At 45.3% G+C, this 57,652-nt stretch overlaps 1 protein-coding gene across 1 annotated transcript; it reads right to left on the bottom strand.

The window, feature by feature from the left end:
* Window positions 1-18,087: 18,087 nt before the first annotated feature.
* LOC148541877 (protein kinase C theta type-like) lies at window positions 18,088-45,524 on the bottom strand. The gene is made up of 9 exons (XM_088473342.1): window positions 45,195-45,524; window positions 38,424-38,579; window positions 33,844-33,935; window positions 33,178-33,240; window positions 32,436-32,574; window positions 24,966-25,157; window positions 23,076-23,204; window positions 19,180-19,267; window positions 18,088-18,123 (listed from the first exon to the last, which is right to left on the bottom strand). Exons 1-8 carry the CDS (start codon window positions 45,522-45,524, stop codon window positions 19,190-19,192), a joined length of 1,179 nt encoding a protein of 392 aa, XP_088329468.1. The 3' UTR covers window positions 18,088-18,123; window positions 19,180-19,189.
* Between the last annotated feature and the right edge of the window lie 12,128 nt (window positions 45,525-57,652).

The following is a 57,652-nucleotide window of genomic DNA, read 5'->3' as shown; positions in this document are numbered from 1 at the left end:
ATATATGCACCAGCTTTACACCAGACAGAACAGTAATATATGCACCAGGTTTACACCAGTAGAGAACAGTAATATATGCACCAGGTTTACACCAGTAGAGAACAGTAATATATGCACCAGGTTTACACCAGGAGAGAACGGTAATATACTGTATGCACCAGGTTTACACCAGAAGAGAACAGTAATATATGCGCCAGGTTTACACCAGAAAAGAACAGTAATATATGCACAAGGTTTACACCAGGAGAGAACAGTAATATATCCACCAGGTTTACACAAGGAGACAACTGTAATACATCCACCAGGTTTACACCAGGAGAAAACAGTAATATATGCGCCAGGTTTACTCCAGGAGAGAACAGTAATATATACGCCAGGTTTACACACCAGGAGAAAACAGTAATATATGCACCAGCTTTACACCAGACAGAACAGTAATATATGCACCAGGTTTACACCAGTAGAGAACAGTAATATATGCACCAGGTTTACACCAGGAGAGAACAGTAATATACTGTATGCACCAGGTTTACACCAGAAGAGAACAGTAATATATGCGCCAGGTTTACACCAAAAGAGAACAGTAATATATGCGCCAGGTTTACACCAGAAGAGAACAGTAATATATGTGCCAGGTTTACACCAGGAGAGAACAGTAATATATGCGCCTGGTTTACACCAGTAGAGACCAGTAATACATGCGCCAGGTTTACACCAAAAGAGAACAGTAATATATGCGCTAGGTTTACACCAGAAGAGAACAGTAATATATGCGCCAGGTTTACACCAGAAGAGAACAGTAATATATGCGATAGGTTTACACCCGAAGAGAACAGTAATATATGTGCCAGGTTTACACCCGAAGAGAACAGTAATATATGCACCAGGTTTACACCAGGAGAGAACAGTAATATATGCGCCAGGTTTACACCCGAAGAGAACAGTAATATATGCACCAGGTTTACACCCGAAGAGAACAGTAATATATGCGCCAGGTTTACACCAGAAGAGAACAGTAATATATGCGATAGGTTTACACCCGAAGAGAACAGTAATATATGTGCCAGGTTTACACCCGAAGAGAACAGTAATATATGCACCAGGTTTACACCAGGAGAGAACAGTAATATATGCGCCAGGTTTACACCCGAAGAGAACAGTAATATATGCACCAGGTTTACACCCGAAGAGAACAGTAATATATGCGCCAGGTTTACACCAGAAGAGAACAGTAATATATGCGCTAGGTTTACACCCGAAGAGAACAGTAATATATGCGCCAGGTTTACACCAGGAGAGAACAGTAATATATGCGCCTGGTTTACACCAGAAGAGAACAGTAATATATGCGCTAGGTTTACACCAGGAGAGAAAAGTAATATATGCGCTAGGTTTACACCAGGAGAGAACAGTAATATATGCTCCAGGTTTACAACAGAAGAGAACAGTAATATATGTGCCAGGTTTACACCAGAAGAGAACAGTAATATATGCGCTAGGTTTACACCAGGAGAGAACAGTAATATATGCTCCAGGTTTACACCAGAAGAGAACAGTAATATATGTGCCAGGTTTACACCAGAAGAGTACAGTAATATATGTGCCAGGTTTACACCAGAAGAGAACAGTAATATATGTGCCAGGTTTACACCAGGAGAGAACAGTATACACCAGGAGAGAACAGTAATATATGCTCCAGGTTTACACCAGGAGAGAACAGTAATATATGCTCCAGGTTTACACCAGAAGAGAACAGTAATATATGTGCCAGGTTTACACCAGGAGAGAACAGTAATATATGTACCTGTGTTACACTATGAGAGAACAGTAATATATGTGCCTGTGTTACACCAGAGGAGAACAGTAATATATGTGCCTGTGTTACACCAGAGGAGAACAGTAATATGTGTGCCTGTATTACACCAGGAGAGAACAGTAGTATATGCGCCTGTGTTACACCAGAAGAGAACAGTAATAAACTTAATGTTCGATTTGAGATAAATTTTATGAATCTCTTAAATCTCCTGAAATCGAATTGATGGCCTGATTTAGACCCGGTTGCAATGCTGCGTTCGCATGCAGCCTGCCAATGTTTGCAATCTGCGCATGCGTACAAGATGCAGTGCACGAACTAGTCCTTGCGATTGGGAAGCATTCACACCCTGTGCACAGATGGTCTGCAAGCATGAGTGACAGGATGTGTCATTTGTGGGTGGTGACAGGGGGGGGTCGATGGTAAGGGGGATGTGGTGGTGCGAAAGCAGGAGTGTCTGTGTATCTAAATGCCATTTTAGGGGTGTGCATAATTAAGAAGCATCGTCAGCATGCATGTCACATGGCTGAATTAAACATAGCAGCACTCGCAGTGCTTGCAGTAGGGTATGGTCAACCACAAGTGATGTGTATGGGTCCGATGTCAGCCGATGTTACCGATTGTTTAATATACTTCCTGGAGATGACATATCTTACTAAGGGAAAGTGGACGTTTTGTGTCAGGCTGGTGCGCATATAATTACATACCGCGATCACACGGCAAAACATAGTTGGCGTGCTAATGTCTTGCTAACGATCGCGGGATTTGCATACTTTGAATGCGGACAGCTGCGTACAAACGCAGCCTTGCGATCGTGTCTGAATGAGAACCTGAAATCGAGCAGCAAAATCCCTTAGCAAATCTCAAATTTACTAAGATTCAATTTTGCATTCGATTTTCAAATTGAGGGCCTGATTCAGAGCCGGACGCTCTGACAGAGCGCTCGCTCTGAATCAGGGACTGCCTTCTGTTTTTTTAGAGCGGCCTCCTGGCCACTCGCATAGCTGTGGGTGACCACCCACAGCTATAGCGAGCGGCCAGGAAGATGGTCACGATGGTCAAGACCATCGCGACCATTGGGCTTGCGACGAGACCCTTGTGGTAGGGTCTCATTGCCGCAAGCCCAAGAGTGCTTTCGGCTCTAACAGAGCCGAAAGCACTCCCACTGACATCACTTGTGATGTCAGTGGGACCGGCCCCAGACGGTAGGCGTTCCCATGGGAACACCTCTGTCAGGGTAGCCATGCCCCCGGCCCGCCCACCAAAGGGGGCGTGCTGTCGCTCAACATCGACAGCATGCCCCCTTTGGTACGAGACCCGGAGCGACGGTTTGCCCATCGCTATCCGGGTCTCACGCATGCGCATGACAGAGCCGGCTCTGAATTCGATCTGGTTTCACTTTAAGAAGGGATTTGATGTTCGATTTGGCATGTTCATGTGCAAATTGAACATCAAATCCCACTCCAATACGAACTTAAAAACCCCAAATGAATAGAAGAACTTCATGCTTTCATTTTCAGCATGAGCAGTTCTATTGACATAGATGCATGCATACATCATTGAGATGCATGCAAGTATCTTAGTGTAAAAAGCTTAAGTGTTAATTACTAAAGAAAATTAACGTGGGGTCCCCCCCTCAAAGCACAACCAGCCCCGGACTTGGCATAGCCTGTTCTGGTTGTGTAAGTACAGGGGAAAAATAAATTGCATAGGGTTCCCCTGTACTTAGCGCAACCAGCATCAGGCTCTGAGCCGGTCCATAATCAGCACCAGACCCTTTCTAGTGGGGGGTAATGCCACAACCAGGGAAACCCTATCACCGGGTTCCCAGACCGAAACATTACCCCTGATGGCTAATCAGCTCATTTCGGGGATCTCTGGAGAGTTGGGGACCACCCAATAAAGGGGTCCCCCTCTCCAGGGCACCCCAGGCCTAAGCTGATAGGCCTGGGCTGTCCCCAGAAGTTGTGGGTGGTGGCTGCCGGGTTGATAGTGTAATAGTGTAATCTAAAATTAGAAGTGTCAACATTGTTTTTACCAGTAGAACTGTAGGTCCCAGCATGCCTCCCCCCGCATGCTGGTACTTGGAGAACCATAAGTACCAGCATGCAGGGCATTAAGGGCCCGCTGGTACCTGTAGTTCTACTGGTAAAGAAATGTTAAAAGAAAGACAATACACATACATACACACTCACACATACTCAATGTCACGGCTGCTGACACTTGAGACTTCTGGAGGGAGGCAGGCCTACTAGGCACAATAAACTGGGGTGGTCTTAGGAATGACCTTTCCATGAAACTCAGTAGCACAGAATAAAAGTAAAATAGAATTTATTCACATAAGAATTATAAACAGCAAGGTCTCAAATAAAGTCTCAAACAGCACAGAGGTTCACATATGCAATAATATGTATAGGAGAGAATCCTCAAATATATATAAACAGTCTTTAGCATATAAGAACTAATGTGGTAGGGAACCCCGAGTCCAGAATGAGGCTAGCACCTCAGAATGACATTAAGGACCTTTGCCAGGGTAGAACCCTGTAGTAATGGAAATCCGGAGCAAAGCAGGCCCTGCAGAATAATATAGTTCCGGGACACGACCGAGCCCTGCTGTGCAGTGAGAGATGAAGCAAACGTGAGCCTTGTGGCGTAGTGAAGTCGGAGCAGGGTTAAGCCCTGTCAGACGATGAGATTCCAGGACAGGGTTGAGCACTGCAGCGTGGCTAGAGTTCGGAGTGGGGTTGAGCCCCGTGATGCAGAGAGGATTGTAGCGGGGTTGAGCCCCGTGATGCGGAGAACAATGTAGCGGGGTTGAAGCCCCGTGACGCGGAGAAGATTGTAGCAGGGTTGAGCCCCGTGACGCGGAGAAGATTGTAGCGGGGTTGAGCCCCGTGATGCAGAGAAGATTGTAGCGGGGTTGAGCCCCGGGATGTGGAGAAGATTGTAGCGGGGTTGAGCCCCGGGATGTGGAGAAGATTGTAGCGGGGTTGAGCCCTGTGATGTGGAGAAGATTGTAGCGGGGTTGAGCCTCGTAGTGTGGCTAGGGTTCAGAGCAGGGTTGAGCCCCGTGATGCAGAGATGACACTGTAGCAGTGCAGTTGACAACTGTAACAATGATGAGTTCAATATCCACAGGAACGGAAAGACAACAGGCAAAGTAAATAGTGCAGCAAAATGGTGGAACTGCAGTGATGGAGCAATCAGCAATATTTAGGCAATAGAAATGCTGGGCCCTGTAGTGCAGCAGGTGACTGACATCAGAAGTTCATCTGGAATACAACAAAGTCCACAGCAATCCACAGGCACAGCGGGGATCTGGCAGGAGTCCAAGAAAAGACCTGAAAGCAACATTGCACAGACACTGAGACACAGTTAGTAACAGGCTTTATACTAGAGGTCTGTGATCCATAGGAAGTTTCAGACCCAAATGGAATCAGGTTTGAAATAATGAGCAATCTAGGAATCCCACAACCTGACGACACCTGGGAAACAGATGATCACTTTAACACTCTATCCCCTGAATGAGAAGCATGCCAGCAAGCAGGATAGCTCCTCCAACGACCACAATGGAACTTTGGCAAAAGTAGTCTATCTTTATGTACTGAAATAGTCGCAGTCCTGACACTCACCTACAATACCTGGATAGGTCCACTTCTCCATGTAGGCATCCTCGGTCTTCTTAAAATACCGATCTACATACTCAGTACCATCCTCAAAGGATGGTACCTCCTGAATGATGGTCTGAGACGCGGCATTTCCCTTTGAAGTGCTGTGACTGAGCGTTCATTGGCTGAGAGAGGTCAGCCTCCAATGAACGGCTACCACCATTGAAGTCAATGTTGAGAACTGCAGGATTACTAAAGGTTAGCTTGCGGTTCTCACCTTTGACTTGAATGGTGGGAGCCGTTCATTGGGTCAGTTGGTTGATGGTATGTTTTTTCTCCTTGAACAGAAATGCAGAACAATTGACCATATTCCACCGTTACAAAGAGGTGGATATAGAGAGAAGATACTCCTTCAGAGAGAGCTACAATGGATCTACAGGCTCAACAGCCTATCTCCAAATGGTTTGAATGAGGAATTTAGAATGGGCTGTTTCCTCTAACATGGATACCTCTTATGAATATAGTCATAGCTTCTGCCTTGGAGACACGGCTCCGTGTTTCATAATGGCAGTATGTGGATAAATTATGTTTCTTTTTTACTGACATCGCTACATGTCAGTTTATGACTGTAAATTGGGTGGAAGACTGAGAAGCATCATTTGAAACAGACATCGGGCTGCAGCTGCTTTCTGTTTCTTTGGACCATGTGAATAAACCTTTCTTTGTTCATCTAAACGTGAATGCTGTTTCTTCTTTTACTTTTCCTTGCTGGGAAAGTGTTTCTATGACCATTTTTTATGATCTTGCACCCCCTTGCTGAAATTTGTTTGAGTGCTGTCTCATACTCCCTCCAGTATTAAGAAACTGAGGCCCTGATTCAGACCCACTCACGAGCGGCTGTCCGCTCGCAAGTGGGTCGATGTTCAGCACTGAGCATACGCACGACGGAGGGAGCTCCGTCGTGCGCATGCGCCAGACGCGACGAGCGAAGGACTTTCCTTCGCTCGTTGTGTCTGATCAAAGGGGGCGTGCTGGTCGATGTTGATTGACAGCACGCCCCCTTTGGTGGGCGTGCCGGGGGCGTGTCTCCCTGACGGGGGCGTTCCTAAGGGAACGCCTTCCGTCAGAAGCCGGCCCACTGACATCACTAGTGATGTCAGTGGGAGTGATTTTGGCTCTGATAGAGCCAAAAGATAAGAGCCAAAATCACTCCGGGCCTTGCGGTTGAAAACCTCAACCGCAGGCTCCGGCTCGCAGTTTCGATGGTCGCGATGGTCAAGACCATCGCGGCCATCAAACTGCACGCTCGTATAGGCTGTGGGTGGTGACCCACAGCTATACGAGCGTCCAGGAGGACGCTCCATAGTTATGGAGGCCGGCCCTCATTCAGAGCGAGCGCTCTGCTCAGAGCATACGGCTCTGAATGAGGGCCTGAATTCAGAGATTAGCACCTTATGTTACCAATATTATATACAACTGTATGTCATTTATTTTGTTTGTTTTGGATTTTTTTTGTGTGAAGAACACATTGCCATTAACTTTTAATAAAAATAAATAAAAAATAGCTGCAGAATATTTTTGCTCTAGTAATAATTACGTAACTGGATACACCTTATTGCCTACCTATGTCACAAACAAGTACCAGGGAACTAACATCTATGTTGCAATTTGATGATACTGATGCTGAAAGAATCTTATTTTCTGATAAGGATGTCCTTGCATTTAACAAACAGAAGAATGTTATGATGATCTATTGAGGTTAAAAAGAAGGGAAATTGAGCTTCAACTCCACGACTTAACTCTTTCCCAGTACTTTACGGAACAATTGATCCCTAGGGGGTTTAGGTTGCATAACCAACCCACCCTTGGAATGACTTCTGTACTAAATGGTGTAACATTTTTAATAAATGTTCACAAGATCTGATGCTCCTTGTGATTAAGCAAGTGGGCACAGATCTGGCTGATATAAAGAAATATATTGCTGAATGGAAACCTCTGTGTTATATATTTTGTTTAAAGCTTCTGATTGTGATCTGCTGTTCAAATTGGACAGTTAGTTGGACAGATTTAAGAGTGAACTGCTCAGTTTCAAAAATAACAAATACAAGCAGGTGAAGTTGGATTACAAGGAGAACAGGGTTTACCCGAGGTTCTCCAGAGTTGAACCAAGAAGTTTCCGTCCCAAATACAAAAGAGGGAAGAAACCAGTAACTCAATTCACAGGTATTGAGAGCTGGTCGCAAACGTCAGCAAGCGACTCAGATGTCCCAAGTACATCAGCACAGGGAACATCCTATTTGGCGAGATCAGACAGGAATAGATGGGCTCCAAGAAACCCACAATACCCACCCACACGGGTGGGGAAAAGAGGAAGAAAAAATAGCCATAAAAACACCAAGGCTCAGTGGTGTTTAACCTGTATGACCATACTCTCACAACGGCTGAACTCTCCTTATTAAATAAGGGCCTCTCTTTTGTGCCTACCCTCTCACAAAACAGCTTTGATTGGCAAGTAGATATGTATAAGTTGGGCAGATAACTATGCCTAAAGGATCACTTTTCTCAAAAGTTTTATATATATATATATATATATAAATAATATATATATATATATATATATAAAACTACAGAACGCTCTCTCTCTATATATATAGAGCAGCAGGGTGTGGGATCCTGCCCAGGTATTCTGCTTCATCAAGTCTTGGAAACAGCAAGCATAATTGCAGACACCTGTCAACATGTTTTAAAAGGGTTCCAGACACAAAAGACAGGGCTCCTGATGATTAACTAGTCGTCCAGTTGATAGGCCAGGGGGTGGCTACTGTTAGGGGTTCTGGATCTTAGTGGTCTCTGGAGAATTTGCAACACTGTATGCAAAGGTCTGGTGTGAACTGCTTTGTGACCTGTGACTTGCTGGTAGCTACTGCTGTTCATCTTTGAGTCACATGTCTGTAAAGATTTGGAAAATAAATATTGCATTTGGACCTTTTACCTGGTGATCATTGTCACACATATATATATATATATATATATATATATATATATATATATATATATATATATCTAAAATATACAGGTTGAGTCTCCAATATCCAAAATGCCTGGGGCCAGAAGGAATTTTCCGTATTTTTCCGTATTTACATACCATAATTGGATATCTTGGGAATGGGGCCCAAATCTAAACACAGAGTGTTTTTTTTTGTTTCATATACGCATAGCCTGAAGTAATTTTATACAATATTTTTAATAATTTGTGCATCAAACAAAGTTTGTGTACATATATAAAATTCATTTATGTTTCATATACACCTTATACACACAGCCTAAAGGTAATTTTATACAATATTTTAAATTATTTTGTGCATTAAACAAAGTTTGTTTACATTTAATCATCCATCAGAAACCAAAGATGTCACTATCTCAGTCACGTTCAAAATATTTTGTATTTTGGAATATTTGGATATGGGGGAGTCACTCTTGTATGTATGTCCTGATGAAGGGGTAAACGACCCCGAAACGTTGATTTGAAACACTCCCGTTTTTTTCATAAGTCTTGGAGTGCCACCTGTTTATTCTTGCTGCATATCACAGGGGGTTTTGTTTCCCTGGAAGAAGGCACCCAAGTCAGTCATTGTTAGTGCCACCACGGGAAGTGACAGTGATCTTGAGTAAGGGCTGGCTTTCCAGATTTCTGGAACTACAAGTCTCAGCTTCCCTTCCAGCAGGACATGCAAAGTCTTGTAGTTCCACACTGTATAAAGACACTGCTTAAAGATAACTGCAGTGCATTTACCTTAATTGCTGCTTCTAGATCGTTCTGTGGCTCCTTTAGTGCCGGGCTGCTGTGGCTCCTCCCCCATGGCTTGTGCTGCAGCAGCTCAGTACGGAGCTGCCTGGACTCTTGGAGGTAAAGAAGGGACTTCCCTGCAGGCAGTCTGTACGGCTATGTCAGGCTGGGCTGCACGGCATGCCCCCGCTGGTGTCCCCATGCCCTATGGCACCCAAGGCACAAGCTGAGGGCTCAACTTGCAAATCTCCAGCCAGTGGCAGATCTAGACTTTACTTTTAGGGGGGGCGGTTTACAATTTTATACTAACTCCTCCCCTCTATTTATAACTCCTCCCACTTACAATTCTGCCCCTCCCATCCGGCCACCACTCCCAGAACTGCACTGCTGCTGCTGAAGATGGTGCCTTACGCCTAGAGGGACCTATTAATATGTTACAGAGACAGAAAGTTACAAATCTCCACATACAATGTGCACCAGACCACCCCCCACCAATAATAATAAGCCCCGCAGAGCAGGCTACATACATGTGCATCAAACCCTCCCTGGATCCCCCAATAATATTATGCCCTACAGAGCAGGCTCTCCCCATCCCCACATGTGCACCAGACCCCCCTAATAATATTATGCCCTACTGAGCAGGCTCTCCCCATCCCCACATGTGCACCAGACCCCCTCCTTTGGGCCCCCCACAACAATAAGCCCCACAGACAGAGCAAGCTCCCTCCCACCAGGTCACACATGTGCACCAGACAGAGACCTCCACTCCTGACAAGTCTCTGAGTCACTGTCTAACCACCATGATCCATCAGCCGTCTGCTCCGCTGCTCAGCCTCCCAAGATGGCCCCCTCCTCGACTGATCCCAGCGTCCTCACTGAGTGACTGTGCATGTCAGAAATCTGACATTGCACGTGCGCAAAGGAGGATAAGGGGGCCAGCCGCGGAAGAGACTCAGACTTAGTCTCTCAGCCTGCCCGCCGCCTGCATGCCCACACGCCGCTCATACGGTCAGCCCTGCCTGCCCCCGGAGAGTGACTGTGCAAGACAGTCTGTCACACTCACACACATCTGTGCTGCGGCCGGAAGCCTGCGCGATGCAGCCCACGGATGGACTTGCTGCTGACAGCTCACAGCTGAGGGCAGGGCCGGACTGGGACTAAAAATAGGCCCTGGCATTTAAAGCACACAGGCCCACCTCATGTCAGCATCTGGCTCCTGGCACAGACTCCTCCCCCTTACTATTCCTGACTCCTCCCACTTAGCTTATTCCATTACAAATATAATTAATATTTGAACATGCAAGTGTACATCAATCTCTGTATTAAAATACACATGAGCTGGGAGCTCACCCTGCAGGGGAGTCAAACGTGCCATAGTCAGACATTTTGGGCGGCATGTAATAGAGATCGAGTTTGCAGGAGGTGCGGGATGCCGGCTGATCTCGATCATTTTCTTAAAGTTGCAATCATTTACAAGGCAAACCTGAACTGGCTTTGCCTTGTAAATGATTGCAACTTTACAAAAACGATCGAGATCACCCGGCATCCTGCATTTCCAGCAAAAGCGATCTTTATTACATGCCGCCCTTGTTAGTTAAAGCTGGCACTTCAGTGATGTAAGTCACACCTGTGAACCTGCTGGGTGACCTGGAAATCATCAACTGTGGGCGGATTCAATTACCGACGCTATTATCGCATCTTTTCATGTAAAATGGAGAAAACTTTTCTCCATTTTGAGAAATGGGGAAATATTACCAAAATATTTATTTTTTGGGGGTAAAAATGTGGGGATTTCTTACAGAACCCTTTGGACAGCCCCCCTAATGATACTTTAGCGGAAAAAAAATGTGTAAGTTGCGTACTTTGGTGAAAAATGACCGCTGAAAATGTTTGTTTTTTTAAAATGCATTTCACGCATTGGGTCTGGTATTTCGCATGGCCATAAAGATGCACCAAGTGTTTTAAACATCGCACGTGGCTGGCGCAGGCATTTTTTTAGTGCTTTGAAAAAACCACCTGCGCCAGCCAAGTGTGATGTTTAAAACATTTGGCGCATCCTTATGGTCCTCCGAAATACCAGACCCAATACAGTTAAACGCGTTTTTCACGAAAAAAAATAATTCACCAAAGTGTTGCATACTTTAGCTAAAGTATCATTAGGGGGGCTGTCCAAAGGGTTCTGTAAGAAATCCCCACATTCTTACCCAAAAATAAGGGTTTTGCACATTTTTTTTGCCTGCCCAATGCATTTTCCCAATTGACCAAGCCCTACTCTATCTTAGCAGTTGCAGAGGATTAGATAGTGATCACTGTGGGAATTGTTTAGAACAGAAACAGGAATGCTGAACACAGAGAGCACACCAAAGCAGAGCCGTAACTCCACATTCTGATGCTTTGTGTACATAAAGAGCATTGGTGTCCCCATCCACAATTGAAGTAGGGAGAGACAGCGGCGAAGGGAGACTGCACGCCGCAGGTGCGTGGTGGAAAAATCTGGTGTGGTCTCATTGCAAATGGGTCTGATCACACAATAGTACCCCCAATTCCAATTATGCCACACAGTAGTGCCCCTTCATCAAATTACACCAATACTTTCCAATTCTCCCTCATTGTCAGGGAGACTCATTGAAACAGTAGCAATCTCTGTGACTCCCTGAAGAGTCTAGCAATCTTCCTGATTGCATCTTACCCCTATTATGTAGCTATTATATACTTGGGAAAAAAAATCAGAGATATATACATTCAAATGGGATTATCAGTGCCATTACCCTGCATTAGGTTATAAGGCATAATGATCCCTATAGGATGTAGTCAGCATCCCGGCATCTGGGATGCCGACGATCTAAATACTGGTGCCGAAAACCAGACAGCGTCGGGATCCCAGTACCAGTATCCCTGCCACCGGCATCCAGAAAGTAAGTATCGCCATTTAGGGGAAGGCTAGGATTAGGGTGCAGGGATGGGGAGGTTAGGTTTAGGCACTAGGGGAGAGCTTAGGGTTATGGAGGGTTTCTACACTGAACGACTAATCGTTCAGTGTAGGCACTGCAGGAGATGAGGAACGACGGTATGATTACGATGTCGTAATCGTACTGTCTTCCCTGGGTTGCGTACTGCATATGCGCCTTTAGAATTGCCAACATCACTTTGTAATGAGCCGATACCATTTATTAACAAAATAATTAATAACCCCCACACACACACAATCAGATGTCTATGCACAGAATACAGAGAGTGAGGGGTTATCAGTCCTGCAATAGGCAGAAAAAAGAAAAAAACAGTCCCTCCGGCACTCCAATATGTAAAGGCATATCGCCTATCTGGCTCCGGTGCCCTCCTTATGGGGTCAGTGCCCCTAATTCATATAGTCCATAATGAAAGGCGGCACTCAGATGCTTTCAAATCCAAATACCCTCACCAGAGGGATTTATTAGTGCAGGTCAACATTTCGGGGTCTTTCACCCCTTCCTCAGGACAACATAAATCCCTCTGGTGAGGGTATTTGGATGTAAAAGTCCCCGAGTGCTTGCCTTTCATCATTATGGACTATATATATATATATATATATATATATATATATATATAGATACACACACACACACACTATATGTGTCGTTCACAGACATATCATCTGTACATACTGGTACATTACAGTACAAACAGATTTGTACACAGTCTTAACATTAAGGAAAATATAGAAAGGTTTATACTTAATAAAAATGCCCTTTATAATTTTAATTCACTATTAAAGCCCCTGATCCTATGACTTGTTGACAGAACGTCATTTTGGTGCATTTTTGTTGCCAAGCGTCTTCATACTATTTTCTCTTCCAAAGTAAAATTATTTCAATTGAACAGTGGTCCCAGTTAGCCAAGTTAGGCCCGTATTCAATTTGAGGCGAAAAGTCCAGACTTTTCGCCTGCTGGACTTTTCGCCTCCTTCACCTGTTTTCCAGGCAGAAAAGTATCGCGCGCGTGCCTGATTATCCTCGTATTCAATTCCTATGGACACGAAAATAGGACCCGGTGAAACTTGAAGCGGCGAAAAAACCTGTAAATTTTTGGGAAATCATCCTTGGCCCCCCTAAAGATGTCCAGACATGAGGGATCAATATGGGTACCCCCGTTTTTACCTGCTGAAAGGAAGTCGGGTTATTAAATAGCTGCAGCAGGTGCATAAATGTGCCTGTGAAGAAGTGATAAAGAATAGCATTTAGAATTTTCTTTGGGGAAAAATAAATATGCCCATCAAATTTGGGGTACATGAAAATGGGTGCAAGCATATTTTTAAGTCCCTAAAATAATTGTTAAAAATTCTTCAAAAATGCACCTGCCGTTACTACCCGCAATGAAGAAAACACCTGCCGCATACTTTGGAACCCCTATGGAATCTACTTCGCTACTTTAGCATTTAGGTCCCCTATTTTTTTTTTAACCCAAAATTCAAGTTAATTTTTTAGGGTGTTCCGATTTTTTTTTTTACTTTTCGACACACACTGTTTTTAGGGGGCATTCCCAGGGGTGCAGGCTATTGTTTTTAAGCCTGCACCCCTAAACCCCAATTCCGCACTTTTTTTCACCAGCTAAAGACTTTTCGCACCGTCGAAAAGTCTTTGTAATTACACATTATTGGGATAATACAATAGGCGAAAATGACAATAAATTAACGCCGATAAAGGATTTTCGCCTCAAATTGAATACTGCCCATAGTGGTAAAAGAAGTTGCCTTAGTTCATAGGTTTTTGCTTTGTAAGGAAGTGTTGAGTAAAACAAGTGTGCTAAAAAATAAAATGTTACTTTTATTCTTAGTTTACTTAAGTGCTAATGAGTTGCTGACACATAATTTGCATAGGACTATGGCCACACCATAGAACAAGCATAAATAAACAAGTTGTGACCTTACGCTTTTGTGTATGAGCTTATGCCAGTGAACAAGCAGTGTGCACATTGTGCTTGGTTAATAAGTGAGTGTCCATCTATAATACTCTCTGTACAAGGCAATGTGGATTGTGCACCATCATTTAGAACCCAGTGGTAATGTCCCAGATAAGATGTGTGAGTGCTCTGCAAGATTGGGGCATTTGGGTACTGGGTCCCCTTTTGGGAACAAGTTTTTTTCATCTCTTGCATAGAATTGTTTTTACATGTATAGTCTATATTGTTCAGTGAAGCATAGTTTATGGTATATATCTGGCCTGGCTTTTGCTCCAACTCAGAGCAAGTTATCTCCTTTGATCAGCAGAGCAATTGAGTCAGTTGTAGCCTGTCTTAATCAAGGATACCACTCCTTTATATTCAGTCTAGGGGCAGCTGGGGTTAAAAACACCAAGTGTTAAAAGCACCAAGTGTGATTACATAACAGTTAATCAAACAGTTGAACAAACATTGACCAACATCTAAGGTAATTTCAGATTAAGAAACTGATTGCTTTAAAATTTGTCTAAAAATAACAAACCTAAAACTCACCATGTACTACACATTTCTTTTTATCAACTCTTTCCTTTGTATTTTCTCTAAGGATATAACATCCCTAAGTCTCCCTGCATCTCACCTCTCTGGGCACACTGCCGCCCTATTGAGTCACTCACCTCCTCTAAAAACTAATGAGCTTTCTTTTCATCAAAAATTGACAATTACAGCCTCATTGTGTCACTATAAAAAACTTTTACACACCTACAACTATATCTACTTCTCCATCCTTCTGCTTTTATTATCTGGTGACATATCACCAAATCCAGGCCCCTCACACGTACAGCGGATTTACTATGGAATATATATCCTGCAAACCTCACATGTCTCCCATCACCCTCCAAATCAATAAATGTGCCTTATAGAATTCACACTTGATCACAACTTATTATTTTACATCTGAACATCTCTTTACAATAACTGCTTTCACCAATTTCGACATTTACCTGAGACTGCTGGTTCACACGTTAACCACACTCTCTAAATAGCCCCACATGAAGTGGCTTCTGCCACCCGTCAGACTTCACGTAAACTGATATAACAGCCATGGCTCTCCACAAACACCTACAAAAACTGCCTCTTAAAGTAGAATGTCAGTGGCGTAAATCTTAATTCAAATGACTTCCACACATACTGTAATATAGGAATCCAGCCATCTGTCATCCTAACCCTCTGTCCCACGCTCACTGTCTACCCCATCTGTGTCACCCCTGTCTGTCTGCCCATCCCCTTTAGAATGTAAGCTCTCACGAGCAGGGCCCTCTATCCTCTTGTGCTTATCCTTTCTTTACTTATACTATCTGCTCTATACTCAAAAGCACCTAACCCATTACTTTTGCCATCCTGCTTCTGTTGCAGCAGTGTTTATATACCATGTACTTGTCTTGTAGTGTCTTAAACTGTATGACACTGTTTTCTTGTTCTGTTCAACTGTTTATGTACTATGTTTCTGTACTATGTAAGGCGCTGCGGAACCCTTGTGGCGCCATATAAATAAAGGATAATAATAATAATAATAATAATACTACAGTAATTAATAAGTGACCTTTTTATAGTGTAAGGGAAATTTACAAAAGTAATTTCCATTCAGTGGAGAAAGCCTAAACCAAAAATGTGCCCATTTTCTTACCTTGTAGCCTATACTGCTACCAGTGATGTGCTGTGAGGTCAATGGCTGGGGAGGTAGACACAGAGATGGGTCTGAGTACTGGGAGCCTGTCCCTTACTCACTGTAACTCTCAGGGCCTTATTCATTTAGCGGCAAAAATGGGCGTTTTTGCCAAAAAAATCTATATTTTTGCCAAAAAAACAGGCGAAATCGCAATTGGCGAAAAAAAACTAGAGAAAAGTTTTCTCCATTCCAGACCAGGCAAAATAAAATGCAAAATCCCTATTTTTGGCTAAAAATGTGGGAATTTCTTTCAGAACCCTTTGGACACCCCTTCTAATGATAAATTACCCCCCAAAAAAATTGTAAGTTGCGCACTTTGGCGAAAAACTACCGCGAAAATTTTGGGTAAAATAAAACAAATGTTTTTTTGAGAAAATATTGCCTTTTTTTGGTGAAAAACAGCCGTTTTCGCCTATGGCGAAAAAAACTGCCGTTTTCATTGCTAATTGAATATGGCCCTCGGTATGCATTGATTCTCCTACCTGCATCACTGTGTCTTCTCTTGCTGCTGCTGGCTGAGCTCTGATCTGTAAACACTACAGTGCACTTCCTGGTCACATGACACATCCAAGGTGTCCATCAGTGCTCGAGGCACGCCTCCCATACTGAGAGGCATGCCTCAATTAGCTCTCTTTCTGTGCAGCTTACTGCCCATGGTGTGGCCCCACCCCCAGCTCTGCAAGCAGTGTTTAATGATACAGAAGTGAGGCTGAGATGTTTCTGTCTCATCTCTCATCTTCCTTCAGTCCCAGGGAGCTCCACACAGCTGGCGAGTGTTAACTATAAAAATAATTACAATAAACCAGTGATTCTTAAACTCGGTCCTCAGGACCCCACAGGTCATGTTTTCTAAGTCACTCAGCAGCTGCACATTTTAAAAGATCTACAAGTGGAGCTAATTATTTTACTTGTTATTCTGTGAGGAAACCTGGAAAACATGCACTGTTTGGGGTCCTGAAGACCGAGTTTGAGAACCTGTGCAATAAACAAACAAGATGTTTATAAGTTATAAATATCTTTTTTGTATTATTCTAGTCATTTTTATAAATCTCAGGAGTATGACAGAGGAGGCTCTTCCTACTCTGACTGCACGTCCCTGACTGCTGCATGGTGTTATAGCAAAGCAAATAGAAATTGCCTACTATATTTGGAAGCTACTACCTTTTTGTAAGGTCTCCCATCCCACTAGCAGACATGAGAAAAAGGTGACTCAAGACTATTGGTTAAAAATGATTAAGGTATTTATTGCAGCAATGTACATATATATCAGCTAAAGAAGCAAATTCCTCTATAAATTTACGCTTATCGGGGGCGTCGGAACAATTTTATGTTGGGGGGGCAACATAAAATAATTCCCTCGCCCCCTTTCTTTAGCTTGTATATATGTACATTGTTGCAATAAATGACAATAATTTTTAACCAGTGGTCTTGATTCAACTCTTTCTCATGTCACGGTTCTGACTGTTTTTTTATTTTACCATACTATGGGTGGAGAATTTGTAATGTACACAAATAAAGTTTGAATATTTTATATACTGGCTGATCATACAGAAGTCAGCAGGGAGTGTCAGTGTGTCTGGTTCTGTGACCACCAGACAGATAAAGTACAAAATCAGGAGAATGGTCAGGGCCACAAGTGGTTCAGGAACAAGATAAAGGTCAGGTACACAGGAAATGTAATAAGCATAAACCACATGAACAATGGTGTAAAATAATTTAATAGGTGGGCCACAAGCTCCAAAGGAGACAGCTAGGCCTCACCTTGCCATTGAGTGTAAAATTACACCAAGGTTGTCTATTTGACAGGCTAAAAAATTGGTATCTCTCTAGAGTTGGACTCTTCACAAGACTGATAGTCTGATAACATTCTGGTGGCTTATGATGTTTTCTTGTGCAGCTCTGAGGGCCTGAGTCCCGGGTGTTCTGTATTGGCTGCTGCTAGAGGGAGAAGAAGCTCCAGAGTAGCAGCAGATAGGAGGTGGTAGATGGTGGTGAAGCATGGTGCCTGCTAGTTCAGCTATCTGATATGTCTCCCTGGCCACAGGTTGGCTGCAAGAAAGGCCAGTTAGGCTGAGGCAGGCTAGGTGTTTCTGGTCTCCACAGGTGGAATTAGGAGATATTGGGCCTTTTGTGGGCTTTGATGTTTTTTATTTTTTTACAGAGCAGGTGTTATCTGGATAGATGTTCTTAGGGGCCTTCAGGTGGTTCAAATGGGCCGATTTGATGGTGGTGATGGAGGAGCAACTGGCTGTCCCGGGTGAAGGCCTTTATACTCCTAAAAATAAAGTGTTGTAGGAAGTGAGCTAGACAAACCATTGTAGAGATATAGTAAACTATGGGCTGGTTAATCTATACTTATAGATGACACGACCACTAGCTACTCTTCTCTGCCTCTTCCCTCTGTGACTGTTGGTTGCTATAAGATGAGCTACAGTTGTTGCCCTGTCTTGCAGCTGCCCATATCTGGCTATAGGAGATCAGCAGTGACAGGATGAGGAGACAAATAGCTAGTGATCATGCCATGGAGAAGAATGTACATTATGTAATTAGTGCTGGTAGCAAAACAGTAACCTCTAATACTTGGATGATTCAATTAGTACAGGTAGTAACAATGGATAAGGAAATATTACATTGTCTGAAACACTGTTTTAAAGGGTTATAAAATTATTAGTGCCCAAGTCCCATTAGTATGATAAAAGGTATGATGGGTCACATGAGCACTATGATAAATGTAAGTAAGGTAAACAGTAACACTGCTTTGTGTATAATGTGCAGTATCAGGAAATGTCACAGTGCCATGTTATACTGAGAAATGCCATAAAGACCTCTGACTACAGCAGATATTAGTGCAGCCCCGCAGAAGGGTATTACTGACTAGTGATGAATGATAGGACTAGTTTTAACATTTAGAAAGGTTACTGCAGATCAGTGCTGTAATAAGGCTCCCGAGCGCCCTGCGTCTTCCCCATCCCCTAAGCACATGGCGTCACGCATAGGGTTGGGACCGCCAGCACCAAACTCTCCAAGCGGCTGTAAAGACAGCAGGGTCCATATCACCATAATACTGCGGCATATCACCGTAATACTGGCTGCAAGCTGCCGTTCGAGGCACCCTGCTAGCCAGAAACAAGGGCCGTGGGGCAGAGATGGTGCCGCCCACAGAACCATGATTGGCAGCACTGCTCGCACACCCTTAGTTATTGCCCTGCTACAGATACTGCTGATCAGTGATGATGACACACATGACTCATGTGATACATATTACAGGGTTTGTAGTATGGCTGTGGATTAGGAAATATATTATCACAAATGTGTGTAAAGTCTGTCTTACTGTGTGTCCATTAAAAGGAAAATCCCAGGATCGGAAGACTTCCACTCCTGTACTCCAGCCCAGGAAGTGTCTGGAGCTCCTGGTGGTGCTACAATAATAAGAAATATTAATGTAATAACCACTGCTTGCAATGTCTTCTTCTTATCTTACGCTGGATCAGTGACTACTAGATCTAATGTAGCATGGATTTATTAGTGCTGACAATAGGGGAGATCAGATACAAGGCATTACTAATAAACCCACGCTGAGACGGATCCTATAGTAACTGCTGGATCTGTGACTACTAGAGCTAATGTAGCATGGATTTATTAGTACTGACAATAGGATAGATCAGATGGAAGGCATTACTAATAAACCCAAGCTGAGACGGATCCTATAGTAACTGCTGGATGAGTGACTACTAGATCTAATGTAGCATGGATTTATTAGTGCTGACAATAGGGGAAATCAGATACAAGGCATTACTAATAAACCCAAGCTGAGACGGATCCTATAGTAACTGCTGGATCAGTGACTACTAGATCTAATGTAGCATGGATTTATTAGTACTGACAATAGGGTAGATCAGATGGAAGGCATTACTAATAAACCCAAGCTGAGACGGATCCTATAGTAACTGCTGGATCAGTGACTACTAGATCTAATGTAGCATGGATTTATTAGTTCTGACAATAGGGGAGATCAGATACAAGGCATTACTAATAAACCCAAGTTGAGACGGATCCTATAGTAACTGCTGGATAAGCGGCTACTATATCTAAAGTAGCATGGATTTATTAGTGATGACAATAGGGAAGATCAGATGGTGGAATCTTTTGGGACTCTTCAATGTCTCCCTTTTCTCAAAATAAGTATCTGATACATTTCAGAATTGAAATATATATACATATATATATATATATATATATATATATATATATATATACATACACACAGTGGTGCTTGAAAGTTTGTGAACTCTTCAGAATTTTGTATATTTCTGCTGAAATTTGGCCTAAAACTACCTGAGATTTTCACACAAGTCCTAAAAGTAGATACAGAGAACCAAATCATACCAATGAGACACAACAATTAGACTTGCCTATATTTTTTTTTTATAGAAAATGATCCAATATCACATATCTGTGAGTGGCAAAAGTATGTGAATCTTTAGGCTTAGCAGATATTTTGAAGGTGAAATTAGTCAGGTATTCAATCTAGAAGATGACAATCAGGTGTGAGTGGACAACCTACAGTATTTAGAACAGGGATCTATCAAAGTCTGATTTTCACAACACATGTTTGTGGTAGTGTGTCATGCCACGAACAAAGCAGATTTCTGAGGACCTCAGAAGAAGAGTTGTTGATCAGGCTGGAAAAGGATACAAAACCATCTCTAAAGAGTTGGACTCCACCAATCAATAGTCAGACAGATTCTGTACAAATGGAGGAAATTCCAGACCATTATTACCCTCCCCGGGAGTGGTCGACCAACAAAGTTCACGCCAAGAGCAAGGCGTCTAATAGTTTGCAAGATCACAAAGGAGTTCAAGATAACCTCTAAGCAACTGAAGGTCTTTCTCACATTAGTTAATGTTAATGTTCATGAGTCCACTATCAGGAAGACACTGAACAACAATGGTGTGAATGGCAGGATTGCAAGGAGAAAGCCATTGCTCTCCAAAAAGAACATTGCTTGCCATCTGCAGTTTGCTAAAGATCACCTGGATAACCCAAAAGACTATTGAAACAATGTTTTGTGGACAGATGAATCCAAAATAGAGCTTTTTAGTATAAATGAGAAGCGTTATGTGTGGAGAAAGGAGAACACTACATTCCAGTATAAAATCCTTACATCATCTGTGAAACACGGTGGTGGTGGTGGTATCATGGTTTTGGCCTGTTTTGCTGCATCCTGCCAAGACAACTTGATTGGATAATGAATTCTGAATTATACCAGAATATTCTAAAGGAATATGTCAGGACATCTGTCCATGAGCTGCATCTCCAGAGAATGTGGGTCATGCAGCAAGACAATGACCCAAAGCACACAAGTCAATCGACCAAAATATGGTTAAAAAAGAATAAATGTAAAGTTTTATAATGGCCAAGTCCTGACCTTAATCCAATCGAAATGTTGTGGAAGGACCTGAAGCGAGCAGTTCATGGGTGGAAACCTTCCAACATAACAGAGTTGAAGCTGTTTTGTACAGAGGAATTGGGCAAAATTCCTCCAAGCTGATGATAAGGACTAATCAACAAATACCGGAAACATTTAGAAGCAGTTATTGCTCCACAAGGGGGTCATACCAGATAGTGAAAGCAAAGGTTCACATACTGTTGCCACTAACAGATATGTGATATTGGATCATTTTCCTCAATAAAAAAATGAGCACGTCTAATTTTTTTTATCTCATTTGTTTTATTTGGTTCTCTTTATCTACTTTTATGACTTGTATGAAAATCTGAGGTAGTTCTAGGCCAAATTTTTGCAGAAATATAGGAAATTCAGAAGGGTTTACATGCTTTCAAGCTCTACTATGTATGTGTGTGTATGTATGTATGAATATATGTATGTATGTATCTATATATATATATATATATACACAGTATATAGATAGATAAAAATGACATTTGATTAAAAAAGCACAATAGCCACAATTTCAATGTGCGTTTCAGGTCCTAAAGCTGGATCAAACCTTAGGTATAAAAATACACATTTAGTATAAACTGTATATGACTAAGGTTGGGTTTGGGTTAGCCATCTCTGCTTGCACTAATTATATACAGATAACCAGTGGCGGATTATAACTAGGGCCAGCAGGGCTGCAGGCCCCCCAGTAAAATCCACCACAACTAGTAGCCCATAGTGATTGCAGTGGATTCCCATTGGCAGCACTAACTGCTAACCACATGCTGGACTGCAATCGGCAGATAGTGCCGCCAATGGAAAGCCTCTTTGCCAGCTCTAATGTGCTTCTAGGGATGCAGCCAGGGCAGTCGTTAGTAGCCACGGCAGAGAAGGGGGGTGGGGGTGCGCATGTTTTTTACCCCTTCACAGACTGGCTTATAAGCCTTTTTTATTTTTATTCCCTTCCCTAACAATGCTGCGGGCAGCGCGGCGGCAGGTGCAGACTGAGCAGCTGGAAGTGCTGGCAGCCCTTCTCATGAGCACAGGTAAGAGCAGGCACTGCACATAACTATGGACGCATGTACATTATGTCTAAGTGTTTCTTTCTTGTGACAAAATATATTAAAATATCTATATTCCCAAAGGGTTTATTTGTTTTAAACATACATGTAACAGGACCTTTGGCAGAGCTGGATTAAGGGGTGGGGGTGGCATTACCCTGGACCACCCTCTCTTAGTCAAAGTCAGGAAGGGTGGGCAACCTATGAAGACATGTAATATTCCCACCCCCCAATACCACATTACTGTATGCCTTATGTCAGTGCATATCAATTGTGCAGCACAAACAAACTTCCTTATGATTGAACATTGGAATTTACATAAAGGGGTAAATTTACTCAAGTGAGAGTTTTTAGAAGTGAGTTTTAAAAGAAATGTTGCCTATAGCAACCAATCAGATTCTACTTAACATTTAACTAGCACCTTCTAGAACAGGCCTGGCCAACCTGTGGCTCTCCAGCTGTTGTGAAACTACACATCCTAGCATGCCCTGCCACAGTTTTAGCATTCCCTAATAGCAAAATTGAAGCAGTGCATGCTGGGACTTGTAGTTTTACAACGGCTGGAGAGCCACAGGTTGGCCATTCCTGTTCTAGAAGATAATAGCTAGAATCTGATTGGTTGCTATGGGCAACATCTCATCTAAAACTCAGTTCTAAAAACTCTCACTTTAGTAAATTTACCCCCTAGTGGTAATTCCATGTGTTTACAAGAAGTGGTAACGTACCATAAATGGCAGGAATGGGGGTCTCACTCTCCTCCTCTCTATGTCCCTCCAACTGATGGTGCGCAGGAAATGATGGTCACGGATATTCTGTGACACCATGAGGCGATGTTCTGCCTTCTTTTTCAGTAGCTGTAAATTGAAGCAACAAATACATGTCACGTCACAATTTTTTTTTATTAATAATTATTATTTGCTAAATATGACAGAAAATGTACTTTAATATTTCATTATGTCCTACAAAAATGTTATGAAAGAACACTTAAGGGGAATTCAATTAGACCCGTTAATTTAACGTGTGTTAAAAAAGGTGATAACCTCTGGCATTAACGCTGGGGATATTAACTTAGAACCCCTTTTTCACTTGAGACCCTTTTCAATGCAGTTAATCTAACTTGTTAATGGGCGTTAGCACCAGTTAAAGGGCATGAACACTTCGGGGTATATTTACTAAAGTGAGAGTTTTTAGAAATCGAGATGTTGCCCATAGCAACCAATCAGATTCTACTTAACATTTAACTAGCACCTTCTAGAAGATAATAGCTAGAATCTGATTGGTTGCTATGGGCAACATCTCCACTACTAAAAACTCTCATAGATTCTATGAAAAGTTCACAGACCTTTGCGTTAACAGGGTCTTTTCACCCCTATTTATCAGGGATTTCTTTTCAGGTCTGATAAGACCCATAAAAAAATCCCCTAATTGAATAGCCCCGGGGAATTAATTAACACAGTAAATTACCACATCTAATTGAATTCCCCCCTAAAGTTTTATTGAGTTGTAATTATTAGGGTACTCCAACATGGTCTTTTGTGGACTGGTTAACCTGCGGTTTGTTTAACTGCAGGTTAATGTATTTATAATTTTAAGAAAACAATAGGATGGTGATTTGCAGCTGGTTGTGTTAGGAAACATTTTTTTTGTCAATTTCTCCAATAACTTTGCTTTCTGTAACTGACACCTGGCCCTGTAACAAATCGCACCAATTATATTCCCCACATAAGCTTTGTCTTCAGCAGAAAACAGGAATATTAACAATTAGACAAACTGTCAGACTGCAGCAGGGATGGAGCTGTGAGGGACATGGCACCCAACATAGAGGAGCTCTGGCAATGTATGATTGTCTGCTATAGAGGTCCCCGCTCTGCTCCTCTTAGCGGTTTTTGAACAATTTCAATATATAACAACAATTGTAAAGATAATTTATGCAACAATGGGTAAATCTCATTTAATGTATCATAGGAGATGATTTTATAAATGGAAATACCCCAAACAAAAGAAAAGCTCATTTACCTACAGTATAAATAACAAACTGTTCTTTGTTACACTGCTTTGTGGGTATGAATGGAAATTGTAAAGTTCAAGATCTTCCAAGTTGAGCCAGTGACACTGCAGTCTTACGCTATGTACAGGGGCCACACTGTGATATTCTGTCCCCTTTTACTAGGAGATCTTTGAGAAACTTTGAAGGCCAAAAACTCGTAGTCATTTCTACCAAGCTGGCTACTGGGACCAAGCTCTGGACTTGCTTCTGTACTTCACTGCCAAATTTACCGTGCATGGAGCTGGGCCCCAGTAGCTAACTCCATCCTCAGATGACACTAGCCACTATAGCCTGTTACAGCCTGCTGCAGACTGCTCTACACAGTAGGGTGGCTGGCCATGGAAACTGGAAGTAAAGTGATCGCATTAGTGATCACATTCATTTTATATATTGTAGAAACAGCTCCTATCAGAGCTCCTGTCTCTGCATATGTAGTTTAATACATGCCAGAGGTACATCATTTCTTATTGCCGCATAAAGAAATAATAATTATTGAGTTTAAACCCTGATAATAAATGGGCCCAATAGTAAGGTTTATATGGCTTTAATACTGTATTTATAAACTCACCTCCTTCAGGAAATCTTTCGCCTCAGGATGGAGCCATGATGGAAACTTTGGCTTCTCCCGCAGCACAGATTTAAAAAAAAGCTGTGTGTGCGGGCCATCATAAAATGGGGAGTGTCCTGTCGCCATCCTGGTTATTGTGACCCCCAGGGACCACCAATCCACAGCTACTCCGTATGGCTGATCTAGCAGAACCTGATAAAGAAGTGATGGATAATAATATACATTATTCTATCTGTAATTACATCTTCTGTGTGCTTCTACATTGGCTTACACTTCTTTTTTATGACCCATGTCCTAATCTAATGTCTGTATTATCCCATGTAATGTATCCCCTGTGGCTTTATACTCAGACACTATGGCTTTCTGCCTAGTGCAGCTGCAGGACACTGGGCCTGATTCAGAGCCGCTCGTAAGCGGCCGCTCGTTCGCTCCAAGCGATGTTTGCACATCTGCGCATGCGTATGGGTCGTAATGCGCATGCTCCAACCAGTCAGTGCGGTCAGAAATTGAGCGCTCGCAAAATAGCGAGTGCCTGCTAATTTGAGTGACAGGATGAGGCGTTTGTGGGTGGTAACAGGGGAAGGTGCTTGAAAACGGGAAGTGGAGATCCGAACGCAGGCGTGCCAAACGGTCAAAATGGGCGTTTTAAGGGTGTGCATAATTAACAAAGCAGCGTCATCGACCACGTCACTTGGTTGTTTCTTAGCTTGAACTGTTTGCATGATTGCGGTAGGAAAATCCTACCACAAGCACTGCGAGCAGTTCAGACGCCTTTCGATGTATTCGATTAATGAAATAAATAGCGGAGATGACGTATGATGCGAACGGCCAGGGGGCATCTTTACAAAATAGCGAGCGCATGTTTCGTTTGCTCGCTCAGACACAGAGGCGTCAACAGACCGCAAAGAGCAAGCGCTCAATTTAAATAGCCGGCCCCTTTTTCTGAACGAGCGAGCGCAAATAGCGTCCGGCTCTGAATCAGGCCCCCTGTTTCACCATCCGCACAATGTCTACTTAGAGATATGACTCCTCCAGCAAATTACGTAGCATCTTCTGCACAGACATTGCTGTAGCTGCTACTGAAGTGCCATCAGTTATACCCTGAATATTGCTTAGTGCACAGATACGTGGTTTCTTGTGAATTACAATTTATATAAGTTCCTTTTTCTTTACTAGATGTTGGGACATGTGATGATGACCTAGTGCTGCCTTCCAGTCATTGGCTAAACAAATCCTTCTCATATTAACATAAAAAAGTTCATGAAAATAGAAAACTGTAACTAGTTCTTCAATAACTGAATCTTAGAAAATCCCTGAGAAATAATAACTTTTAATGCATCCATATTTCTATTACACCAGTAACTTTGCAGATAACACAATAAGTATTCTACATAAGGGGAAATACAATTAGATGTGGGCATTACTGCACGGCATCAGCTCCTGTGTAACGTGGTATAGCTGGAGTGAGGGTCTATCAGTTGCAGCAGGACAGTATCGTGGCTCAGTTACAGTAACAGAAGTAAAATGCAGTTTATTGTACCGTGTAATCTATACCAATGTATAGATGTATCTTTCCTAAAACTAGAGTATGTCTACTACTTAGTTTTTCTACTTCAGGGTCCATAGGGTATCCACAGGATACCTTGGGGTATAGGTGTGACGTCAGTCGCAGGGCACCAAAGAGTTAAGCTTTCAGCCTCCCAGGATGCACTAGGTCCCCCTCCTATACCCCGCCCCCGGGCCAAGGCACCTCAGTTTAGTTTGGTGCCCGGCCGGAGTCGGGTGCACCTGTTGGAGTGGGGGCTAGAAGAGCCCCTGAAGCTTTTTCTTCATGCAGCTGTGGCTGCACATCTGGATGAACAGCATGGACAGTCAGTCCTGACGTCCATGCTGTCTTCCCTACACCCCGCCGGTACCAGAACGCCGGTACTGATCCGGGGATGCTGGTGGGCGTCTGGGGTCACAGCTAGCGGTGACCCCAGATGCTCCGGACCATGGCCGGATTCAAGGGGGACAGAGGTAAGCAGCGGGGTCCCGCGGTGGGTCCCCGCTGATCACATGGTCCTAAGTCCCCAGGCAGGGGGCTCCCTGGGGACTGGCTGCAGCGTGGAGCCAGGCGACCAACCTGCGCTTCCACTACCCCCTGGGACAGCGGACCGCAGCAGAGCGGTAGCGCTGCGGCGTCCCAGGGGTTAAATGCATGCCAGGGGAGCGCGCCTTCCCTGTCTCACAGCCGGCACCTCCCCCGCTGCACACAGCCCTCTCTGCACTGTGCTGACTGGTCCTGTGTCAGCGCTCCTCCCCCAGGCCAGCTTCTCTCTGCTCCTCGGCGGCCATCTTCTCTGCAACGCATGGTGAACGCTGCTGGAAGTCTGGAAGGAAGCATCGTGGTCTGGGTCCACCCGCATACCTCTCCTCCGCTGTGGCTCAGGTCTGTGTATGCAGCGCTGTGTCCTACCAGGCCCTGTGTCTGTGTAGTTGAGTGATCAGCGCTGTTAGTGCAGGAATTGTTATTTCTCTGCATTGTATGTGACTGTGCTAGCGCTGCCTGTAACTATTCTTCTCTAAACTGTCAGCTTTATTACTGTCCCTGTTCTTTCTGCTAAAGCCCTTGCGGTGCGGTGCTGCAGGGTGGTCTCTCGCCTATTTAATACTTAATTGGTGAGAGAGGTCACATACGTGGTGCCATCATGTCTGAAAGTGATTTTCCCCTCCGGCTACAGTGTACCACGTGCAAAGTACCGTTAGCGGAGGGGGAGGGTAGCGCGGAGGGCCTTTGCCGGCAGTGTTTGTCCATGGCGCGGCCTATTACGGTTACAGCACCGGTACAGGAGCCGCCCTGGGCTTGTTTCGCTCAGGCGTTAACAGCTTTAGTGGGCCAGTTAGCTCCGCAGCCCGCGTTTACTCCGATGGGTTTGTCCCAGCAGTCTGTGGTGTCGTCACCCATGCAGGGGTTCCCACGACAATTGGTGGTACCCCACAGTCTCCCTATTTCCCCGCTCCCGGGTTCTCAGGAGCCAGCGTGGGTTAACTCCCTGACGAGTTCTTTACAGCACTTGTCGGATGTGTTGCAAGGGGAGTCTGTGATGCGGCCTCATAAAAGGCCGGTGGCGTCTCTGTCCGCTGCTTATGAGGATGACGAAGGGACGTCTGATGATGGGGAGATTCTGGATCCTTACGATCAGGAACCTTTCCATACTAAGGACGCTGATGCTAAGTCCAAAGTATATATTCCTGGACTTATTCGGGCGGTCCGCACAGCCTTGGTGATTGAGGACGAAGTTCCCCCAGCGGCTAAATCTAAGTATGCCTTTTTCAAAGATGTGAAGGGCGATGCCACAGTCTTTCCTCTTTCGGGTCAGTTGGTGGACCATTTAGAGGAGGCGTGGAAACAACCTGGCAAAAGATACCAGCCGCAGAGACGCCTGGCGGTGGCTTATCCGTTCACAGGTGGATTCTCACGTGACCCGTCTTGTCCGTAGTGCCACATTGCCGATGCCATCCATGTCCTCCCTTAAGGATGCTACGGACCGCAAGGTAGAAATCTGCCTGAAGTCCGCTTATTCCCTTGCAGGGGGGGCAGCACGGCCGGCTATGGCCATTTGCTGGGTTGCCAGAGCGATGGAGCGCTGGGCGGATTCATTAGAGGCTTCTTTTGAATCCGACTGTCCGGCAGAACAAGCGGAGTTGTTTGGCAATCTCCGTGATTCGGCCACCTACATCAACGAGGCGGCTCTAGACATTATTACTCTGGTGTCTAGAATTTCTTCAGCAGCGGTAGCTGCTCGTCGCACCTTGTGGCTGCGATCCTGGAAGGCGGACGCAGATCCAAGAAAGGTCTGGAAGCGTTGCCGTTTACCGGAGAAGTTCTCTTCGGTCCGGATCTGGATAAGATTGTGGCCACGCTGGCGGCAGCCAAATCTGCTTGTCTCCCGTCGGCCGCTGCTCCTTCTGGTTCTGGACCATCGTCCTTTCGGTCATCTAGGGCCCAGGGCAGGCCCAAACCACAGTCGTTTCCTCGACAGGCTGGCCCTAAGAAATCGGTCAAGCCCCGGAAACAGGCATGGAGTACCAGACGTCCGGCCCCCAAGCCAGATGACAAGCCTGCGGCCTGACGGTCCGGGTCTCCTCTTGGGGGATCCCAGGGTGGGAGGCCGCCTGCTGCAGTTCTCCCGGTGTTGGTCGTTCACTACGACAGACACTTGGGTTCTGGAGGTGGTCTCTCACGGGTACGCCCTCTCCTTCCGGCACAGACCCCCGGCTCGATTCTTCACCACGGGTCTACCATCAGACCGGAACAAGGCTACGGAGCTGCGGAAGGTATTGCACACTATGCTCCAGGCTGGAGTTATAGTGCCTGTTCCATTCTCCCAGAGGGGCCAGGGTTTCTATTCAAATCTATTTTTGGTACAGAAACCCAATGGGTCATATCGTCCGATTCTCAACCTCAAAGCACTCAACAAGTCTTTGCGGGTCCCGAAGTTTCGGATGGAGACCCTACGGTCCATCATTCTGGCGCTGGAACCTGGGGACTACATGGTGTCATTGGACATACAGGACGCTATGGCGGTCATGGCGGCTTCTCTGCGGCTGCAAGGAGTCCGCATGTTGCCGTACTTGGACGACCTGTTATTGGTGGCAGGATCTCCAGAGCTCCTGTTACACCACTTGGACCTGACCATTGCACTGCTGCAACGGCACGGCTGGCTAATCAACTGGCAGAAGTCCACTCTAATCCCGTCTCGGAGGATTCTGCATCTTGGAGCCTTATTGGACTCGGGACAGCAAAGGATCTTCGTGACGGAGGACAAGATCTCTGCTTTACAGTCAGGGGTGCGCAGTTGTCTGCACAGCCGCCGGGTGTCCTTACACTCGGCGATGAGGTTACTGGGCTCCATGGTGTCGGTGTTCGACATGGTGGAATACGCCCAGTTTCACTCCAGACCTCTGCAGCACCTGATCCTGTCCTAGTGGAACGGGCTGCCTCAGTCTCTGAAGTTCCAGACGATTGTGCTCACCCCGGAGGTTCGCCTGTCCCTTGCGTGGTGGTTAAAGACGACCCACCTCAACAAGGGACGTCCGTTCTGGGTTCCAAATTGGGTCCTGTTGACAACGGACGCCAGTCTTCGGGGCTGGGGAGCAGTTTCGGGTCCACACTTGTTCCAGGGCAGGTGGACACCGACAGAAGCGGAGCTTCCAATAAATATCTTGGAACTCCGTGCGGTCTTCAATGCTCTCCTGCAGGCACAGCGGTTTCTCCAGGGTCACCCGGTGCAGGTCCAGTCGGACAATGCTACCACCGTGGCCTACATAAACAGGCAAGGAGGAACTCGCAGTCGGGCGGCTCTCGTAGAGGTCTCTCGGATCCTGGTTTGGGCGGAGCGCAATCTTCCGGCCATATCAGCGGTCTTCATCCCGGGAGTGCTAAATTGGGAGGCGGACTTTCTAAGTCGCCAGGACGTTCATCCAGGGGAATGGTCCCTGCACCTGGACGTTTTTCAACTACTGGTGGACAGGTGGGGTCTTCCAGAAATCGACCTCATGGCGTCCCGGCACAACAACAAGTTGCCGGTGTACCGGTCTCGCACAAGAGACGAAGGGGCGTCTCTGGTGGATGCTCTGTCCGTCCGGTGGACGTTCAGGTTCGCATACCTGTTCCCTCCGGTCTCCCTTCTTCCACGGGTAATCTGGAAATTCAAACAGGAAGGAGGGACGCTCGTGTTGATAGCTCCCGCGTGGCCCAGACGGCACTGGTTCTCTGACCTTCAGGGTCTGTCCGTGGACAGTCCTCTGCGGTTGCCGCTACGACCGGACCTTCTGTCTCAGGGTCCTTGTCTTCACCCGGACCTGACTCGGCTGTCTTTGGCGGCGTGGCTGTTGAGACGGCCATGCTGAGGTCCTGGGGGTTTGCCAGCTCTGTGGTGCGTACCATGTTACGAGCTCGGAAACCGTCTTCCGCGAGGATATACCATCGCGTGTGGCATACGTTCTTCCAGTGGTGTCGACCGAGAGGTTATGCACCGCGGGAGTTTCGTCTGTCTCGGATTCTCGCCTTCCTGCAAGCGGGACTAGATCATGGGCTTCGCCTTGCTTCTTTGAAGGTACAGGTTTCGGCCCTATCTGTCTGGTTTCACCGTAGGATTGCTACAATCCCGGATGTGCGCACCTTTATGCAAGGTGTTCTCCGTATTCAGCCGCCCTTTGTTCCACCTGTGGCGCCTTGGGATTTGGCTGTGGTCCTGAGGGCTCTCCAAGGACCGCCGTTTGAACCACTGGGCTCAGTGGATATTAAATGGCTAACAGCTAAGACTGTTTTCCTTCTGGCCGTTGCTTCAGCCAGACGTGTTTCTGAGTTAGGGGCTCTTTCTTGTAGACCCCCTTTCTTGGTTTTTCATGGGAACAGGGCAGTGCTCCGCACTCGGCCCGAGTTTCTTCCCAAAGTTGTTTCCCAGTTTCATGTTAACGAGGAAATAGTTGTTCCGGCCTTTAACTCACCGGGTCTTTCCGTGGGTGAGGCCTCTTTGGATGTTGTGCGGGCCTTAAGGACTTATGTTGACCGCACTTCTTTGTTTAGGAAGTCGGACGCTTTGTTGTCCTCTATGGCTTCTGTAAAAAGGGTTGGCCTGCTTCAAAGCAAACTTTGGCAGCCTGGATCCGTATGGCTATTTCTGAAGCTTATCTTCATGAAGGCCTACCGGTCCCTCCTTCTCTGAAGGCTCATTCCACTAGGTCTGTGGGTCCTTCGTGGGCAGCTCGACGTGGTGCCTCGGCAGTTCAGATCTGCAAGGCTGCTACGTGGTCTTCTGTCCATACCTTCGTGAGGTATTACAGGTTTGACACCTTCGCCTCTCAGGATGCTTCCTTCGGGCGGTGGATTCTCCTTTCTGCACAGGAGCGTCCCCACCCTTAAAGGATACTGCTTTGGGACATCCCCAAGGTATCCTGTGGATACCCTATGGACCCTGAAGTAGAAAATATGAGATATGGTAAGAACTTACCCTTGTTATCTCTATTTCTACGAAGTCCATAGGGTTCCACAGGACTCCCGCCCTGTCGCACCTGTGCTGCAGATGGGCTTTGCTCTGGTCACCGGTTTTCCGTCTCCCTCTGGTGAGAATGTGATTCTTGTATGTGTCCAGATCTTTGTTCTCTCTCTTCCTTCTCCTCCTCCGGCCTATGGCTTGGTAACTAACTGAGGTGCCTTGGCCCGGGGGCGGGGTATAGGAGGGGGACCTAGTGCATCCTGGGAGGCTGAAAGCTTAACTCTTTGGTGCCCTGCGACTGACGTCACACCTATACCCCAAGGTATCCTGTGGAACCCTATGGACTTCGTAGAAATAGAGATAACAAGGGTAAGTTCTTACCATATCTCATATTATCAGTTGGTTACATTAAAAACCAGAAACATTTTTTCAGTAATATAAATTTGCAAAACCTCTTTGTAACTCGCTCCCATATTCTGTATCTCACCTCTGGGGCCATGTACCTGTAGGTGCCAGTCTGGCCGGAAGTTGTTATGCCTCCAATCATGCCATCCTGGGCGAGGCCAAAATCAATAATTTTAATGTGGCCTTCCTGGTCCAGCATGATGTTCTCGGGCTTAATATCCCTGCAGTGAAATAAAGAGATGACTGGGTCTGAGTTTGGTATACAGTATAATAACTGGGTACATCTGGTAGATGACATCTCTGATCACTAGTAGAGCTGGGCAAAAGCCAGGGCCTGAAGAAGATAATGGCATGGAGATCAGTCTCCTTCTAATGTCCATAGCCAGAGGTGGCCAAATATATTAGGTAACTGAGGAGACCGAGGGCGGGATGTACTAACACTGAAATGCAGTCAAACATCTGAAAACTTAAAATGTATTAAGGTTTGACTGTATTTCCACTCATATGTATCAAGCTCCGGAAAGTTAGTACCCGATAGATGGTATTGCCTAATAGAAGCCTATAAGATTCTTTTTGCAACATTCCCTGCGGTACATACACATTATGCTCCATTGACCGATCTGCGTATGCAGGTGCAATTGTGATCAATGATAAATCAGGCCCAGTATACAAATAAATGCTAACTGCTGATTTCTTGCTGTGGTTCTAATCCAAGTTTACACTTTTAAGAAACATTGGTAAATTACCCTCAGTAACAGAAATGTTTAAGCCTAAATCCTGCATTTTGTCCTTTAAAAAGTAACATGTAAGACTATTGTACTAACCGATGCACAATGCCTCTGCTATGGAGAAACTGCAGGCCACAAATCAGTTCTGCTGTATAGAACCTGAGCAAGAGAAGACAATGATGTCATTAAATGATTATATAACTATCCTAAAGACAAAACGTTTTGTGTGTTGTATAAATATAATGTGTAAGAAAAGTGACATCATCAGTGTAACAAATAGAGATTCCTCTCTCTGTGATACTCCTGTGATGCCTTTGTGCTCTACACACAGTCATCTATATTATGTTATATTATACCAATGTTATCCATACTCAGGACAGAACTTACACAGCGCACTGAATGTACAGCACAAAGCACCTTGGGCTATCACCCCTGTGCCCTCACCCCGGGGTACACACCATAAGATGGTGCGACCCAGCGACTGCTACAACATGTCCCATTACCTCTGACAGCTCTGAGCTGGTGCGAATGCTCATATGCAGAATGGAAATGGCTGCAAGTTTTTTTGCACAAGTCAGGCCCCTAACAAGTCTCCTCTTCTTCCCTTCATCTTATTTCACTAGTCGTGTTTGCAGAAATTAAATTTCATTTTTACACTACCCCACAGGAAGACACTCAGGAACGCTCTCACTCTGCCCAACTACTTCTATCGCCCAATGCAAATTCTCCTCTACCGCAAATAATGCCACAATATTTACTTACTGCACTTTGTCCATGTCTAGGTAGCTGCATAGTTTTATAAGCGCCTCTAGACTGCCACCGCCAATATACTCCATGATGAAGTATGCGTGGGCCTGTAATACAAAAAAATATTAGATAAAGAAAAATATTCATTAAAAGCAAAATTGTTGATTTTATGATCCCAGAAGAACATGAAGATCCACCAAGCGCATTCATGGGCAATGAGAGGGGGGCTCAGAGTACCAAGATAGCATGGCCACAGCCTCTATGGCCCTGCTGCATAATGATGGCGCACAGCTTCTTTAGAGAGGCCTGGCATTTATAAAGGAGTGTGGTTACAGCCCTAGTACTGGGGTACGAGTGATCTCTTGGCGTTCCTGGGTGTATGAACGTCTATGACATGTAGGAACTTCACTGACCTGGTGGATCTTCAAATTTTGCCCCTTGGTGCCATAAGAGGGAGTAATTATGTATTTATAGACCAGAGTGAGGAAGCATATTTACAGCCACACACAACACGATTGAATGAAAGAGAAAATTATTCAGCAACATAGGACGGCACACCGGATAGGAGTTGCTTAAACAATAGTAAACAATAAATTTGTTAAAGCATCACCTAGAGTATCTGGAGTGTTTTCTTATATGTGTGTGTATATAGAAATCAGGCATTCACTAATTAGTGCAAAAACTTAAAAAGTCTTTATTGTTAAAAACAGGGCATTTCAGGACACAGCTCAGTGTCTGAGATTACCTAGTTTTGGCTTTAAGACTTTAACTTTTTGCAATAATAAGTGGGTGGCAAGGGGCAAACACAGGATAACTAAAGGGGGGTTTCCGAATCCTCAATCTCGAAAAAAAAAGCAAAAATTTACATTTGTACAATTTAACATTTTCACATACTTACGTATAAATTAAGTGTCAGGGCCATCCAAGTTCCGAAAAAACAATTTTTTCGGAACTTGGTGGTGTTACTGTACGCTATTCTGAAATGGCATACAGCCCCCGATTATCTTCACAGGCTGCCATCTACATGGCATCCTCTGAAGCCAGCAGATGGATCTACACAGATCCCTCCCTGCTGTAACTGAATAACTCCAGGAGCGAGAGACAGTAACAGGCTCCCGGGAGAACCGCTGAGATGGACACAGACCATTAGCTCAGTGATCAGCAAGGGATGAGGGGCTCACCATTTACTTTTTGCTTTTGAAGAGCATAATAAGTCAGCTGAGTCTCACTAAGGGCCTGATTCTGTACTGGACGCAAATGTAATCTCAACTGCAATCGCTTACGGGTCACAGTTGCTAAAATATGCTAATTCTTGCCAAAAACGCCCACTGCTGCCTTCTCATATCCGTCCAATGTCGCACTCCTGTGTAAACATCGGTGCCATTGATGCACATCAAGCAGTCACGCAGCATGTACGGCAGGTCTGACAAGCCGCAAACACTGCAGCTCTCTATGGCTAATTTATGCACGTCCATGAAACGGCATTAAAATGATCAGACATGGGTGCATTTACCTTTCAGTTACCACCCCCAAAACACTGATCACATGACACTCACTTTGCGAATGGATCCTCTATGCGCACCTAATCACAATGCTATTGCGATGCATGCGCAGTGCCACTTACACGCAATGGTAAATAATTGTTCTAGCTACATAAATATCGGCATTGTGTCCTCTGCTGAATCAGGTTCTGAGGGCCTGATTCAGAGCCGGACGCTCTGACAGAGCGCTCGCTCTGAATCAGGGCCGGCCCTGTTTTTTTGGGCGGCCTCCTGGCCGCTCGCATAGCTGTGGGTGACCACCCACAGCTATAGCGAGCGGCCAGGAAGATGGTCGCGATGGTCAAGACCATCGCAAACAATCGGGCTTGCAACGAGACTCTTGTGGTAAGGCCTCGTTGCTGCAAGCCCAAGAGTGCTTTCGGCTCTGACAGAGCCGAAAGCACTCCCACTGACATCACTTGTGATGTCAGTGGGGCCGGCCCCAGACGGAGAGGCGTTCCCATGGCAGGGCCGCGACTAGGGGGGCTAAGGGGGCACGTGACCCAGATGCCGGACTTGAGGGGGTGTCGGGGGGAAGCTGCTGGAAGGCTAGGTTGCAGCTCTAGTGGGTTTGGAGCCGCATCCCAACCTTGAGAGGCACAGAGACACCATCAGTGTAATGTGGTGTCGGTCGCAAGCTAATCAGTGCTAATCAGTGCTCGCGGACCGGCAGCCAATCAGCAGAGGCTGCTAGTCCGTGAGCTCCAATTGGTTCACGAGCGGTGCCACATTGCAATAATGGCAGTACTGACAGTTCCTCGGCGTGTGGCAGCCCGGGCCCGCTCCACCCCGAGCTCACCCACCACATGGCCCTGGCAAATAAGAGAAGGGAGATGGGGCATTACTGTGGCTTAATGTAAAATAGGCCTTACTGTGGCATAATATGTAAGGAGCCTTTCTGTGGCATAATGTAAAAGGGGCCTTACTGTGGCATAACGTGTGGGCATTACTGTGGCATAATGTATATGGGGCATTACTGTGGCATAAATGTATAAGGGGCATTACTGTGGTATAATGTATAAGGGGCATTACTGTGGCATAATGAATAAAAGGCATTACTGTGGCTTAATGTATAAGGGGCATTACTGTGGCATAATGTGTTTTAAGGGGCATTACTGTGACAGAATGTGTTGTAAGGGACATTACTGTGTTGCATAATGTATTATAAGGGACATCACTGTGTGGCATAATGTGGTGTAAGGGGCATTACTGTGGCATAATGTGTTATAAGTGTCACAAAACCACACAACCTTTTCGTCCTCTATGTTGCATTTTTTTTGGGGGCGCCAAATTATGGCCTTGCCCCGGGTGACAAAAATCCTAGTTTCGGCCCTGCCCATGGGAACGCCTCCGTCTGGGCAGCCACGCCCCCGGCCCGCCCACCAAAGGGGGCGTGCTGTCACTCAACATCGACAGCACGCCCCCTTTGGTACGAGACCCAGAGCGACGGTTTGCCCGTCGCTATCCGGGTCTCGCGCAAGCGAACGACGGAGCCGGCTACGTCGTGTGCATGCGCACTGGGCCACCATCGACCCGCTTGCGAGCGCATAGCGCTCGCGAGCGGGTCTGAATCAGGCCCTTAGTTCAGCACACCTCCAGTTCCTTATTTCAGCCTGATTGTGTTGGACTTTGACACATATACTGCTTCAAATTAATTACTAACATCTGCTGGATAGTAACATACAGATAACCATGGGATCACTGACTGATTTACTACTAACACCGAACTGGGTTGCTAAGTACTTATATATTGACACATTCATAAGAGTGTTGTTTCGCAAACTGCCTACATGGTATCATAATTATGCTTTTGAATTGGTAGTTTTGGTTTTTAAATATATGCTTTTATGTAATGTGTGTGTGCATTTTATATTGTATTTGTTAATTCCCTACTATATAATGAATGGTGAGAATAAAGTGATCACCACTCACACATTTGAAGTTGGCAGATGATCGGCTTATAGGGGGGATGTAAGAAGGTGGTAAGTGCATACCTACCTACTCTCCCGGAAGCTGTGGGAGGCACCCAAATATTCGGGGAGGCCCCTGCACCCCTGGAAGAGTATCCGGATCTCCCGGGAGAAAATTGCCGTGAATCGCGGCTCCGTTTGGAGGGGGTGGAGCTAAATGATGCAAACCGTGTCATTTAGCCCCGCCCCCTCCCTTGCACCTGTGACTAGCAGCAGTTTTCCATGATGGGGATGGGGCCTAATGACATAGTAACCAGACCCTGCTCCTCAAAGTGGCCTGCTGTGTCTGCTCTCCGGGCATCTCCCAGGGAGCACATAATAAACGTCGGTAAGTATATGTGTCATATGCATTATAACCAGCACTATATTGGTATGTATGAAAGCAGATAACATAGAGAAAATCACTTTTATCTACAGTATCTGCAAACACCTAATGATTTCGCCATCGTCATACAATTGTATGGTGACTGAAAATCATAAAAAAAAAAACAATTATTAAAAAAAACAATAAGTGCACTTTTGTGGGTTTATGAGTTGGGCTGTTCCTGCTGACAATTTTCAAGAGTATGAAGGGTATGAGTAACACACTCAAAATCATATTACTCTACATCAGGGGTGGGGAACCTTTTTTCTGTTAAGGGCCATTTTGATATATACAACATTATTCGCGGGCCGGGTGCAGACCCCGCCCCCTCTGTGTGACATCATACAGGGGTGGGGTCATAATTGCCAGTGATTACAGCAATGCCCAGAACATCCTGCGGATGCTCTGGGAGCTTTAAGGGCAGGGGTGTGACCACCTGAAGCATCCTAAGGACACTCCAGGCGGCACTGCTTGCCAGATAAGGCTAGCAGAAAAAGCTCCAAGGGCCTGACCAAATGATTTTGCGGGCCTTATATGGACCCCGGGCCTGAGTTCCCCATCCCTGCTCTACGTCATAAAGCGTCTCCAGTATAATAGTGGGGAATGTAATCACTGATAATAACATTACATACTAATAAGATGGTGACACAGTGTGACTAGGGGACAATCTACTGGCTAATGTCCTATAGAATATGGCAGAGCAATGAGTAGTTCCTGTACCTTGGACTGAAGTGCAGCATAAGCGTGGCTCAGGAAGGGGCATCCCCGTGCCTCCAGCAGGATGTTCCTCTCCCTCATCAGGCTGCCGGTGTTCTTTTTTTTAATAATTTTAATCGCAGCCAATTTGTGGATGCTGGGGACAGATGCGAGGACAACCTGAGAAACACAGTGACAAAACTGATAAGTTTAGTGATGTTCAGTGATCAAATATTCAGTAATAGTTACAGAGCTGTTAATCTCCATAGTAATTGTATGATGCTATAATTGAAAGCAGCATAGTTGATGCATTAGGATCATTATCAGTCTCTATTGCTCCCAATCACTGCATAGATAGTAACACATAAGTGAGCACTGCTCCACCTGGCCTCAGGTATTCATCCATGTTCATTGTGTTCCATCAGGTGCCAACTGCAGGCAGCAGTAACATGGCAAGCCAGGACTAGTGAGACTCCATCCAATGGGTTAAATCTGCTCGACCCTATTACTGCTAGTGCCTACACATTCTTCAGTCTCCTTTCATCCTTGGATTTGCCAAAACCACATGAATGCCAGAGAACAAGGACACAGGAGCTTATTCAGACCCGGTCGTTAGCTCTACGAGCTCGCAACCGGGTCGATGTTGCTCCAGTGCGCGTGATCCGTCGTTAGGGGTCTCGTAGCAGACGTGGCAAGCTGTCGATGTTGAGTGACAGCTCGCTCCGTTTGCTGGGCGGGCCAGGGGCGTGCCCGGCTAAACGGAGGCGTTCCTGAAGGAACGCTTGCCGTTTGGGGGCGGCCCCACTGACATCACTGATGATGCAGGAAGCTCCCTGGGGCTTAAGGTTGACGAGACCCTACCTTAGGGTCTCTTCGTTAGCCACGATGGTCGCGATGGTCTTGACCATCTGCTTTTCTCTAACTGTGGGCCTGATTCAGATGGTGTGTACAATCTGCTTTTCTCTAACTGTGGGCCTGATTCAGAGCCGCTCGGAAGCGGCCGCTCGTTCGCTATGAGCGATGTTCGCACAACTGCGCATGCATATGGGTCGTAATGCGCATGCACAAACCAGTCATTGCGGTCGGAAATCGTGCGCTTGCAAAACAGCAAGGGGCTGCTAATTTGATTGACAGAATGTACCGTTTGTGGGTGGTAACAGGGGAAGGTGCTTGAAAACAGGGGCGTGGAGATCCAAATGCAGGCGTGACTAGTGGTAAAAAGGGTGTTTAATGGTAGTGCATAATTAGTAAAGGAGCGTCATTGACCATGTCACTTGGTTGTCTTTTAGCCTGAACTGCTCGTAGTGATTGCGGTAGGAAAAACCTACCACAAGCACTGCGAGCAGTTCAGATGCCTTTCGATGTACCCGATTAATCATATAAATACCGGAGATGACGTGTGATGCGAACGGCAAAGGGGTGTCTTTACAAAATAGCGAGCGCATTTTTCGTTCACTCGCTCAGACATAGAGGTGTCAACAAACCGCAATGAGCGTGCGCTCAATTTAAATAGCCGGACCCTTTTTTGGAATGACCGTCCGCAAATAGCGTCCGGCTCTGAATCAGGCCCTGTGTTCCTTAGTGAGTCTCTGGGCCAGCAGCATAATAAGACATTTATTACCACAGCAGAAGCCAAAGGTACAATAAAGTCCCAAATATATTTATTTCTAATGCACAACCGTATAACCTTCCTACTTCTACATAATATCACAGCATCATAATAACCTATTACACATACACCTCTATATACATTATATATTTATCTAGCATGGCTGAGCTAACAATATGGGAATGCTTATCAAGCCTTACAGTAATACCTGTTCTGTTAATGCAATCTCAGCATCGTATGAACCGCAGCAAAAAAAATTAATAAGAATATTTATTCATTTAGTAATTTTTTTTTTAAATCTTGGTGCCAATGTATCTAGCTAATTTTTTTAAATATCAACTTTTGCATTTAAACTGCAAAAATCTAGTATTAGTCATATGTAAGAAAGTAGTTTAGCGTGTAATTGTATTTAGTTAAATATGTTCATAGTCATTATCACAAATTTTTCTGCATATAAGAGAAAATTGCTGGAAATGCGATATCTTGGTATGTATCTAGTAAAGAAAAAAGATGTCCTTTGTCCATCTGCAAATAATGGACCTCATTCAGACCCGCTCGCAAGCGGGTAGATGTTTGGCTGTGCGCACGCAAGCCCCGGAGCGAGAGAGAAATTCTCTCACTCCGTGGCTCACTACAAAAGGGGCGGCTGTCGATGTTGATTGACAGCTCGACCCGTTTCATAGGCGTGGCGGGGGGTGGCTTCACAAACGGAGGCGTTCCCAAGCGAACGCCTGCCGTTTGTGGGCGGCCCTACTGACATCACCAGTGATGTCAGTGAGAGAGCTTCCGGCTCTATTAGAGCCGAAAGCTCTCTAGGGCTTGCGGCAGACGAGACCCTACCACAAGGGTCTCGTCGCAAGCCCGATGGTCTTGATGGTCTTGTCCATCGCAACCATCATCTTTGTTGCTCGTTTAAGCTGTGGGTGGTAACCCACAGACTAGCGAGCGGCCAGGAGGCCGGCTCAGAAAATGGAAGCGGCCGCCCTCATTGAGAGCGAGTGTTCGCATTTTGCGAGCGACTCTGAATGAGGTCCAATGTCCTTTGTTTATCAGCAGCCTCAGATGGTGTAAATACAGGAAGAGTAATTTAGTATAAAAGTAATAACAGGGATAGTGTCAGACCACAATTGTATGTGTAGATGTGGTACTGTGACATTTTCCCTTAGGCATACGTGGTTTCCCTTAGGCATACATAGTTTTCCTTAGGGAGACATGGTTTCCCTTAGGCATACATGGTTTTCCTTAGGCAGACATGGTTTCCCTTAGGCATACATGGTTTTCCTTAGGCATAATGGTTTCCCTTAAGCATACATGGTTTCCCTTAGGCATACGTGGTTTCCCTTAGGCATACGTGGCTTCCCTTTGACATACATGATTTCCCTTAGGCATACATGGTTTCCCTAAAGCATACGTGGTTTCCCTTAGGCATACGTGGTTTCCCTTAGGCATACATGGTTTCCCTAAGGCATACATGGTTTCCCTTGGGCATACATAGTTTCCCTTAGGCATACATGGTGTTTCTTAGGCATACATGGTTTCCCTTAGGCATACATAGTTTTCCTTAGGCATACATGGTTTCCCTTAGGCATACATGGTTTTCCTTAGGCATACATGGTTTCCCTTAAGCATACATGGTTTCCCTTAGGCATACGTGGTTTCCCTTAGGCATATGTGGCTTCCCTTTGACATACATGATTTCCCTTAGGCATACATGGTTTCCCTAAAGCATACATGGTTTCCCTTAGGCATACGTGGTTTCCCTTAGGCATACATGGTTTCCCTTGGGCATACATAGTTTCCCTTAGGCATACATGGTGTTTCTTAGGCATACATGGTTTCCCTTAGGCATACATGGTTTCCCTTAGGCATACATGGTTTCCCTTAGGCATACATGGTGTTTCTTAGGCATACATGGTTTCCTTGGGCATACATAGTTTACCTTAGGCATACATGGTGTTTCTTAGGCATACATACATGGTTTAGAAGTGCATGAGGCTCAATATTTGCAAATTTGTTCCCAAAGTTTTTTCATTGTTTTGTCAAGAGGGGCTATCAAAAATTTGGAAATGATACCTCAGCCCCTAAAACTAATTTAAAAAAGCACTTTGTCATTGTGATTATTTTTCAAGATAAGTGTGGTTTAACTGCAATGGCAATAAAATAATGTTACATTGTGACAATATATATCTTTTTTTTAATGGACGAGACAACTGACAATAAAAATAATATGTTTTTCCTAACTAGTAGGCTGTGTAATAAAATCAATAATGATAATAATACAATTTTAGTGATAAATGTCACATTTGTAGAAATATGCCAATGTTTTTACAGTATTATATGTTTATCTAGAAATTGGTATTGCCTATAGGCAGGGGCTGGCTGGCAACTTTTAGCCTGGGGGGCAAATGCATGCAGGCGGGCCTGGCAGAGGAGTAGCGTGTAGCCAGGGTGCCCGAAGAACGTGCGTGCTATGGCGCCCCCCCCTCAAGTGTTCCAGGGAGGAGGTGGATCCATATGGGATTAATGTAAAGTAAAAATAAAGATTAGGGGCAGCCCCGTCGTGGTGCCCATATGCAGTGCCCCCCTGTGCCCCAGGAGAGGACCCCCTTATGCAGGCCTCCAGTAGTGCCCCCAGTAGTGACCCCCCCTATTCAGTGCCCCTTATAAAGTGCCCCCAGTAGGCGTCCCCCCTGTGCAGTGCCCCTTGTGCCCCCAGTGGTAAGCCCATTATATAGTGCCTCCAGTAATGGAGGCACTATATAATGGGCACTATATAAGGGGCACTTGTGCCCCCAGTGCCCCTTATATAGTGCCCCCAGTAGCAGTCCACCCCCCATGCAGTGCCCCCAATTGTGGTAACCCTTAAATAGTGGCCCCAGTTGTAGTCTCCCCCCTAAGCAGTACCCCCAGTATTGCCCTTTTTATAGAGCCCCCAACAGTGGACCCTCGATGCAGTGCCCCCAGTGGTAGTCCTCTCCCCCCTATGTAGTGCCCCTAGTAGTAGTCCCCTCCCCCCTATGCAGTGCCCCTAGTAGTTGTCCCCTCCCATTGTAGTGATCTCCCACTTGTAGTGACCCCAGTAGTGATCTCCCCCTTGTAGTGCCCCCAGTAGTGGTCTCCCCCTTGTAGTGCCCCCAGTAGTAGTCCCTCCCTCTTGCAGTGCCTCCAGTAGTAATCCCTCCCTCTTGTAGTGCCCCCAGTAGAGGTTCCCCCTTTGTAGTGCCCCCAGTAGTAATAGTCCCCATCTTGTAGTGCCCCCAGTAGTAGTAGTCCCCCCCTTGTATTGCCCCCAGTAGTAGTAGTCCCCCCCTTGTATTGCCCCCAGTAGTAGTAGTCCGCCCCTTGTATTGCCCCCGGTAGTAGTAGTCCCCCCCTTGTATTGCCCCCAGTAGTAGTAGTCCCCCCCTTGCAGTTCCTCCAGTAGTGGTCTCCCCCTTGTAGTGCCCGCCCCTCCCCCAGCAGACACACGTAATAAAAAAACCACTTACCTCAATCCCCGCTCCCGTCGTCGCCATCCGCTCCTCCGTCTGTCCTTCCTGGGCCGCGCCGCTCTGCATTATGGGAGAGACGTCATGCCATCATGACGCCTCTCCCATTGCCCACTGCGGGAGCCGGAAGATGGAGCGGCTCCTGCAATGGGCGCAGCAGCAGCTAATGAGAGTCTGACAGACTCTCATTGGCTGCTGATCAAAACAAACACACAGCTGCCGGTGCCGGCGGCTGTATGTTTGTCACTTGTGTAGTGCTGACCGAACTCCGTCCGGTAAGCGCTACACACGCGGTGCAGTCTGTGTCATAGTGACACAGACGGCCCACCGCCCGCATGACGCTGCGGCCCAGGTGGCACATGGCACCCTACCCCCTGGACCAGCCCGCCACTGCCTATAGGTATAATATGAAGATGCCCCTTTGTTATATAATCATATGTGTTACATACATAGGTACTGTATGGCCTACAGGATAAAGGGCACATCTGATTGCCCATGTGGCAATGCTCATGTAACAATGACGATGTCTGGAATAAAAGACCATGTGTATGACCAGATAATGTGTTACATATAAGGAAAGTCCTGCTGTGTTACAGGCACGTGATGTTACTGACAGCATGGCTGTACGTTAATAGTCAGGTTTTATGTATAACAAACATTTAGTGGGACATTTTATACATAATAGTGTAGTTGTATAATCTCAGAAATGATGTAACTATAAGTAACTATACAATGTATAAAACATCTCCATTACATTATATAGTGCACTGCTTATAAAGCAGATAAAGCTCCACCATTCAATACATAAAGCAGATAAAGCTCCACTATTCATTACATCTTACCCACTAATATGATTAAATCAGATACTCATCTCAGATTATATAATCACTCCATATGGGATTAATGTAAAGTAAAAATAAAGATTAGGGACAGCCCCGTCATGGTGCCCATATGCAGCACAGATGGTGTAATGGTTAGCATTACTGCCTCACAGCACTGAGGTCGTGGGTTCAATTCCCACTTCAGCCCTAACTGTGTGGAGTTTGTATGTTCTCCCTGTGCTTGCGTGGGTTTCCTCCGGGTACTCCGGTTTCCTCCCACACTCCAAAAATATACTTGTAGGTTAATTGGCTCCTAACAAAAATTAACCCTAGTGTGTATGTGTGTGCGCATGTGGTAGGGAATATAGAGTGTAAGCTCCACTGGAGCAGGGACTGATGTGAATGGCTAAATATTCTCTGTAAAGCGCTGCGGAATATGTATGTGCTATATAAATAACTGATAATAATAATAATCACTCAATGATGTGACTTTTTATATAGTTGTGTAAACTACAATGTACATATTTACAATAATTCACCCGTTGTGAGATGTGACTTTAATAGAAAATAGATGTGGACTAGCATGAAACGGGTTTAGACGATTACAACATGATTTGGGTGGGTAAGGACATTTATTATTTTGTCCTATTTTCTGATTTGGGGGGAGATGTATCAAACCATGGAGAGAGGTGAAGCGCTAACCAATCAGCTTCTAACTGCCATTTATACAGGTTGTTGTTGAAAAATGACAGTTACTGTGGGAGATGGTTGGTTGGTACTTTATCTCTCTCCACTTTATCTCTCGATGAAGTTTCATACATCTCCCCCTTGATAAGAGTAGCAGGTAAGAATCTATTATGTAATACACATCACCTACTTTGCCAAAGCTTCCTCTTCCAAGGGTGGCATGAACTTTAATCTTTTTAAGATTAAATGGCTTCCTCTCTGCTGACTCCAATTCATTCACAGCTCTCTTCTTATTGTTCCCAACTTCCCGGCTACCTCCTCTAGCTTTCTTCCTCCCTCTTATTTCTTCACCCTCTTCCTCAATCACTCTGTGCCGTTTGGCATTCCTATAATCAACATCCATTTGTGGATGGATTCCATCAATTCTCGTCAGGTGCACCCGGATGGATTTGGGGCACAGACGTTTTATTTTTTTTCGCATTTTTATCCAGTCTGACGATACAGACATGGAACACTCCATGATGATATTATTATGGAGGTAAAATATAGCTCAGCTACATGTAGAATAAAGTCTATGAGGTATTGATAAAAAAAAATACTCACTCTATCAAAACCTTTTCAAAGACTGAGATTCGCTCTGAAAATTCCAGGCTGTGATGTCATAGACACTTATGATGTCATAGACAACTGACTTGTAATGTAACATCATGGCCTTTAAGACAACTCAAACATTAAATGCTCAAAATGACACATACCTTAGACTATAAGATTGATAGGATAATGTACTGGCTTTCATGAGTATTTGAGAGAGGAGTCAAAATGTTTATGAATATATATGGTGGCACAATGTTTAGCTGTGCTGCCCGATAGCACCTTGGTCATGGGTTTGCTTCCAATCAAGGTCCAGTTTGTTTGGAGTTTGTATGTTTTCCATGTGCTTGCATGGGTTTCCTCTGTGTACTCCAGTTTCCACCCACAATTCAAAAACATATTGGTTTCTAACCAAAATAATAACCCTATTGTATATGCAGTATGTGTATACATGGTAGGGAATATAGATTGTAAGCTCCGCTGGGGTAGAGACTGATGTGAATGGCTAAATATCCTTTGTAAAGTACTGTATAATATGTGTGCACTATATAAATCACTTTTAATAAATACATCTGAACTACACTTTAAAAAAAAATAAATAAATGTATTTGTCTAAAACAGTTGTAAACTGCTTACAGCAGCTGACCAGTGAACTGTGGGACTGATTCAGAGCCGGACGCTCTGACCAGAGTGCTCGCTCTGAATGAGTGCCCTCCTACCTAAAAATGGAGCGGCCTCCTGGCCGCTCGCATAGCTGTGGGTGACCACCCACAGCATATGCGAGCGGCCAAAAAGATGGTCGTGATGGTCAAGACCATTGCGATCATCGGGCTTGCGACGAGACCCTGCAATAGGTGCAAGGCACCCCAAAAGAATCCAGCCAAGGACCATCCCCAGGGCATCACACGAAAAGGGAAGAAAGGTGATAGTGAAGTGTAAAGTATAGATGTGTAAAGATAATCAATAAGTGTTAATATAATGAGAAAGAATTAAAATTACATAAATAATAAACAAACAAATAGAAAGGTGACAAAAAAGTATCTATGTGAATTAAATGGTGATGCCCTGAAAAAGGCCCAGCCAGAGCAACTCCGGGGGCCCCACGCCCAAATGCTCACCCCAAAATAATTATTGCTACCTAATAGTAGCACCTACTCTGGGTCATATAATTCCAATTAATGTACTGCATAATAACAGCACATGTATAAGCCGAGAGCTGACTCACCTAGGAGGTACCCAGGAATCCTCCAAATGGCACTAAATGAACTAGCACGTCCTCCCAATGCTGGCTCTCTTCATGCCTCTCAGAACTGCAAATAGAAAGTATGGTGGTCGCTCTCATCAGCTTAATGATATTGCACAGGTGCTTGTAAAGGGTGGTTTACACTAAACCACAGAAAAAAAGGGATATTCCCTTCAGCACACTGCAGCAATATTAGCAAAAATACTTGAATCCTACATGATAATAGATATTCAGAGGTATTAGTTGCATACATTTGCAAATATATGAATAAGCGCCAGGCCAATCGTCAAGGCTCCTCTGTACTGGCGTCCCTAACATTAAGGGGTTCACGTCCGAGGCGCAAGGCACCCCAAAAGAATCCAGACAAGGACCATCCCCAGGGCATTACACGAAAAAGGGAAGAAAGGCGATAGTGAAGTGTAAAATATAGATGTGTAAAGATAATCAATAAGTGTTAATATAAAAACAGGAGTTAGTGCCCACAGAATTGGGCAGGTTTTTGTTGGGGGATATAAACCACTAGCTGCTGGCTCAAAAAAGGAGGGTGTCCTGACCTCCTGAACATAAAGTAAAACCATATAGGGACCAGAGCAAGCACTCTGTGATAAAAAAGGATGTATTCTAATTACGTGTTTAATGTATGGCAGGTCTGGATGTATATAGCAGAGTATATGTGTAAATGATACTAAGCGGAACTGCTGGGCAATAACTGTAGGCGGGATGTTCGATATAAGGTGTAAGTTATATTCCAACTGTTGGGCAATATCTGTAGGCAGATAATTCGTCCTATAGTGAGGACTAGAATAATGTCCCAAATGTCCAGATAGTGAAATGTCTTAGGTTCAACACCAGAAAACAACTAAATGTCCCACATCCACTGGTAGGCAAGAACTGTGTGCAGGGTGTTCTCAAATGGTCACTGACTAAGTTTTGTAGATAAGGTGATGTTAGTCTTCCTGTATATTCCTTTATAGAGATCTTTAAGTCACAGCCCGTGCGTACCTTAGGGATAATGAGTGCAGTATCAGGGATTGATGCGGACACTATTAAGCAGATGTTCAATATGATAGGTACTACTCACCAAAACTGCCTACAGATATTGCCCAACAGTTGGAATATAACTTACACCTTATATCGAACATCCCGCCTACAGTTATTGCCCAGCAGTTCTGCTTAGTATCATTTACACATATACGCTGATATATACATCCAGAGCTGCCATACATTAAACACCTAATTTGAATACATCCTTTTTACCACAGAGCGCTTGCTCTGCTCCCTATATGGTTTTACATTAATATAATGAGAAAGAATTAAAATTACATAAATAATAAACAAATAAATAGAAAGGTGAAAAGCTGATGTGAGCGACCACCATACTTTCTATTTGCAGTCCAGAGGCCGGAGTGAAGTAACAGTGTCAGATTAGGATATTGCCTTTATTTGCTATCCCATCCATATTTTGCCCTCTCCTGTCTCTCATCTCCTTTATTAGTTCATCCCACCCGTGTATCCACCCCCCCCACGCTCCTCACCCTTCCTTGCTGAGCACCCTCCATCATGCCGCGCCCGCGTCGTAATGCCCCCCCCAGCGGCTGGTGGACGCAGCGAGGCCGCTTGCGTGGCCGCCGCCTCTCCATACACACCCGCGTGTCATCCAGGGCGCCGGCCGCTTACAGCGCGGGCCCCAGCGCCCTCGCGCCTTCACCGTCGGGCCTCCAGGTTTGGCTGGCCTGCGGTGGGGGCCCGTCTCCCAGCGCCTCACGTTCTCCAGGGGTCAGTGGCGGGAGCATAGTCGCGGTCACCGTGGCTCCCGCCGTTGGCCCCACCCATCAGGCAGCGGCGGCCATTTTAAGTGTGCAGGGCCTTCAGGGCCCTGCATTAATGGCCGCCGGCAGTCAGGGAGCAGGGAGAGTGGGGTCGCTGACCCCAGTCCCTGGCCCCACCCCCATAGTAAATGAAGCGCTTGCAGACCCCTTGCGCCTGCGCAGCCCTTCATCGCGGCCCTCCACTGCCCCAGGGACAGGGAGGGTGGGGCTGTTTACACCTATCCAAATTCAATCCCCCTCTGGGAATTCATTGTTCTCCAGCCCGGCTGGGCTGCAGGCTTCCCCTATAAGTCGCGGTGCTGCTGCGGATGGACATCGCATTGTCTCCGCTCGCAGCACCCGTTACGCCGCAGATCTTGTTCCCTGTCACAGCGCCGTTGCCGCAGGTGCCCAATGTTCCCGTCAGTGGTCCTGCGCAGCACAACCTACCTGTGTACGGCCCTGCATCGGGAGCGCAGTGGTCCCCTTATTTTGGCCATAGCTTCGGGCAGCAGGCGTTCCCACCCGCCCTTCCGGCGTTTACGCAGCAGTACTTTGGCCCGCATTTGTCTCAGGCGTCAGGCCATTACGTGCAGCAGGCGGTGCCGCCCTATGCGGGTCAGCAGTTTTATACCGCTCCTACTTTGTACAGCCTTCAGCATCCAATATCCCACCAGGCGCCAGGCTATTTCTTGCCCCTCCTGTTAGGCCACCCACCCCGCCCCGCGGGAGCCATGTACAAACACCGGCCTCCCCGCCCGCAATAGACCCACCTCAAGCCCCCGCAGCGGCTTCTGTTTCTGAGTTGAACGGTTGTTGTTCCTAGTTCACATGGTCCCTCGACTCCAGCCATACTGGCTCCGGATGCTGCGGCCACAGTGGATGTCCAGGCATCGTCACTTCCAAACGCGGTGGGCGCACTGCGCAACGCGGGTCAAGATGCGGCTTCCGCCGTGGGGTCCGCTACTCCATCGACTTCAGGAACAGGTGAGATAGCATTGCATCAAAGCACTGTTGATTTATCACACTCTGAGGATTCGTCCGACTCATCTAGCTCAGTTGAGAAACCGCGTAAGCTAATGCGCTATTTTGTGCAACAGTTAAAAGGGAAGCGTAAGAGCCCAAGTAGAGCCCGTAGTTCAGGGGAGCTCGGTTCCGGATGCAACAGGCGATGCGGTGCTCTGCTCTAACACTGCCATTTTAAGAGGAGTTAGATCAAAAGTTAAGGAGCTTATTAGGAAGGGCAAGTACGTCGACATGTTTTCTATTACGCACGACTCCAAAAAAGCTTCGGACCAAGCTAAAGCTGGGGGTGCGGCGGCTGAGGAAACTCGGCGCAGATACGCAAATTGTCTTTGTGGGATGTATATTTTTGCGGCTTGTTATACTGAAACTAGGCCTGCCGAGTTTTTGAACATCCTTAAGTATTTGCACCTGGTTCATAGCATGCAGTTGTCCGCTAGGCATAACATTTGGCATCAATATGATGAAGTTTTCCGTAAGAAACAGGATGGCCAAAAGATTCTTAGCTTCGGTTATAAGGACGTGGAGGTTTGGCTTGAGGTCACCAAGCAAAACAAACCCACCACTGAGACACCAGTTGGCCGTAAACAGCCCTTTGTTGCCCGTCCGGGTTTCAACACGGCAGGAAAGGGTAAATGCTTCGCCTTTAATAACGGACAGTGTAGCAGGGGCGCCAGCTGCCGGTTTAATCATGCCTGTCTGTCATGTGGAGGTAGTCACACAGTTAAGGAGTGCAAGCGTACAGGTGGGCAAGCAGCTGGGCAAGGCGAGCAGCGTAGTGCTAAATAAAGCTTTTTCACCAGTGCAAATAGATGTTCTTGAGCGGTGGTGGGGCCGCTATCCGCTTAGGGCGGAAACGGCCTAGTTGTTGCAGGGTTTTCGGGAGGGTTTTCGTTTGCCAATAGTTAGGCCAGTTTTTGTGTTAGCAAAAAGGAACCTTAAATCGGCCAGGGATTACCCTGATATTGTGAAGGACAAAGTTATGACGGAGGTGGATTTGGGCCGCATGGCTGGCCCTTTCCCGTCTCCTCCCTCAGTGGATTTGTGCATCTCTCCTTTGGGCGTTGTCCCTAAGAAAGAGGTAGGTAAATTTTGGTTGATCCAGCACCTGTCCTATCCAGACGGGGGTCCGTTAACGATGCGCTGGATCCATTGCAGCGTCGCTTACCAATCTTTTGAGGACGCCCTTCGGATGGTGCAGGAGTTTGGTACGGGAGCGTTATTGGCAAAAATAGACATAGAGTCTGCTTTCAGGTTACTTCCATTGCACCCCGAATCTTTTAAGTTCATGGGTTTTAAGTTTGACGGTTCATATTTCGTAGATAAATGTTTGCCAATGGGTTGCTCCATTTCCTGTGCCTTTTTCGAGTGTTTTAGCTCATTCTTGCAATGGTCCATTCGAGCGGGTTCAGGAAAAACTGGGGTAGCCCATTATTTAGATGATTTTTTATTAGTTGGTCCAGCTGATAGCGATATTTGCAGCGAGCTGCTTTTGTCGGTTCAGGCTCTTTTTCGCGTTATGGGTGTTCCCATTGCGGTGAAGAAGACGGAAGGGCCTACTACAATTTTGTCCTATTTAGGTTTCGAAATTGATACCATGATGGGTTTATGTCGATTGCCCCACGATAAAGTCGCTAAGATGCGTGAGCATTTAGGGCTTTGTCTCTCTGCAAAGAAGATTTCTTTGAAGCAGTTGCAGTCATTACTCTTGCCGAGTGATCCCTATGGGTAGGATCTTCTGTCGTAGGTTAGAGAGGGCCACGGCGGGCATTAAAAAGGCGCACCATTTAATTCGCTTGACTAGGGAGCTCAAGGAGGACATGCGTTTGTGGTGCACCTCTTTGCGGGATTTCAACGGGGTGAGGATTTGGTTACCCAAGTTAGTGGCCAACTCTGAACTCCAGCTTTATACAGATGCGTCTGGTGCTTGTGGTTTTGGGGCCTTTTTCGAGGGGCAGTGGTGCGCAGAAGCATGGCCGAAAAGCTGGCATGCTGCCGGTTTTACAACCAATATGCTCCTTTTGGAGCTGTTCCCAATTGTGGTGGCAGTAGAGATTTGTGCTGCGCAGCTTAGTAATCGTAGCATAAGTTTCTGGTGCGACAACTTGGGTGTGGTTCAGGCCATTAACAACCAGAGGACCATCTGTCCTCAGGCTCTCAGTTTACTTAGGTGTTTAATACTTTTATGTCTGAGGGAGAACATTGAATTCAGGGCCAGGCACGTCCCGGGCGTTGAAAACGAGATAGCGGATGCTTTATCTCGTTTTCAATGGTCTAGGTTTAGATCTTTGGCGCCCACGGCCGGCGTTCACAGCTTACTTGTCCTGCTCATGTCTGGCAGATCATCAGGCCGGCATCGATGGACTCGCCCTGAGAGCTTTTTCACCGAGCACCTTAAGGTCCTATATGGCCGCGTGGGACTCGTGGCTGGCCTTCTTAGCCGAGGTAGATCAGGGTAAGACCATTGAGGATAACATGTTACAGTTCGTTTGGTCGTGGCATGAGCGGGGGCCGGTCTAGGGCGGCAATGTCCGGTGCCTTGGCCGACATTTCTTATTTTTCGTGCTTGCGCGGCTTGGTAAACCCAACCAAGTTGTTTATTCTTTCTAAAGAATTGAAGGGTTGGGCTAGGGAGCAGGCGGGCCCAGGTGACTCTCGTAGGCCAGTCGACACCGGTTTATTGAAGAATCTCCTGGTGGCGGTAGCAGGAGTAGCCCTGGGCGAGTATGAAGCGGGGTTGTTCAGTTTAGCTTTCGTTTTGGCATTTTTCGGGGCAATGCGGGTAGGTGAGCTGGTGGCTGCTAGCAAGAAGTCAACGCACACGGGGATTCTTTTGGCTAATGTGATGGTAAAATCAGATTTGATCTTGCTAAAAATTCAGAGATCAAAAACCAACCAATTAGGTAGGGGGCGTTGGTTGTCGATCCCTGCGCATCCGGACCCGAGCATATGCCCCGTAAACATAGCTAAGTGTTGCAATCACCAGCGTCCGCAGGGCGGTTTGCAATGGCTAGTTCACGAGGACCTTTCACCGATATCGCGCTTTCAATTCTCAGCAATTTTTAAACGGTGTTTGATAGCACTTGATTTGCCGGTGGAGCATTATGGAACACACTCGTTTAGAATTGGCACGGCCACTTGTGCGGCAGCAGTGGGCTCTTCCTGCGACGCAATCAAACGGTTGGGCCGTTGGAGGTCTTCCACTTATAAAGGTTACGTTAGAGGCGACATGCTGCCTATTTAGATAGCGCTTCATGCGAGTTCGTTTTTTGGGAAACCGAGTGCCTTAAGCTACCCGATGCTAGGGGGGATTGGAGTTCTTTTCACCTTTTGCCCTCAATTGAGGTTTTGGTGTTGTTCACCTCCATCTGGGTCACTCAAACAACTCAGTTTTTCCCCGCCCTGGTTGTTGGTTACTTTATCTTGGATATATGCAATAATGTTCCTTTAATAATTTTCCCCTTACAGGTTGTGGTAGGGTATACGATAGGGTGTGGATTGTGGGGCATTCGTATGTGTATTGGGCTTGGAGACACCCCCTTGCTCGCGATAACCCCCGTAATGTGCGATGGATTGGGGTGCAAGGTTTTAGATGGAGAGGCCTTTTGACTCTTCTTTGGGATTCAGAGAAGAAATGGGGTGCCCCAGACTGTTTGATCATCCATCTAGGCGGCAATGATTTGGGCAAGTGTAAAGGTGTTGAGATCACCATTGCGATGAAAAGGGACTTTCAGACAATCGCTGAGTAATGGCCGCAGGTGCAGTTAGTCTGGTCGGAGGTTATTCCACGTAGATTTTGGAGAGGGGAGCAAGGTGGCGCGGCTTTAGATAGGGTAAGGAGAAAACTGAATGCCGCAGTGTCTTGTTATGTAGCGAGTCTAGGCGGGCGTGTCATCAAACATCCCCGTATCCGTTATGAAGAAGTTGACTTCTATAGATCAGATGGAGTGCATTTGGCAAGTGAAGGTTTGGTCTTATTTGTCTCAGCTCTTTTGTCTGGTATTGGAGGCAGTTAGTGGTCCTTATTAGCTGGTGGCGGTACGTCGTCAATACCGCCACCAGTTAATAAGGTGGCGGCTCAATTTAGTGCAGCTGAACTTGGCTAGCATCCCCCCTTTGAGAGAGGCGAGTCGGTCACTGCCTTAGGGGAGGACCAGGTCTCCATCTTATGGAGGGATCAGCACTGTGCTAGATTAAGGGGGGATGGTACTACTCAAGACAGCTCACATTTGGTGGTGGATTCTCCACCCCCATCTTAGTAATACACTCTCACATGGGCTGTAGCCGAGTTAGCACTGCTTTTTCGCCACCATGCTCAAATATTCAATTCAATCTCTCATCTGATTTTAATAAATTTGGCTGCGACCTCTTTTTTGCAAATCTATTCCGTTGTCAGTGTCGTTATTTTAGTTGATTAAGTTTAAGTTAAGTATGGTAGAATAATAAAACTATGGGTGACTTACAGGCACAATCTATACTTACTTAATCAAGAAAAGAGCTGTAACATTGTTACACTAGTAACTCTGGTGTTTTTATTTGTATTCTTACTTTTATCAATGTATAAAATAGTTACATAACACACACATCAGCGCTCGTCTTTGTCACAATGCAGCACTGATTCAGACGCATGGCCGCTGAATTGTATTAGATATATATTGGGCCTTCCATGACAGCGACAGGGAGGTGGCTAATCAGACACACGGAGATGCTGCATCCTATGGGAGTGTTATAGAAGCATTGTGGGTGTGTTGCTGAGAGTTCTGTACACAAGCGCTTAGTCGGTCACATTGGGGGCCATACACAGATGGAGAAGCTACATCTAGCATAGAGTAGGTGCAAGTTTCTCTGGTGTGACCAATGATGGAATCTATAGACGCTCCGAGCATGGTTGCCATGGCTAAAGACGTTCAAAGTGGGCTTCTGAGTCCTTGTACATTTGGCTGCACACCAGGGAGGGGCTTTGTAGCATGAAGTTGGGACTACGGCAAAAGATGCACACATGGCTGCTGCTGGGCCTGACTCAGAATCAGGTCCTTAGTGTGCAGGGAAATAGGAAATAGTAAGATTAGCTTAAGCTGTGTATAGGTGCCATTACCTATGTCATATAGTACCCATGTAACTATCCACCTGTCCACTATCACAGACTGACTATGACATATACAAGGCAGAGAATAGCATGCAGTGTCCTTATATCAGGTGCGCTTGTACTACCTTCCTCCCACCTGCTCACTATCACAGACTGACTATGACATATACATGGCAGAGAATAGCATGCGGTGTCCTTATATCAGGTGCGCTTGTACTACCTTCCTCCCACCTGCCCACTATGACAGCCTGACTATGACATATACAAGGCAGAGAATAGCATGCGGTGTCCTTATATCAGGTGCGCATGTACTACCTTCCTCCCACCTGCCCACTATCACAGACTGACTATGACATATACAAGACACCACAAGAGAACAGTAATATATGTCTTGTGTTTTACTAAAGAGAACAGTAATTTATGTGGCAGATTTAAACCAGCAAAGAACAGTAATATATGCACCAGGTTTACACCAGGAGAGAACAGTAATATATGTGACACGTTTACACTAAAAGAGAACAGTAATATATATGAAAGGTTTACACCAGAAGAGAACAGAAATATATTCACCAGGTTTACACCAGAAGACAACAGTAATATATGCACCAGGTTTACACCAGGAGAGAACAGTAATATATATTAGCCAGGTTTACACCAGGAGAGAACAGTAATATATGCGCCAGGTTTATACCCGAAGAGAACAGTAATATATATTAGCCAGGTTTACACCAGGAGAGAACAGTAATATAAGTGACACGTTTACACTAAAAGAGAACAGTAATATATGCGCCAGGTTTACACCAGGAGAGAACAGTAATATATGTGACACGTTTACACTAAAAGAGAACAGTAATATATATGAAAGGTTTACACCAGAAGAGAACAGAAATATATTCACCAGGTTTACACCAGAAGACAACAGTAATATATGCACCAGGTTTACACCAGGAGAGAACAGTAATATATATTAGCCAGGTTTACACCAGGAGAGAACAGTAATATATGCGCCAGGTTTACACCAGGAGAGAACAGTAATATATATTAGCCAGGTTTACACCAGAAGACAACAGTAATATATGCACCAGGTTTACACCAGGAGAGAACAGTAATATATATTAGCCAGGTTTACACCAGGAGAGAACAGTAATATATGCGCCAGGTTTATACCCGAAGAGAACAGTAATATATATTCGCCAGGTTTACACCAGAAGAGAACAGCAATATATGCGCCAGGTTTACACCCGAAGAGAACAGCAATATATGCGCTTGGTTTACACCAGAAGAGAACAGTAATATATGTGCTAGGTTTACACCAGAAGAGAACAGTAATATATGCGCCAGGTTTACACCAGAAGAGAACAGTAATATATGCACCAGGTTTACACCAGAAGAGATATACAAAATTCTTTTGATGCAAGGAGCAAAAAAAGAAAAAGACAAATATGTCTTTATGGGGGCACTCTTATACAGAAATTAGAAATGTGATATATACAGAGATGAAGTGAAAATAAAACTTAACATTTAATGAACTGCTTATTAAGATGAATTCCCATCAAGGGTGAAAGTATATAAATAGGTATCAATCAATAAAAGGTCAACACATCTACATGAATCAAAAAATATCACAGGACATTTCTGAATATATTAAATTTCATTTTATATGTAAAGGTGACCTGAAGTGTACACAAGCGGCAAAATTATTCAAATAATAAACCCTGAAGGAAGGAAAAACAAAATTCATGTGGAAAACATAATATATATCCTACAGGGATAAATACCCACTCCAAAATCTAATATTGTATGATATTGAACAGCCTCCAATTGTATTCACCTGTGGACAATGAATGGCAACAATAATGGCTGTTGAACAAAAAGTCTCCCTTAATATAAAGGGTTTCAAAGGTATACAAGTATGACAAATAATATTAGGCAATCATTGAAAGTCACAATGAGGTAAAAACATATGTTTTATAAATGAACCTCTTTTCCTGAACCCTGCTGTAATTAGACAAAGTATGAAATGTATTTAGAACGATACATTGATATGTGTGTCAGATATTGGAGGAAAAAAGTCAGATCCAGGGAGATAAGAAAAGCGACTAGCCAATTCTGCTTTCCCCTGGATTCAGAAGAGAACAGTAATATATGTGCCGGGTTTACACCAGAAGAGAACAGTAATATATGCGCCAGGTTTACACACGAAGAGAACAGCAATATATACGCCAGGTTTACACCCGAAGAGAACAGCAATATATGTGCCTGTGTTACACCAGGAGAGAACAGTAATATATGCGCCAGGTTTACACCAGAAGAGAACAGCAATATATGCGCCAGGTTTACACCAGAAGAGAACAGTAATATATACGCCAGGTTTACACCCGAAGAGAACAGCAATATATGCGCCAGGTTTACACCAGAAGAGAACAGTAATATATGTGCCTGTGTTACACCAGGAGAGAACAGTAATATATGCGCCAGGTTTACACCAGAAGAGAACAGTAATATATGTGCCAGGTTTACACCCGAAGAGAACAGCAATATATGTGCCAGGTTTACACCAGAAGAGAACAGTAATATATGTGCCTGTGTTACACTAGGAGAGAACAGTAATATATGCGCCAGGTTTACACCAGAAGAGAACAGTAATATATGCGCCAGGTTTACACCCGAAGAGAACAGCAATATATGCGCCAGGTTTACACCCGAAGAGAACAGCAATATATGTGCCAGGTTTACACCAGAAGAGAACAGTAATATATGTGCCTGTGTTACACCAGGAGAGAACAGTAATATATGCGCCAGGTTTACACCAGAAGAGAACAGCAATATATGTGCCTGTGTTACACCAGGAGAGAACAGTAATATATGCGCCAGGTTTACACCAGGAGAGAACAGTA

The sequence above is a fragment of the Taudactylus pleione genome, unplaced genomic scaffold (assembly GCF_031769625.1).
Source record: "Taudactylus pleione unplaced genomic scaffold, aTauple2 ptg000016l, whole genome shotgun sequence".
Classification (NCBI taxonomy): domain Eukaryota; kingdom Metazoa; phylum Chordata; class Amphibia; order Anura; family Myobatrachidae; genus Taudactylus; species Taudactylus pleione.
This window is presented reverse-complemented; position numbering and strand designations above follow the sequence as displayed.

Bases quoted from the DNA above. Each gene is read 5' to 3' on its own strand.
- LOC148541877 (XM_088473342.1), bottom strand. From the start codon at position 45,524: ATGGAGTGTTCCATGTCTGTATCGTCAGACTGGATAAAAATGCGAAAA. The intron at 33,241-33,843 runs GTAAGTAAATAT...TCTCTTGCTCAG, and splicing joins CTAGACATGGACAAAGTGCA to GTTCTATACAGCAGAACTGA. The intron at 23,205-24,965 runs GTGAGTTTATAA...TTCAATTTACAG, and splicing joins CGAAAGATTTCCTGAAGGAG to CTACTGAAAAAGAAGGCAGA.